Consider the following 72089-nt stretch of genomic DNA (forward strand, 5'->3'; position numbering starts at 1 on the left):
GAATTTGTAGTTTTTGGGCCAGTGAAGTGTCTGGAAAACAACTACAGGCTCCAGAATCAATACTTGCTGGTAGATGAACTTCCTTTTCCGTTAGCTGTAAGGAGACAGAGAGGGTGACAAAAGTCTGGGATAAACCAGGGTTTTGAAAGTTCATGAAAAACTGCAAGCGTGACTTACTGGGTCTCACAGGGCAGGTACGCAGAAAATTTCCAGTTCCCCCACAGTACAGACAGAGATTGGCCTGTCGCCATCGTTGCTTCTCTTCAGGGGTGAGAGGAGCATGGACCAATCCAAGCTGCATGGGCTCAGCCTCTTGAGCAGAGGTGACAGGAGTCACTGGAAAGGATGGATGAACGGGAGAAGGTTTAGGGAACATCGAAGCTAGGTCGGGGACCCTGGAAGCGCTCAGTGCGCCGCTCGCTGTCTAACTTGGTAGTGGATTGGATTAAATCCTCCAAAGTGGCAGGGGTTTCAATCCTGGGCGACTCATCTTTCAAAGCTGACATGGCTGGTTTGTACTATCAGAATAGAGGTACTCACCGAGGGCGAGATGCCGAGAGCGGTTCGCTGTTGCGGCTAAGTGCACTCCGCCCCTCTGGAAGTGATACAGAGGGTGGATGGCACAAAGAGGCACAAGCGACCAGCAAGGCAGGGTAGAGCTTGCGTGGAGGTCCTGTAGAACTGGAGCAGAGACTGATCAGGATCCAGCAGAAGAAGTAAGAAGAAAGTTTGGAGCAGGCTGAGGGTCAAACACAGGTAAGCAGACAATCCAGGACACAGGCTGAGGGTCAAGGCACTGCAGACAGGAGGCAAGACTGGGTCACAAGCAGAAGGTCAAGGCACAGGAGACTGAAGGTGAATCCGGGTCGCAGGCAGAGGGTCAAACACAGGAGGCAAGAGCAAACTACGTAAAACAAGCCAAGGTCGGGTCCAGGAGAAGAGCAGAGTAAGTCAGGGTCTATCTGGGTCACAGCAGGTAAATGATCAAAACAGGAATAAGGAACTCAGGTACAGGAAGCTGAAAGACAAACCAGCAATTCCTCTAAGCACTTGCTCAGCTTTTATAGGCAGCCAGGAAGTCATGTGGAAATCATGTGGTGCGTGTCATGTGACGGCCACTCTGCAGCTGAAGGTTTCTCTGACAGCGTGGTGGCAAAGCAAGCTTCAGCACCGAACCCTGTCCTGCATCCTTCCCAGCTGCCAGCAGAGTTACCCAGTGCTCCGTGAAAGGAATGTAACGTCTCTGTCCATGCCTGCTGGACCACGAGTCAGCAGTAATGTGCACCTTCCTGCTGACCGCTTTGTCCAACGAGGCCAAAACACTACCTTCCACATGACAGTAGAGAGTCGGAATGGCCTTACGCGGAAAGAAATGCCTTTTTGGGACCTGCCACTGTGGTGCAGCACATTCCACAAATTCACGAAAGGGAGGCGAGTCTACCAGATGAAAAGGCAGCAACTGTAATGCTAGCAATTTTGCCAAGCTGGCATTAAGACGCTGAGCATGTGGATGGCTGTGACAGTATTTCTTTCTACGGTTCAGAAACTGGGCTAGTGAAATTTGCCCGCTGCTCAAATCAAGAGGTGGTGTACTGCTAGCAGATTGGGTGCAAGTCTCTGTGCCACTCATTGCTATACCATCATCCCTCTCAATGCTGGAATTTGAAAAGGCATGAGGTATAGTAGGGTTAGAGATCACAGATGAGGAGCAAGGTGATGTATGCTTGTTTTGATCTGGTGCCTCTTTCAGCTGCTGTTGCCAACAGACTGCATGGCAGGTCGTCATATGCCTTGTCAAGCATGTGGTGCCCAAGCGGCTGGTGCTTCCTGGCACGCTTGATCCGCTTTAGACAGATGTTGCAAACAGCAACGCTGCGGTCTACTGCACAGGTGCTGAAAGAAGCCCACACTAATGAACTTTTTGGAGTCCGTGGGGATATTGCAGCACCCTGCACCTATGGAGCTCTGTGCTATGAAGTAATAGGTTGGCTACTGCCATGGCGGCCCCTGGAGCACATCCTGCCTCGCTGGAGTTGTGCATCCTCCTTATCCTCCCCCTTCTCCTCCTCATCCTCCTCCTTTATCATGTCAGGCACCCAAGTACAGTCAGTGACCTCATCATCCCCTCCTTCCTCGTCACTGGAGCAAACTTGGCAATATGCTTCAGCTGTGGCTACATGACTTCTGGTCTCTTGTCCGTCATTGTCACCCCCTCTCTCTAGGCTCATGTTATTCCCATCATCAACCTGGGAAACAACATCACAGCTTTCAAATTGCTGCGCATCCTCCAGGAGCATGTCACTGACACTATGATCGAATAGTTCAGGTGATTCCTCCGTGCATGATAGTGGGGCGACTGAAGGAGTAGCTGTGGAGAAGGAGCCTGTGGAACGGGCCGCTTTGGCAGCTGCGGTGGAAGGCAAACTACTAGGAGTTTTTGTTGTCAAAGGAAAAGGAGGATGAGGACGGCTTATTGATCCACTCCACCATCTCTTCCACATGTTGTGGCTGAATAGTACGGGCAGCACCAGAAATAAAGGACGGGCGTGCCCCACCTGTAGAGGATGTACTATGCCGACTGTGACCACCACTTTTCACAATTGACACAGAGGCTGCTTGCCTTCTTTTTGTGGCCTGTGAGCATCGGCCTCTCCTTGTCGGCCTTTCGGACATGATGTTGATACAGATTAATATAGGGTATACACAACTGACCAATAGATACTCAATGACCTGATATGATGTATTTGATAGCCCTATAGATGAGCTGTGGTGGTTATAGATGTACGCAAGTAACCAATTAGCAATACTCTCACTGATATCTGATGTAATCTATAATCCTATAGATGGGTGATCTGTGATGCTTATAGAATGTTCCACAACTGAGCAATGATTACTCTGGCTGATATCTGGAGTGATCTCTATTCCTATAAGTCTGTGATGCCTATAGAATGTTCCACAACTAAGCAATGATTACTCTGGCTGATATCTGAAGTGATCTCTATTCCTAGAGGTCTGTGATGCCTATAGAATGTTCTACAACTGAGCAATGATTACTCTGGCTGATATCTGGAGTGATCTCTATTCCTATAAGTCGGTGATGCCTATAGAATGTTCCACTACTGAGCAATGATTACCCTGGTTGATATCTGAAGTGATCTCTATTCCTAGAAGTCTGTGATGCCTATATAATGTTCTACAACTGAGCAATGATTACTCTGGCTGATATCTGAAGTGATCTCTATTCCTAGAGGTCTGTGGATATTATATAATGTTGCAGAAACTGACAGGTGAACAATACTATGACTGGTATCTGATGCAAAGAAAGAAAGCTCTCCCTAACTCACACAGGTACCTGGCCCTCCCTACACTGCTACTCACTCACTGGCGCTGCACTGTCTGATATGATGTAAAGAAATGAATCTCTCCCTACCTCACACACATTCCTGGCCCTCCCTACACTGCTCGCAATGTCTCTGCACTGTCTGACAAACTCCAAAAAAACGACTCTCTCCCTGCCTCAATCGCGTGCCTGTCCCTGTCTCATCGCCCGCACAATGACACTACATGCTGCGGCTGCGTGAGCAGCCTTTATGTAGTGTGGGGCGTGTACTTGGCCCCTGAGCCATGATTGGCAAAAGTTAGCCTGCCTTTAGTCCAATCATGGCAGATATCATTTGATTGGCCAAAGCATGAGGTCAGGGTGCATGCTTTGGCCAATCACATAACGCACGGCGCACGTGCAGTGCATTATGGGAAACTCGAATTTCCCACAAAGAAGCACATTTGTTCGTCATTCGATGAACAATCGAACGACCGATGTTTGAGTCGAACGTAGCCTTGACTCGAACTCGGAGCTCATCCCTAATAGTGAACTTGGTGTTGAGTTATTCACTTTAAGGTCATCGCAGAGGACAAGGGGGCACTCTTTACGTCTAGAGGAAAAGAGATTTCATCTCCAAATACGGAAAGGTTTCTTCACTCCCTCCAGAGGTGGTTCTGGCCAGCTCACTGGATTCTTTCCTAGGTGTACATAATATAACTGGATACTAATATTTATAGGTAAAGTTGATCCAGGGAATATCGGATTGCCTCTCGGGGGATCAGGGAGGAATTTTTTCCCCTGCTGTAGTAAATTGGATCATGCTTTGCTGGGGTTTTTCGCCTTCCTCTGGATCAACTTTGGGTATAGGATTGTGTATATGGGATTGTATGGTTGGGTTTTCTTTACTGTTTTTTGTTTTTTTATTGGTTGAGCCAGATGGACTTGTGTCTTTTTTCAACCTGACTAACTATGTAACTATGCTTGTGCTCAAGACTGCTAGGCCACATTCTGTCCGTCTCTACAGACGCTGTCACTTTCTGCAGGCTGATGGAAATGTGAGCGTTCCCGGCTTGGCTGCCTTCCCACCAGGCGTTTGTGACCCGACTGCATTATTTCATTACAAGTTATTTCATTGTACTGGGACTGTGTGTGTTATTTCCACCTAAAAACCACTTACAGTGATTAATTTTTTTCCTTCTAAGTGCCGATATTTCAAAATAACTCAGAAAAGAAGTTGTGAAAGGTAAGTTTAGTGAATTCAAAGACTTGTAGATCTTTCCATTTTTACTACAATTTATTCAGCTGTCTCATCTGTTATTTCTCTTTACTAGTTTGATGATGTGAGTAGAATTGTGTTTGTTCCCTGCGTGCTGCTACCTTCTACTATTTTCTAGATCCATGGGGATGAAGCTTTTCCACTATTGATAATATCTGGATTTTCTGTTTAAGCAGATCCTGCTGCCATTTGGTTACTAAGCTCCAGATTACTTGATACCATTCAAGAAGATTCTTCTGATCTGCTGCAGACAGGAGGTAAGACTCTACCAACAGGTCAGTGTATGCGTGGTTGGGTGAAGGCTAGATATCAGAGTTTGGTTGTATATGGATTACATTCAGGAGAGAGACCAGTCACTAGTGGTGTGCCACAAGGCTCAGTGCTAGGTCCTGTTCTATTCAATCTGTGTCTAAGTGCAAGGCTTGGTGGGTAAGGTATGTCTTTTTGCTGATTACAAAAAGGTTTGTAGTAGGGAATCGGGATGATGTTGCTGGAGGAACATGGAATTTGGCATTGCTAGAAGATTGTTTAAAACTGTGGAAACTTCAGGTCAATGTTTCTGAATGTGAAAATAAAGCACTCAGGTGACAAGAATCCTCTGATAAAGTAAATTATCGGGGATGCAATGTTAACCAGAACTACAGAAGAAAAATATTTTTTTTTTTTTGGGGGGGGGGGTCATTTCAGATGATTGCCAAATGAGAAAACAGTGTGAGTAGGCAATGGGGAAAGCTAATAGAATTGTTGCGTAATCACACCAGCAGGAGGAAGGAGGACCTGAATACTCAATATAGATCTTTACATCACTAGAGGGATCACCAGCAGGAGGAAGAAGGTTCAGATTCCTCTATATAGATCTTTATATCACTAGAGGGGCCACCAGATGCAGGAAGGAGAGTCTGATAATACTGTACAATGGCTGGGTGATAGGAGTTATCAGGAGGGTAATCAAGGGGTTAACTGTGATTGGTCCTAGCCGATCAGCAGGTATACAGCCAAAATTATTGGCTGTAACATGCTGAAAAACTCGCACTGTGTCCAATCACAGCACAGATCAGCAGGGGACACGCACTTGCGTGTCTCTAAACCAGTGTTTCCCAACCTTTTTTCCATCGGGCGCCCTTGAAAAGTATTTTCAGTCTTGAGGCACTCCTGTCCAAGGCTTGGTTCGCGTTACTGTGTGTCGCGGAACACACGCAAAATCGCGCTCATTCCCGAACTACAGACAAATGGTCTGTTCTTTAGGGGTGCCATTAATTTGTAATGGTACCCCACACATTGGAAAACATGGGGTGCTTTTAATGCAGCTCAATTAAAAAAAAAAGGGTCAAGGACTTCTTTCCCTGTATTTCTGCTGGTAGGGAAGCCCATTGAAATGAATGGGCTACCCTACACACAGCAAGCAGCTGTGGCTGCAGCTGCAGGTATACTCAGGGTGAATGGGGCTGCACTATAACCACCCCACAACTGTGTACATTGCATGGTTGCGGTGTGTTAATGCTGAGTATGTGGGCTTAAAACACACACACACATGTACACACATATACAGACACACATGTACACATACACACATGTACATACATATGTACACACATGCATATATATATATACACACACATATACACACACACATATACATACACACAGTATCTCACAAAAGTAAGTACACCCTCACATTTTTGTAAATATTTTATTCTATCTTTTCATGTGACAACACTGAAGAAATGACACTTTGCTACAATGTAAAGTAGTGAGTGTACAGCTTGTATAACAGTGTAAATTTGCTGTCCCCTCAAAATAACTCAACACACAGCCATTAATGTCTAAACCACTGGCAACAAAAGTGAGTACACCCCTAAATCAAAATGTCCAAATTGGGCCAAAAGTGTCAATATTTTGTGGCTACTACTAATTTCCAGCACTGCCTTAACCCTCTTGGGAATGGAGTTCACCAGAGCTTCACAGGTTGTCACTGGAGTTCTCTTCCACTCCTCCATGATGACATCACAGAGCTGGTTCTTATTAGAGACCTTGCACTCCTCCTCCCTCCATTTGAGGATGCCCCACAGATGCTCAATAGGGTTTAGGTCTGGAGAAATGCTCGGCCAGTCCATTACCTTTACCCCCAGCCTTTTTAGGAAGGCAGTGGTTGTCTTGGAGGTGTTTGGGGTCGTTTTAATGTTAGAAAACTGTCCTACAGCCCAGTCTCCGGAGGGCAGGGATCATGCTCTGCTTCAGTATGTCACAATACATGTTGGCATTCATGGTTCCCTCAATGATCTGTAGCTCCCCAGTGCCGGCAGCACTCACGCAGCCCCAGACCATGACACTCCCACCACCATGCCTGACTGTAGGAAGACACACTTGTCTTTGTACTCCTCACCTGGTTGCCACCACACACGCTTGACACCATCTGACACCAAATAAGTTTATCTTGGTCTCATCAGACCACAGGATATGGTTCCAGTAATCCATGTCCTTAGTCTGCTGGTCTTCAGCAAACTGTTTGCAGGCCTTCTTGTGCATCATTTAGAAGAGGCTTTGTTCTTGGATGACAGCCATGCAGACCAATTTGTTGCAGTGTGTGACGTATTGTCTGAGCACTTACAGGCTGTCCCCCCATCCCTTCAACCTCTGCAGCAAAGCTGGCAACACTCATACGTCTATTTCCAAAAGACAACCTCTGAATATGACACTGAGCACGTGCACTCAACATCTTTGGCTGACCATGGTGAGGCCTTTTCTGAGTGGAACCTGTCCTGTTAAACTGCTGTATGGTCTTGGCCACCGTACTGCAGCTCAGTTTCAGGGTCCTGGCAATCTTCTAATAGCCTAGGCCATCTTTATGTAGAGTAATTCTTTTTTTCAGGTCCTCAGAGAGTTATTTTCCATGAGGTGCCATGTTGAACTTCCAGTGACCAGTATGAGAGAGTGAGAGTGATAGCACCAAATTTACCACACCTGCTCCCCATTCACACCTGATACCTTGTAACACTAACGAGTCACATGGCACATGGGAAGGAAAATGGCTAATTGGGCCCAATTTTGACATTTTGACTTGGGGGTGTACTCACTTTTGTTGCCAGTGGTTTAGACATTAATGGCTGTGTGTTGAGTTATTTTGAGGGGACAGCAAATTTACACTGTTATACAAGCTGTACACTCACTACTTTACATTGTAGCAAAGTGTCATTTCTTCAGTGTTGTCACATAAAAAGATGGAATAAAATATTTATAAAAATGTGCGGGGTGTACTTACTTTTGTGAGATACTACACACACACACACACACATATATAAAGCCTTTTGAAACATTCTAGCACCGTACCTTTCTCATTTAGCCAGGTACCTCAATGTAAGGGGAAGCAGAGAGCACAGCACACTTCCCCTCCCTTTACTGTCACTTTTGAGGCTGACCCGATGTACAGTTCGGCAGGGGATCGGAAAATCTGGCTCTGACAGCCCTTCTCTCCTATTATCCTACACCTAAAGGACCTGTGCGACACACCAGTGTGCTGCAGCACACTGGTGTAGAAAGGCTGATCTAAACTAGGAAGTTCACTGTGACATTGCAATGCCCAAAGGGGGACCGCCTACCAGCAGTAAATAGAGTGGTAAGTGGGTAAATCAAGGTGTATCGTTATTCCATTAGTGTGTTCTGGTCTGCATCTTCATATTGCGTGCACGCCTGGCATGTTCATGAGTAGTTGACAGAGTCCAGTTTTTAATGGGATTCTAGAAATGTGCATCTACCTACCCGCTATTTATTAACGCAATATGGTAGTAAGGTGGTTAAACATCAATGGCATGTTTATGTAGCACTACTCCCTTGGGAGCTGCTGATAATGGGCTCCCATGGGTTACCCATAGCAACAGTACAATAATTCAGCAACTTCAAAGTGACTGGCTCAGTCAAGAAACAATCTAGGAGTTTTGGTTTTTGTGGTTTTATTGAGAACTTGGATAGGAGAAGGGAATGAGTGGGATACTCCAGCTTGAATAAACTATGCACAATTTGCTGGGACATTAGATATAATTGAGTGCGGCAAGGCCGCTGCTTCACCTTGTCACTAGTGACTAAGTAGTATTTAATGAGCCGCTTTAGATAAGCTGTACTGTACTGCAGAACACTCTTCAGAGTCCTTCCTGGCACCCCCTTTGTTCCTATTCTTCAGGGCTTTCTTCATGGCACTCCTTTTACTGTAATACTCTCCATGTGACCTAGCTGACTTCACTGGAGTGGTCCCCCTTCCTGGCAGATGCCTCAGTACTCACGGACACTGTTTTTTCCAAGAGACTCTGCCAGCAGCTCCACTGTCAGTTACACTGGATCCTCTGCAGCTCAGCTTCACACCTGGTTCACTAGGCCGACCACCTAAGACCACCTTCCTCACACACTGCAGGAGGAGAGACAGCCGTCCACCTCCTCCGGGGACTCTACTTCCCGCCAAAGACACCCTGTCACAGGTCCCCCTGGCTTTTATGAGCAATCCCAGGATGCATTGCAAGAATGCCCTCCCACTGGGACTCCCACAAAAGCCAATGTGTCACTGGCTGGGTTTCCTTCACTGTCCAACAAGCTCCCTTATTGGATACAGTGGGGACACTCCCTCAGACCCAGTGAATCACACCTGGAGACATGCAACAGGCAACCTAACAGATCAGGCTCCCCTGATAAGCAGAAGGAGCAAATAGATGTGTTTTCCTAGCACCTACCAAGGAGGTTTCTACATCCACCCCCCACCAAAAATGAACCACGTCCCACTGGCTCTGGGGCAGTCTCCACCTACAAAAATCCTATAAAAAAAAACTCTAAGAGTATCCCATAAACCTGGAAAGAGGGAAAAGTGAAAATGAACAAATGTACATTAACCGCTTCCATACAGAGCAGTTTGACACCCTTCCTGCCCAGACCAATTTGCAGCTTTCAGCACTCTCACACTTTGAATGACAATTGCTCAGTCATGCTACACTATAACCAAACAAAATTTTTATCATTTTTTTCACACAAATAGAGCTTTCTTTTGGTGGTATTTGATCACAACTGGGGGTTTTTTTTTTCGTGATATATGCAAAAAAAGAGCAAAAATTTTGAAAAAAAAACACTTTTTTTTAGTTTCAATTATGAAATTTTGCAAAAAATAAATTTTTCTTCATACATTTGGGCCAAAATGTATACTGCTACATGTCTCTGGTAAAATTAACCCAAATTAGTGTATATTATTTCGTCTGTGTGAAAGTTATTGAGTCTAGAAGCTATGGTACCAATTACTGAAAATTGATCACACCAGATGTACTGACTGCCTATCTCCTTTCTTGAGGCCCTGAAATGTCAGGACAGTACAAATACCGACCAAATGACCCCTTTTTGTAAAGTAGACAGTCCAAGGTATTTAGTAAGAGGCATGGTGAGTTTTTTGAAGTTGTAATTTTTTCCCACAATTCTTGGGAAAATGAAGAAAAAAATTTTTTTTCTTTTTTTTCCCACAAAGTTGTCAATTTATAAGCTATTTCTAACACATAGCATGTACACAGCAAAAATTACACCCAAAAATACATTCTGCTACTCCTTCCGAGTATGGCGATACCACATGTGTGAGACTTTTACACAGCCTGGCCACAAAAAGAGACTCCACGTCCAAGAAGCACATTCAGGCGTTCTAGGAGCATAAATACACATAAAACTTTCTTACTACCTATCACACTTTTCAAGGCCCTAGAGCACCAATACAATGGAAAAGTCCACAAAATGACCCCATTTTGGAAAGCAAACACTCCAACGTATATTCTATGAGGCATTATGGGTCGTTTGAACATATCATTTTTTTCCACAGGTTTTTGGAAAATGTGGGAAAAAAATGAAAACTTTTTTTTTTTACACAAAGTTGTCAATTTATAGGATATTCCTAACACATAGCATGTACACAGCAAAAATGACACCCCAAAATACATTCTGCCACTCCTCCTGAGTATGGCAATACCACATGTGTGAGACTTTTTCACAGCCTAGCCATATAGAGGGGCCGAACATCCAAGGAGCATCATCATGCATCCTAGCCACTTGCCTAGGCCTATTTTTGACATTTGGTGTTTACAAGCTAAAATCAGTTGTTTTGCTAGAAAACTGCTTAGAACCCCCAAACATTATATATTTTTTTTTAGCAGAGACCCTAGAGAATAAAATGGAGATTATTGCACTATTTTTTATCACATCGTATTTGCGTAGCGGTCTTCCAAACGCAATTTTTTTGGAAAAAATTCACTTTTTTTAATTAAAAAATAAGAAACCAGTAAAGTTAGCCCAATTTTTTTCCATAATGTGAAAGATAATGTTACGCCGAGTAAATAGATACCCAACATGTCATGTTTCAAAATTGCGCACGCTCACGGAATGGTGACAAACTTTGGTACTTAAAAATCCCCATAGGCGACAATTTAAAAATTTCTACAGGTTGCCATCTTTGAGTTACAGAGGAGGTCTAGGGCTCAAATTATTCCCCTTGCTCTAACGATCGCGGCGATACCTCACATGTGTGGTTTGAACACCGTTTACATATGTGGGCGGGGTTTCTGTATGCATTCGCTTCTGCGCGCGAGCTAACGGGGACAGGGCGCTTTAATTTTTTTTTTTTTTTTTTTTACTATTTATTTTATTTATTATTTTTTATTTTTACACCGTTTAAAAAAAAAAAAAAAAATTGATCATTTTTATTTCTATTAAAAGAAATGTAAATATTCCTCGTAATAGAAATAGGCACGACAGGACCTCTTTTTTGTGAGATCTGGGGTCAAAAAGTCCTCAGATCTCACAAGTACACTAAAAGATAGAAAAAAAAATAAATAAATAATAATTATAATATAAAATGAAAAAAAAAAAAAAAAGGACCTTTAAACCGGTTGCTAGGCAACAACATTTTCCATAGCTCCGGTCCTCCAAGACCATAGAGTCAAGTGAGGGCAAGCTTGCCCTCACTCGACATCCTGTCTGTGAGGATTCGGGACCGGATCGTTTTCCCCGCTGCCGGCGGGTCCGGTAAGCGGGGAAAGGGACCGGAACGCGTCGGGAGGGGGGGGGGGCGCCTCTTCCGCCATCCCGGAAGGGTGATCCCACGGCGAATCCGCCGCTGGGACCACCCTTATCGGAAAGCCAACCGTCCACCGTTTAAAAAAATACCAGGGTTATGGCAGCTATCTGCTACCATAACACCGGTATTTAGGTTTAAACGGACGACGTATATAAACCTTTTTGGACTTGGACATGGTGGCTGTATGAAGGGTGACAGGTACTTGGGTACTTTGTTGGGCAGGTGACAGGTACTCTGGTACTGATGAGCAGGTGGCAGGTACTCGGGTACTCCGATAGGCAGGTGACAGGTACTCGGGTACTCTGATGGGCAGGTGACAGGCAGGTGATAGGTACTGATGAGTAGTACTCACTGACTGATAGGTGATAGGTGATACTGTACTGATGGGTACTGATGATCAGTACTGATACGTGATAGGTACTGATGAGTACTGATGAGTAGTGATGGGTACTGATGAGCAGGCGGCAAGTACTTGGGTACTTCAGGCGTCAGGTACTCTGATGAGCAGGTGGAAGGTACTCGGGTACTCTGATGGGTAGGTGACAGGTACTCAGGTACTCTGATGACGGGTACTCCGTTGACAGGTACTCAAAGTACCCGAGTACCTGTCATCAGAGTACCCGAGTACCTGTCATCAGAGTACCCGAGTACCCGTCATCAGAGTACCCGAGTACCTGTCATCAGAGTACCTGAGTACCTGTCAGAGTACCCGAGTACCCGTCATCAGAGTACCCGAGTACCTGTCAGAGTACCCGAGTACCCGTCATCAGAGTACTCGAGTACCTGTCATCAGAGTACCCGAGTACCTGTCATCAGAGTACCCGAGTACCCGTCATCAGAGTACCCGAGTACCTGTCATCAGAGTACCCGAGTACCCGTCATCAGAGTACCCGAGTACCTGTCATCAGAGTACCCGAGTACCCGTCATCAGAGTACCCGAGTACCCGTCAGAGTACCCGAGTACCTGTCATCAGAGTATCCGTCATCAGAGTACCCGAGTACCTGTCATCAGAGTACCCGAATACCTGTCACCAGCCCATCAGAGTACCCGAGTACCTGTCATCTGAGTACCTGATGACAGGTACTCGGGTACTTTGATGGGCTAGTGACAGGTGCTCTTTATTGGGGGGGGGGCAATCAGTGTGTTTGGGGTGCACTGTACTTGGTAACTAGCTGTTACCACAATCTCCTCCTCACACAGGATCAGTGTGTGAGGAGGAGAACACGGTGACAGCTAGTTACCGTGTTCTCTGTTGACATTTGTGACCGGCTGTGATTGGACACAGCCGGTCACGTGGTAAAGAGCCAATTTCATTGGCTCTTTACCTAGATCGGGGATCGACTCTGTCCGAGGGACGAGCCTCGTCCCCGATCGCTGCTCTGCGCGCCCCCGCGGGCGCGCATTGCAGAGAGAACGAGCGGCTCGTACTGGAGCCGCTCATGTGATCGGCTGTGATTGACACAGCCGATCACGTGGTAAACAGCCAATTTCTATTGGCTGTTTACCTTGATCAGTGATGGGCTATGTCCGAGGGACGAGCCTCATCCCTGATCGCGCCGCTGCGCGCCGCCGGGGGCGCGCAGTAGCAGCTAGAACGGGCCGACGTCATATGACGGCGGCCCGGATCTAGACAACCACTTTGCCGACGTCATTTTACATGACTCGGTAAGGAAGTGGTTAATAAATTAAGTGCAAACATATAAATATCTTACTGTATACTATAATACATTTTAGGCGCATTTATAGCAATGCACCCCCCACCAAGCAAAGCCTGCTCTGGTGAGAAACAAATTAGCCTGACCTGACTAAGTCTTGTGTTACCTGTAAAGAAAGAAGAAAGAGTTTAACATATCACAGGTACACAACAGGTATCACTATCTAAACATCACAATGATGAGGAGACCATCCCCGCGGGGGCAATCTTCTCATCATATTTCCCTGACTTCCACAGTCAGCTGCACTGTAGTTTCTTTTTGACGCGTCGATCAGTCCACTCCTCCAAGGTGGTCCTAAACCTGTCACTAACTACCTATTTGAGTCCATTTCAGTCCTCTTTAGAGGGGGTCAGTCAATGGAGCCTGAATGACAAGGCCGGACTGGGAATAAAATTCAGCCCTGGAAATAATTTCATACCAGCCCCATAGCATTATTATACCGTCCCAACAGCATAACGCCATTATTTTATTCTTCATAGAAAAAACATGCATTTTAAAGCACATTTGAAGAGTGTATTATAAATAGATAAGACAGATATGGAAGCATATAGGGCTTTATATATATATATATATATATATATATATATTGTGACAGGAAGTCAGGTAAATCTGTGGGTGTTGTCACAGACGGGAGATACATTTCTGTGTTGTTTAGACAATTCACCAATTACTATCAGGTGTCGGCTGCAGAGGTAGCCAGAAAGGTTTAAGGATGTTGGAAAGCTTCAGCTATTCAGAATGAGGCAATTAAGGCCTCTATAAGTTATCCAGAGGATGACTACTGATTGCTGCATCCTGAGGCTTTGTGCGTTAAGGAGAGCAGTGAGCTGAAAGACTTCTGAAGGAGAGATGGTGTTGACTTTTTCTGCGTGAAAAGAAAACAAATAGACTATTGGTTTTCTGCTGTATGACCAGCAGTGTCTGCCCAGCAGTAGGTTGGGACAGACACCATAGGTAGGTTCCTGTGTTGTGAAGGTAGACGCCCCAAGTGGCCAGGGTTTATTTTATGTTTGTTTGATTTATGCTGTTTAGATGCTTGCACTTGTTTCCAGCCGTGGGTCGCCTGCCATAGATTAGCAAAGGACCCATTCTAATAGGAGCGACATAAGTCGCTCCGACTTAGAAAAAGGGTCCTGTACTACATTGGGGCGACCTGGAGCGACCTGCATTGACATCAATGATATGAAGTCCGTGCATGTCTCTCCGAGGTCGCGGTGCGCGCTGTGCACCGCGACTTCACAGGTCGCCCCCGGCAAGTCGGGTCGCCTGTATGTGAACCGGCTCTTAAGTGAAATGTATAAATATATGTTAAAGGTGTAAAAATATTAACAAACAAAGCAAAGAAAAAAACTTTTAATTATTAATAGTTTATAAAATAGAAGTGAACAAAAAAAAAAACAAAAGCAGGAAAATAACATTTATTACAGAAAAAAAAAAATATATATATATACTTTTTTTTTTTTTTTACTTGACAGATTGCTTTAAACTCACTTCATCTGCAGATGGAAGTTCATCCCTTTGATCTGTAGATCTGTAGATGAATAAACAGAAAGATACAAAATAAAACAATGTTTCTTTTTATCTTTCTGTTTTATACGCTGAGCAAAGCTAAATAAGTCATCAGTTGTTAAAGGAGAAGTACGGGGAGCCGCTGAGAGCCTGAGCCAGCCGCTCTCAGCCCTCCCTCCACAGCCCAGCGCTTCAGTGAGCACAGGGACGGCAGAGCAGAGAGCTGTGAGGATGCGGGACCCTCCACTCCTTAACCACTTGCCGACCGCCGCACGACTATTTTCTGCGGCAGTCAGCACGCTACAGGCAAACCGGTGTAGGTCTACGTCGCTCATTCCAGCAGCTCTGGGGCGCGCTCCTGCATGCCCCCTGGTGCCGCTGTTGGCCTGATTGGGTTAAGAACCGATCAGTAGTTTACTGTATTTTTGTATTAGTGTGATTGTGACTTGCGTTAGCACTAGAAAATTATTTTCTGTCCCAAGTAGGTTTAGGGTCCCCGCCACACCCCCCAATAAAGATTTAACCCCCTTATCACCCCCAGTTAACCCCTTCATTGCCCTGTCACAGTGTCACTTTTATAGTGTACAGTTTTTTTTCTGATCACTATAATTAGTGACACAGGTGACATTAGTTAGTGTTAGTGTCAGTCTAAGATAGCGCAGATCCCCGGCGCATAGTTAGAAATAACCCCTTGATTACCACACGCACACACACACATACACTTCCATTACTAGTATAGTGTTTGAACAGATCAATATCTGATCTGATCAGAACTATATTAGCGTCCCCAATAGTTTAGGGTTCCCAAAATGCGGTGTTTGATTCCTGCCAGCACCTGCGCTTAACCCCTCCACCCAGATCACCCCACCCAGGCAAGTGTAGTAATCAAGATTACTGTCACTTACAAAAAAACACAACACACAAAACCGCTGTGTTAGCAGAGTCAGGCCTGATCCCTGCTAGCATTAGCAGTTGTTCTTGATAGCGGTTGAAATAGTCCTCGACAACCAGATGCTTTTTTTTACCTGTGAGTCACACTACTGTACCGGTAAATTTAGTTACTAAAATGACCAAACGGTGGTACAGTAGTGCAGAGGCTTACTGTATACTGACCATGTCAGATGAGAGCGATGGGGAAGCCTCACTGGCAGAATCAGGGTCAGTATACGGACCTGAAGAAAGCAGCGGCTCCCCGACAGACAGCTCTGACGACGGATGGATCCCTGTTAGACCCAAGCGTACCCGACCCCATTCTGGAGTTGCTGAGGTGCAGAGATTGCAGGGTGCTCGCATGGAGCAGAGTGTTAGCACTAGTGCCGCTCATCCTTCTGGTGGCTTGGCAAGTGCCAGCGGCCTAGTACACCCTGGACCTAGTACAACCAGCACTGCAGTAACACTTGGTGACGTGGCGAGTCCCATAAGTGCAGTTGAAGCTGGTGTGGTAGCTAGCACGAGTAGTGGCCCGCAGCCACCGCGTATCTGAAGACAGGCCCGTAGAGCCCATAGTGCCCTCCCTGATGCGCTAGCATATCCTGATTAGCAACCCACTGATACTAAAGCGCCCGTACTTCCCCCATTCACTGCCCAACCTGGAATCCACGTGGAAACAGCCAATTTTACGCCCCTGAATTTTTATGAGCTGTTCTTCACGGAAGATCTTTTCAGATCTATTGTGGATCAATCAAATTTATATGCACAAAAATTCATCGCCGCCAACCCAATTTCGCCCCTTGCCAGGCCTTTAACGGTTCCCGATTTTAAAACCTTTCTGGGCCTTTCCCTCAACATGGGCATAACCAAAAAGAGTGAATATATTGGTCCACTAGCCCACTTCACCATATGCGCATGTACAATGCCTGCATGTCCAGGGGGAGATACAAGCAAATTCTGCGATTTATGCATTTCAACGACAATGAAATCTGTCGTCCTCGGGGTGACCCTGAATATGATCAGCTCCACAAAATTTGGCCCCTCGTAGACCACTTCAATCAGCGATTTGCAGCCTTGTTTACCCACCAACAAGTTGTCTACGTTGACGAGTCCCTGATTAAGTTTACTGGCTGCCTTGCTATGAAACAGCATCTCCCCAGCAAGCGTGCCAGATACGGGGTCAAGCTGTAAAAGCCGTGTGACAGGGCCACAGGCTATACAGTTAGTTTCCGGGTTTACGAGGGAAAAGATAGCACTGTGGAGCCCACCAACTGCCCAGACTACATAGGAAGCAGCGGCAAGATAGTTTGGGACATGGTGTCACCCTTATCCAGAAAGGGGTACCATTTGTACATGCAAAATCAAATGTATAATAATAACCCAATCTGTGCGTCTCAGTTCGTTATATCATACATTCAGCGGCGCTTCAGCACACACAATGTATGTGTGCAAGTATATTAGTCAGTTCCTGCAGTGCTTCAGAGCCTGCAAATGCAAACTAGTCCCAACTCCACAGGACGAGCAGTCACAGCCAGCAAAAAGATTTCTCCTCTGATGTTCAGCACCAGTGATTGTACACACAGTTTTACTAATCCTTCACCACACCGACTGTGCACCCCTATGAAGTGGCCACTCACCAAATTGCCCTTGAAATATCGCCTTTATGCATAAGCTGCATGAGCCCTTGCTTCTGGTCGGTCTGTCGTCTCTTGAGCACATCCAGATCCTATCCGTCCACCAGGGGTCACTATCAGGCTGTATATCTCCTCAGTGCAATTTGTAAGTAGTGTTGAGCGAACACGGACTGTATTATTCGTGTTCGTACCGAATAATTGGATTTTTTGTACCCGAACACGGACACGGACACTTTACTGTATGTTCGGGTAAAAATCCGTGTTCGGTCGTTTTATTTCCGGGTTTTGCATGCTTTGGCGCTCTTTTCATGGCGGGCTTTCAACAGCCAATCAACAATCGTTTAACTGGTGTGCCTTAAGCCATCCCAGCCATGCCTGCAAATGTCTCAGTAGCTGTGATTGGCCGTCTGAAGCATGTGACCAAGTCTTTATAAGTTCGAGGCAGCTGCTTAGATTCAGGGACAGAGCACACATCAACGTGCTGGCTGCTGATTAGGGAAAGATAGGCAGGAAAAAACCATTTGTGTCCGGATAGAATTGAGGGACAGGTCGGAGTGTTTAGGCAGGGCGAGTTGTAGGCATTTTAGGGATAGAGTCTGCTGAATTATATAGGGTCAGTGTCTTCTACAAACTACAATCGATATTGCTGTGTGGGGGGTGGGGTGAATCTGCACTCAATCCTGATCTACGATCTCTTCTCAATCCTGTTAGGGACAGAGTCTGCTGAATTTTAGGGAAACTGTGTTCTACAAACTACAATCGATATTGCTGTGTGGGGGGTGGGGTGAATCTGCACTCAATCCTGATCTACGATCTCTTCTCAATCCTGTTAGGGACAGAGTCTGCTGAATTTTAGGGAAACTGTGTTCTACAAACTACAATCGATATTGCTGTGTGGGGGGTGGGGTGAATCTGCACTCAATCCTGATCTACGATCTCTTCTCAATCCTGTTAGGGACAGAGTCTGCTGAATTTTAGGGAAACTGTGTTCTACAAACTACAATCGATATTGCTGTGTGGTGTGGGATTGGAGATAGGCAGGTGTCAGTGATCCACATCCATTTTTCTGTGTGTGAGCTGCAGTGAACACAATCTTTTTGGGCTGCAGTGAACACAATCTTTTTGGGCTGCAGTGAACACAATCTTTTTGGGCTGCAGTGAACACAATCTTTTTGGGCTGCAGTGAACACAATCTTTTTGGGCTGCAGTGAACACAATCTTTTTGGGGTGCAGTGAACAAAATCTTTTTGGGGTGCAGTGAACACAATCCTTTTTGGTGTGCAGTGAACACAATCTTTGTGGGGTGCAGTGAACAAAATCCTTTGTGGGGTGCAGTGAACACAATCTTTTTGGGGTGCAGTGAACAAAATCCTTTTTGGGGTGCAGTGAACAACATCCTTTTTGGGGTGCAGTGAACACAATCTTTTTGGGGTGCAGTGAACAAAATCCTTTGTGGGGTGCAGTGAACACAATCTTTTTGGGGTGCAGTGAACACAATCTTTTTGGGGTGGAGTGAACAACATCCTTTTTGGGGTGCAGTGAACAAAATCCTTTTTGGGGTGCAGTGAACAAAATCATTTTTGGGGTGCAGTGAACACAATCTTTTTGGGGTGCAGTGAACACAATCTTTGTGGGGTGCAGTGAACACAATCTTTTTGGGGTGGAGTGAACAACATCCTTTTTGGGGTGCAGTGAACAACATCCTTTTTGGGGTGCAGTGAACACAATCTTTTTGGGGTGCAGTGAACACAATCTTTGTGGGGTACAGTGAACAGAATCTTTGTGGGGTGCAGTGAACACAATCTTTGGGGGGTACAGTGAACACAATCTTTGTGAGGTGCAGTGAACACAATCTTTGTGGGGTGCAGTGAACACAATCATTGTGGGGTGCAGTGAACTCAATCTTTGTGGGGTACAGTGAACACAATCTCATACTGAAGGTTTGAGGGTGCTGCCTGTTCCATACTCCCCCTACTCCTCATCTAGCCTTTTAGGGGTACAAACAATAGTAATTGGGGCCTAGTGTGGTTGTGTACGTGTGATATACATACACTTTTTTGGGATCATATTTTCTATTCCGCTATTTAATCAAAAACCTTTGGGGATCAGTTAAATTGGGGGATAGTCTGTGTTGGTACGTGTGAGAGAGATCCACCTTTCCAAGTTGTTGGGGTTCATCTCATACTTCTGAAGGTTTGAGGGTGCTGCCTGTTCCATACTCCCCCCTACTCCTAGCCTTTTAGGGGTACAAACAATAGTAATTGGGGCCTAGTGTGGTTGTGTACGTGTGATATACATACACTTTTTTGGGATCATATTTTCTATTCCGCTATTTAATCAAAAACCTCTGGGGATCAGTTAAATTGGGGGATAGTCTGTGTTGGTACGTGTGAGAGAGATCCACCTTTCCAAGTTGTTGGGGTTCATCTCATACTTCTGAAGGTTTGAGGGTGCTGCCTGTTCCATACTCCCCCTACTCCTAGCCTTTTAGGGGTACAAACAATAGTAATTGGGGCCTAGTGTGGTTGTGTACGTGTGATATACATACACTTTTTTGGGATCATATTTTCTATTCCGCTATTTAATCAAAAACCTCTGGGGATCAGTTAAATTGGGGGATAGTCTGTGTTGGTACGTGTGAGAGAGATCCACCTTTCCAAGTTGTTGGGGTTCATCTCATACTTCTGAAGGTTTGAGGGTGCTGCCTGTTCCATACTCCCCCTACTCCTAGCCTTTTAGGGGTACAAACAATAGTAATTGGGGCCTAGTGTGGTTGTGTACGTGTGATATACATACACTTTTTTGGGATCATATTTTCTATTCCGCTATTTAATCAAAAACCTCTGGGGATCAGTTAAATTGGGGGATAGTCTGTGTTGGTACGTGTGAGAGAGATCCACCTTTCCAAGTTGTTGGGGTTCATCTCATACTTCTGAAGGTTTGAGGGTGCTGCCTGTTCCATACTCCCCCTACTCCTAGCCTTTTAGGGGTACAAACAATAGTAATTGGGGCCTAGTGTGGTTGTGTACGTGTGATATACATACACTTTTTTGGGATCATATTTTCTATTCCGCTATTTAATCAAAAACCTTTGGGGATCAGTTAAATTGGGGGATAGTCTGTGTTGGTACGTGTGAGAGAGATCCACCTTTCCAAGTTGTTGGGGTTCATCTCATACTTCTGAAGGTTTGAGGGTGCTGCCTGTTCCATACTCCCCCTACTCCTAGCCTTTTAGGGGTACAAACAATAGTAATTGGGGCCTAGTGTGGTTGTGTACGTGTGATATACATACACTTTTTTGGGATCATATTTTCTATTCCGCTATTTAATCAAAAACCTCTGGGGATCAGTTAAATTGGGGGATAGTCTGTGTTGGTACGTGTGAGAGAGATCCACCTTTCCAAGTTGTTGGGGTTCATCTCATACTTCTGAAGGTTTGAGGGTGCTGCCTGTTCCATACTCCCCCTACTCCTAGCCTTTTAGGGGTACAAACAATAGTAATTGGGGCCTAGTGTGGTTGTGTACGTGTGATATACATACACTTTTTTGGGATCATATTTTCTATTCCGCTATTTAATCAAAAACCTCTGGGGATCAGTTAAATTGGGGGATAGTCTGTGTTGGTACGTGTGAGAGAGATCCACCTTTCCAAGTTGTTGGGGTTCATCTCATACTTCTGAAGGTTTGAGGGTGCTGCCTGTTCCATACTCCCCCCTACTCCTAGCCTTTTAGGGGTACAAACAATAGTAATTGGGGCCTAGTGTGGTTGTGTACGTGTGATATACATACACTTTTTTGGGATCATATTTTCTATTCCGCTATTTAATCAAAAACCTCTGGGGATCAGTTAAATTGGGGGATAGTCTGTGTTGGTACGTGTGAGAGAGATCCACCTTTCCAAGTTGTTGGGGTTCATCTCATACTTCTGAAGGTTTGAGGGTGCTGCCTGTTCCATACTCCCCCCTACTCCTAGCCTTTTAGGGGTACAAACAATAGTAATTGGGGCCTAGTGTGGTTGTGTACGTGTGATATACATACACTTTTTTGGGATCATATTTTCTATTCCGCTATTTAATCAAAAACCTCTGGGGATCAGTTAAATTGGGGGATAGTCTGTGTTGGTACGTGTGAGAGAGATCCACCTTTCCAAGTTGTTGGGGTTCATCTCATACTTCTGAAGGTTTGAGGGTGCTGCCTGTTCCATACTCCCCCTACTCCTAGCCTTTTAGGGGTACAAACAATAGTAATTGGGGCCTAGTGTGGTTGTGTACGTGTGATATACATACACTTTTTTGGGATCATATTTTCTATTCCGCTATTTAATCAAAAACCTCTGGGGATCAGTTAAATTGGGGGATAGTCTGTGTTGGTACGTGTGAGAGAGATCCACCTTTCCAAGTTGTTGGGGTTCATCTCATACTTCTGAAGGTTTGAGGGTGCTGCCTGTTCCATACTCCCCCTACTCCTAGCCTTTTAGGGGTACAAACAATAGTAATTGGGGCCTAGTGTGGTTGTGTACGTGTGATATACATACACTTTTTTGGGATCATATTTTCTATTCCGCTATTTAATCAAAAACCTCTGGGGATCAGTTAAATTGGGGGATAGTCTGTGTTGGTACGTGTGAGAGAGATCCACCTTTCCAAGTTGTTGGGGTTCATCTCATACTTCTGAAGGTTTGAGGGTGCTGCCTGTTCCATACTCCCCCTACTCCTCATCTAGCCTTTTAGGGGTACAAACAATAGTAATTGGGGCCTAGTGTGGTTGTGTACGTGTGATATACATACACTTTTTTTGGATCATATTTTCTATTCCGCTATTCAATAAAAACCTTTCTAGGGCAAGATCTTAAATTACAGAAATATGAGGAGACCGTCAAATAAGGGCCGTGGCCTGGGTCGTGGTGCTGCTGGTAGAGCTCCTGTTGCAAGGAGAGGACATGGTCGATCTGTGCCAGCTACACGCACAAGTGAAACACCTTCCTCAAGTGTGAGTAGGCGACAGAACCTGCATCAGTATTTGGTAGGGCATCAAACGCCCCTAGAAGTGATGAGGCCAGAACAAGTTGAGGCGATAGTAGATTGGTTTGCTGCTGACAGTGCCTCCAGTTCCTTCACATTGTCTCCCACCCAGTCTACTGCAGAAAGGTCAGAGTTGGCACCTGCAGCCAATGTCCAACCGTCTTTCACCTCACCCCCTTGCAAATCAGGCCAGCAGTCTGAGCCCCAAGCCATACAGCAGTCTCTTATTCTTTTTGAGGACTCTGTCAGCAGGGTTTCCCAGGGCCATCCACCTAGCCCTGCCCCAGAAGTGGAAGAGATTGAGTGCAGCGATGCCCAACCACTTATTCCTCAAGATGAGTACATGCAAGGATCATCGCAGCACGTCTCCGATGATGACGAAACGCAGGTGCCAACTGCTGCGGCGTTCAGCATTGTGGAGACCGACAAGGAGGGCAGGGGTGAAGACTGGGTGGAAGATGATGTGGAGGACGATGAGGTCCTCGACCCCACATGGAATGAACGTCATGCAGGTGAACTGAGTAGTTTGGAGGAAGAGGCGGTGGTCGCACAGAGCCACCAGCACAGCAGAAGAGGGAGCAGGGTGCAGAAGCGGAGCGGCCGTGCCCTAGACACTACGCCCGCTACTGCCCAACGCAGCAAGGGAACGAGCGCACCAAAGTCAGCTCAAAGGAGTTCTCTAGCGTGGAAGTTCTTTAGAAAATGTGCTGATGACAGGACACGAGTGGTTTGCACCCTGTGCAATCAGAGCTTGAAGCGAGGCATGAACCTTCTCAACCTGAGCACAACCTGCATGATCAGGCATCTAAGTGCAAAGCACGAGCTGCAGTGGAGTACACACCTTCAAAACCAAGAAACGTCTCTGGCTCATCCTGCTTCCTCTTCTGCTGCAGTCTCGGCCGCTCCAGCCACATCTGTAGTGATACCGGCACCTGCCACCCCGCAAACAGACGATCTGTCAGCAACACCACCACCTGGGTCACCAACAACCATCTCCACAATGTCCCGTGGAAGCGTTCAGCTTTCCATCTCCCAAACACTTGAGAGGAAGAGGAAGTACCCCCCTACCCACCCGCGATCCCTGGCCCTGAATGCCAGCATTTCAAAATTATTGGCCTTTGAAATGCTGTCATTCCGTCTGGTGGAGACGCACAGTTTTAAAAACCTTATGTCGGTGGCTGTCCCACAGTACGTCGTGCCCAGCCGCCACTACTTTTCCAGGCAAGCCATCCCTTCCCTGCACAACCAAGTGGGGGAAAAAATCAGGTGTGCACTGCGCAACGCCATCTGTGCCAAGGTCCACCTAACTACGGATACGTGGACCAGTAAGCACGGTCAGGGGCGTTATATCTCCCTAACGGCACACTGGGTAAATGCAGTGGCGGATGGGCCTGAGGCGGATAGCAATTTGGCGCATGTCCTTCCACCACCGAGGATTGCAGGGCGCTTCAGTTTGCCTCCTGTTCCTAACTCCTCCTACTCCGCTTCCTCATCCTCTACCGCCTCCTCATCCGGACAGCGTAACACCTTCACCACCAACTTCAGCACGGCCAGGGGTAAACGACAGCAGGCAGTTTTACAACTTGCCTGTTTGGGGGACAAACCACACACCGCGCAGGAGTTGTGGAGGAGCATGGAACAGCAGACAAATGAGTGGTTGCTGCCAGCGAGCCTCAAGCCCGGCCTGGTGGTGTGCGATAACGGGCGAAATCTCATAGCAGCTCTGGGCCTAGCCGGTTTGACGCACATCCCTTGCCTGGCGCATGTGCTGAATTTGGTGGTGCAGAGGTTCCTTAAAAACTACCCCGATATGTCAGAGCTGCTGCAGAAAGTGCGGGCCGTTTGTGCGCACTTTCGGCGTTCTCACCCTGCTGCTGCTCGCCTGGCAGCGCTGCAGCGTAACTTCGGCCTTCCCGCTCACCGCCTCATATGTGACGTGCCCACAAGGTGGAACTCCACCTTGCACATGCTGGAAAGACTGTGCGAGCAGCAGCAGGCCATAGTGGAGTTTCAGCTGCAGCACGCACGCGTGAGTCGCTCTGCGGAACAGCACCACTTCACCACCAATAACTGGGCCTCCATGCGAGACCTGTGTGCCTTGTTGCGCTGTTTTGAGTACTCCACCAACATGGCCAGTGGCAATGACGCCGTTCTCAGCTTAACTATCCCACTTCTATGCCTCCTTGAAAAAACAATTCGGGCGATGATGGAAGAGGATGTGGCACAGGATGAGGAGGAGGAGGAGGATGAAGAGGTAACATTTCCAAGGCTTTCAGGGCAGTCATTCGCAAGGGGCTCCGAGGGTGGGTTCCTGCACACGCAAACGCCAGGGACGCAATTGTCCAGCAGGGGCACAGTTCTGGAGGATGAGGAGGATGAGGAGGAGGAGGAGCTGGAGGAGGAGATGGAACCATGTTCACAGCAGGGTGGCACACAGGCCAGCTCATGGCCATCACTGGTGCGTGGCTGGGGGGATACAGAGGACACGGACCATACACCTCCCACAGAGGACAGCCTTTCGTTGCCTCTGGGCAGCCTGGCACACATGAGCGATTACATGCTGCAGTGTCTCCACAACGACCGCCGAGTTGCCCACATTCTAACTTGTGCTGATTACTGGGTGGCCACGCTGCTGGATCCCCTGTCCAGAGACAATGTGGACAAGCTCACGTTCATTAAAATGAACCAGGCATGGATCCCACGGGACTTTTCCGTACCTTATGCAGAATAGCAATGGATACCGACCTTACCCACCCATTGTTCCATTTTTGCTCTTTCTCACTCTTTTGGGGTGTACCCTCATTTAAAATTTGTGAAAAGAAGCAGTGTTGGCTACCTCGTCCTCCTCCTCAGGGCCAGATTAATGTAGGGTCTATTGGAGCTGCAGCTCCAGGCCCCTACCTTTTATATAGGCCCCGGGTTGGCCATATTCACTGTTACCGCTCTTCTGTCACTTGTAAACACAGAAGTCTGGCTTCTATGCTCGCTTCCCCAGGCAGCACCCTCAGAACCTCCCCACACAGCGTGAAGGCCGGACAAGGAGGGACAGTTGGCGATGCATGGATGTGTTTATGGGCTTCAGAGACAGCATCCCATGTTGAATTAGGCATGCATGGCTGCACCCTTCCTCCTCTGGGTGCATGGCAAGGCACGGCCCTAAGGCCCTTCAAAATCCTCAGCACCAAGCCCATGATGCTGTTAATCCGGCCCTGGTCCTCCTCCACCGCCGCTTCCACCTACACCGCCCATAGGTGTGCGCAGCCTATTGCATTAAGGTGTGCACCCCAAAGTTGAAATACACATGCATGTGTTTGCCAGCAGGGAGAGTAATGTATCGGGGCCATGTACCTGTAGGCAAGGAGAAATAGAGCAGAGCAGGTCCCAGGGAGATCTTTCCCATCTCCTCACTGGCAATGCTATGTGCCCTAGGTGATTAGGGTGTGCCCAGGCACACCCAGCACACCCTGTGCGCACGCCTATGTCACCGCCACATCCACCACCACCTCAACCTCCCTCCTACTCCATATGGGCCTCGTCCTTCAGAGATGAAGAAGAACATTGTTTTATTTTTCTGTTTTTTTTTGTTGTTTTAAGTTATTTCCCTATCCACATTTGTTTGCAGAGCACTTGCCATGCTCTTAATTACGTTTTGCTGCCATTTGCAGCACTCTAGCCCTTTCCTTTGGTGTTTTAGAGCCATTTTAGTGCCTTAAAGTTCGGGTCCCCATTGACTTCAATGGGGTTCGGTGTCCGGGAAAAGTTCGGTAAAAGTCCGGGACACGGACCCGGACTTTTTTTTAAAGTTCGGCCGAACCCGTCGAACACGGACATCTAGGTGTCCGCTCAACCCTATTTGTAAGCAAACGACATGAAGCAAGAGAGTAGTGTAATACTGTTTCGACTTTATTAGTTAAATAAAACTTCCCTCCCCTTCAGCGTATATGCTTACATTTCAATCACCCTTTGCACGCATATCATAGACACAGAGGCTTTGAAAGGTACCGCCGCTCGCCGTCCGCAAGCTAGTCCCTGCTGTGGATTACAGCGCTCCTGCGGCTAACAGGCGAGATCCAGAACCACAGCGGTATCCTCCCTTCGTCTCCTCAGAAGCAGCGTACGTGCGTCCTGACCGGTTTCGTCTGGTAGACTTCAACAGAGGACAAACATGCGCTGCTGCAATCAAGATTAATGTATGCAGCCGGAGGACCTCCCTCCCATCATGATTGGTTTACACCACTGATGGGTTCAAACACCTCTTCATTGCCATTACCTGGCCTGAAGGAAATTCAATATGGACATACCATAGAATCATTTTCTAAATACCAGAAGAACAAGATTAATCGATACAAAACAAAGTTTAATACCGCTATTAACTCTCTTATTACCGCAACCAGTATCTGAATGGGTATTCCCCGGGTTTGAATCACACAGAACCCCAGTTTTTTTCAGATCGGCCATCTATGCCCGATCTGAGCATGTATGTTCAAAATTTCCAAACCTATCGATTTGTAAAAATTGGTCATGGAGTTCTTTCTACCCCTAATTCTACATGCCATCTTGCCCTATCCGGATGTATACATCTTAAGTACTACTAATATTTAAAACGGTTTTGCTAAAATCGATATAACCAAAATTTGACACAAAAATAAGCCTACAGCACCTGGTATTCCCAGGTGGTCTCCCATACAGGTACTAACCAGGCCTGACCCTGCTTAGCTTCTGAGATCAGATGAGATCGGGCATGTTCAGGGTGATGTGGCCATAGGTAAAACCTAAAGTGCATTCTAATGGTGAAACCATCATGTATGACCACTGTCCTCAAGATGTCATACTTATTACATAATTAGCACATGTCATGTAATTTCTGATATGTTTTAAAACCAGTAAATGTCAAATCTTAAATAAATCATTTCATAAATGGTAGATACATAATAAATAAATACATTAACTTCATAAATAATAGGTACAATTCATATGTTGAGATTACAAGAAAATGGTGTTCATAGAGGCCAAATCGCAAATATAATATATAAAATTCGCTCTAAAATATCTTAGTCCAAAACCAATGGTATTAAAGGTTAAAATATATATAAATAAAAGGCGTGTTGCCATAAGGAATCAATGGTCGAGGCATAATCGTAAATTCGAGTAAAATTGGAGAAAGATAAAAGTATATATAAAATTTTATATATAAAAATCTATATATAAAATGGAATCCATAAAACGTCCTGTCTAAAAAATATACTTAATAGTTGCTTAAAAAACAGTTCAGGTCAAGTTCTATATTTAACCCGTTGGGCGCCAAGGAATTTGTCTTGTAAATCCATTCAGTTTCCTTTTTGGACAGTTCTCTTACTCTATTGCACCCTCTCCAGTTGCTTGGCATCTTTTCTATACCCCAAAATTTCAGTGCTGAGGGGTCTTTATTATGCTTTTCCCTGAAATGTAGTGGGACACTATGTTCCTTGAAGCCTGTTGTTATTTTATAAATGTGCTCAGAAATCCTGTAGCCCAATTTTCTCTTTGTTCTTCTTATATACAACATATCGCAAGGGCACTCCATTCCGTATACCACGTGGGTCGTGATACACGTGATACACTCCTTTATTTCAAAGGTCTTCCCATTTGCTCCTGAAGTGAACTCCATTAGACCCCGAAAGTGTGTATTCACTTGTCTGCAAGCCTTACACCTTCTGCATGCGTGAAATCCAGACAAGTCCCAGAACATCTTTGGTGGTCTGGGAGGGTCCAAAACTTTCCTCACCACTCTGTCTCCAATAGTGGGAGCCTTTTTGTATATAAATATTGGGTTATCCGGAATCACGGGGCCCAGAACCTTATCAAGCTTCAATATTCCCCAGTGCTTTTTCATGATAGATTCAAATTCCCTGAACTGAACATTATAATTTGTTATTAAGCCCCATTGGTGCGATTCATTTGGAATCTTATTAGTTGGAGCCAGGCAGGACTCATGTGAAACCGCCAGTACTTCTTTCACTGTCTCCTCCAGTACCTCCGGTCTGTATCCCTTATCGGTAAATTTGTCTGTTATCACACGTGATTGTTCCAAAAAATCCTCCTCCAAGGTGCAATTCCTCCGTATCCTCAGTAATTGCCCCTTGGGGATGTTCCTTAGCCAGCACGGGTGATGACCACTGTATACCGGAAGATAGCCGTTTCTATCCGTGGGCTTGAAATACGCCTTAGTGATGATCCGTCTGTTTTCAATCCGCACAGATACATCTAGATAGTTAATTTCTTTTTTGTCCCATGTACATTCTAATTTGATGTTGTGTTTATTTATATTTAAATGCTCAGTGAACTCTGCTAGCGATGTCTCTGTACCAGCCCAAATAAAAAATAGGTCGTCGATTTATCTTTTGTAGAAGACCAGCTGCTCTTTTCTGTGGGCATATATACTGCTATCTTCCCACTCGCCCATAAATAGGTTGGCGAGGCTGGGTGCATATTTTGCACCCATCGCCACACCTTTCTGCTGCGTGAAGAATTGTCCCCCATACCAGAAATAGTTGTGGGTTAAGCAAAAGTCCATAACTATCCCCAAGAATTTTTTCTGGGTATGTGGTATGTCCTCTCTCTTACTCATTGCCCAATTGAGGGCTAGTAATGCATCCTCGTGCTGGATAATCGTGTACATCAGCTGTTACAAGATATATCTCAGGAGCATCAGGCAGAGTTAGATTGTCCAACAAGGTTAAAAATTCCTTCGTATCTTTCAAATACGCTTTTAATTCAACCACACTTTTTTGAAGGAATACATCCAAGTATTCCCCAATTCTTGAGGTCACTGATCCGATACTGTTTACTATCGGTCTTGCTGGAGGGCAAGACTGATTTTTGTGGATCTTCGGGAGTGTATATATGGTAGGTACGCAATTAAAACTAGAGAATAAATATTTTTTCTCCTTCATAGTTAAAATGAGTTCATTAAAACCAAATTCAACCAAATTGCACAAATCCCTTCTATACATCAATGTGGGGTCCTTAGGTAAAATCCTGTACGTGGTGACATCATTAAGCATGCCTATCAGTTGCTCGTGATAGAATTCTTTCTTTAAAATAACCACTCCCCCTCCTTTATCTGCTGGTCTGATCACGACCTCTTTTCTGTTTTCTAGGGCCTCAATGCCCTCTTGTATGTATTTAGGATTGGCATTCCTTATTGTTTTTTTTTTCTCCAAGTCTGTCGTTATTAATTGTTTAAAAACCTCGATGTTGTGGTTGGACGTCTGTGGAGGATTAAAAAGCGAATTGTATTTGAGTCCACTATTAACACTTGTTGTTGCAGATGGGACAATATTCTCCCGATTTTTACCTGGGTTTATATTCAAGAAATACTTCTTCATATTCAATTTTCGTGTGTATTTTTGAATATCCATGTAGACATCAAATTTATTTAGCGACTTTTTAATACCGCATTTGAGTCCAGCATTTAATATGTTGATTTCTTTTTGGTTCAGCTCTATTTCAGCCAAATTATAAATCCCTTTTAATCCTGTCCCAGCCTTCTTTTTTTGGATTTTTCGTCCAGCTCGGCAGCCCCTACTTGTTGATTGTTTGTTGGCATATACTGGTTTGTTGGTTGTGGGCCGTAGTCCCTCATGTCTCTGGGTGCTTCCCTGTTCCAGGGTCGACCCCTCCATGGTCTCCCTCCTCGTCCCCTCCCCCTCCCCCTCCCACCTCTCCATAAAAAAGGACGGAAACCATTCCCTTGTTGTTCGTTTTGCCTCCAGAGGGGTTGAAATCTATTCATAGTTGGTACCCTCTGCAGGGTATGATGCTGGAATCCCTCTTTTCCATTTCTGGTGCCCTCCTTGTTTATCTGCTGTGATGTAGGGCCACCTGGCCTGATGGTGTTCACAGTGTTCGCTGGTTTGGGCTTCTTCCATGCGTTTTTGGCCTGCTGCCAATTATTTTTCCTGGGGGTACTTACTTTGGCCATTTCTTTCATCTGACCTGCACTAGTTGATGGTCCCTCATCATCCATAGTCCATCTGACTTCAGTATCATTCACCCCTTCCTGCATTGGAATTTGCCATAAATATATCTGCTTGTTCCTGAAATCATTAATATCCCTCTGATATTTCTTAACTTTCTTCTTCTGGGTATCATTGTCCAATTTCTCCAATCGTTTTTTAATATCTGTATTGAATTTTGTCACTAATGGTGTGTCTTTATGTGCCTCTAATTTCTTCTGTAAATCTGCAATTTTTGCCTCCAGATACAACATTTTCTTACGTTTTCTCTTCAGTACTAACTTTTGTAATTTAAGACCCGATTGGTTGAAAAACTCCAACCATTCTGTCATAGAATCACTATCATCTAGCCCGTCTTGAGGGGCCACCTCCCACCTGAGGCTCCTCATGATGATTTTGTCCTTACTATATTGCTCAAATGTGCTAATGTCCCACCAGGTCCTAATTTGTTTTTCAAGGACATTGGATAGGGCATTAAGGGTACTTGAAATATCATTGTCAATCCGAGTGGTTTCTTGTCCACCAAACACTATTTTCAGGTCCAATTGCCTGTTTTTCAGATATTGCACTGCATCCATAGCTGCCAGGTGAAAACTAGAAAATATTGTAAAAGGTAACTGATGCTAAAAAACGCCAACCACCCGCCCGGCGCTAAAATATATATATAAATCAGTGAAAGGTATAAAGAAATAAATATATCTACTCAAATCATGAATAAATAGTAGATAAAATCATGTAGATAAAATCATGTAAAACATGTCACTCTGTGCATCCTTTTAATGCACTAGCTGCCACTGTAAACGTAAAACTTGCAAAATCAAATGTATAATAATAGCCCAATCTGTGCGTCTCAGTTCGTTATATCATACATTCAGCGGCGCTTCAGCACACACAATGTATGTGTGCAAGTATATTAGTCAGTTCCTGCAGTGCTTCAGAGCCTGCAAATGCAAACTAGTCCCAACTCCACAGGATGAGCAGTCACAGCCAGCAAAAAGATTTCTACTCTGATGTTCAGCACCAGTGATTGTACACACAGTTTCACTAATCCTTCACCACACCGACTGTGCACCCCTATGAAGTGGCCACTCACCAAATTGCCCTTGAAATATCGCCTTTATGCATAAGCTGCATGAGCCCTTGCTTCTGGTCGGTCTGTCGTCTCTTGAGCACGTCCAGATCCTATCCGTCCACCAGGGGTCACTATCAGGCTGTATATCTCCTCAGTGCAATTTGTAAGCAAACGACATGAAGCAAGAGAGTAGTGTAATACTGTTTCGACTTTATTAGTTAAATACAACTTCCCTCCCCTTCAGCGTATATGCTTACATTTCAATGCATACTAGCACATTATGCATGGTGTTGCAGGGGATTTAAAAAAAAAAAGAAAAAGTCTGGTTTACTAATGCTTTAAGGTTTCAGAAAAGGTAATAACTAAAAACAAAAACCCATCCTAACATGCATGAAGGGATTCCTGGGGGAATGGAGCAGACCTCTACATTAAGTGAAGTGTTGGATCATATCACTGAAGGAGCTCCTTACTTTACATCTGAAGCTCTAACACTTAGTTCAGTTCTTCTTCCAGTATTTCTTCAGGCAGCAACTCTGCAGCCTCCTGAACGCCCCTTTTTCTTGTGCAGAACAGCAGCTCTTCTTATCTCCCATCTGCTCTCCCAGACTGTCAGAAGCAGGAGATCGAGTCGGGAGCAGAGGAGACTCAGCCCCCACCTGCAGAGAGGCGGAACTCTTCAGACTGCGATCACCAATAGGCTCGCCCCACTGCCTGCACATGACCCCTACCACACATGATCATAAATCATGATGATCACAGCCTCACAGGACGCTCGCCGAGTCGCCGCCCATTGCTGAGCTCAGATAACCGAGCCAGCTTAGAGAGCGGCGATCGGAGCACAGAGGAGATGGTGTGATTGGTGTCATGTTCAGTGTGTATGTAAGAACGGGCAGACGGGCGGCCAGTTAGCCGCCCCTGGCTGATGGGCGCTCTAGGCAGGCGCCTACCCCGCCTATAGGTAGCGCCGGCCCTGAGTAGGAGGGAGGTTGAGGTGGTGGTGGATGTGGCGGTGTCATAGGCGTGCGCACAGGGTGTGCCGGGTGTACCTGGGCACACCCTAATCACCTAGGGCACATAGCATTATCGCTCTGTTTGCCAGTGAGGAGATGGGAAAGATCTCCCTCGGACCTGCTCTGCTCTATTTCTCTTTGCCAGCAGGGAGAGTAATGTATCGGGGCCATGTACATGTAGGCAAACACATGCATGTGTATTTAAACTTTGGGGTGCACACCCTAATGCAATAGGCTGCGCACACCTATGGGCGGTGTAGGTGGAAGCGGCGGTGGAGGAGGACCAGGGCCGGATTAAGAGCATCATGGTCTTGGTGCTGAGGATTTTGAAGGGCCTTAAGGGCCGTGCCTTGGCATGCACCCAGAGGAGGAAGGGTGCAGCCATGCATGCCTAATTCAACATGGGATGCTGTCTCTGAAGCCCATAAACACATCCATGCATCGGCATAGGCCCCAATTACTATTGTTTGTACCCCTAAAAGGATGGATGAGGAGGAGGAGGAGTATGGAACAGGCAGCACCCTCAAAGCTTCAGAAGTATGAGATGAACCCCAAAAACTTGGAAAGGTGGATCTCACACGTACCGACACAGACTATCCCGCAATTTAATTGATCCCCAAAGGTTTTTATTGAATAGCGGAATAGGAAATATGATCAAAAAAAGTGTATGTATCTCACACGTACACCACCACACTAGGCCCCAATTACTATTGTTTGTACCCCTAAAAGGATGGATGAGGAGGAGGAGGATGAAACAGGCAACACCCTCAAATCTTCAGAAGTATGAGATTGTGTTCACTGTACCCCACAAAGATTGTGTTCACTGCACCCCACAAAGATTGTGTTCACTGCACCCCAAAAGGATTGTCTGCACTGCACCCCACAAAGATTGTGTTCACTGCACCCCAAAAGGATTTTGTTCACTGCACCCCACAAAGATTGTGTTCACTGTACCCCACAAAGATTGTGTTCACTGCACCCCCACAAAGATTGTGTTCACTGCACCCCAAAGGGATTTTGTTCACTGCACCCCACAAAGATTGTGTTCACTGCACCCCACAAAGATTGTGTTCACTGCACCCCAAAAGGATTGTCTGCACTGCACCCCACAAAGATTGTGTTCACTGCACCCCAAAAGGATTTTGTTCACTGCACCCCACAAAGATTGTGTTCACTGTACCCCACAAAGATTGTGTTCACTGCACCCCCACAAAGATTGTGTTCACTGCACCCCAAAAGGATTGTCTTCACTGCACCCCACAAAGATTGTGTTCACTGCACCCCAAAAGGATTTTGTTCACTGCACCCCACAAAGATTGTGTTCACTGCACCCCACAAAGATTGTGTTCACTGCACCCCAAAAGGATTGTCTTCACAGCACCCCACAAAGATTTTGGTCACTGCACCCCAAAAGGATTTTGTTCCCTGCACCCCACAAAGATTGTGTTCACTGCACCCCACAAAGATTGTGTTCACTGCACCCCAAAAGGATTGTCTTCACTGCACCCCACAAAGATTGTGTTCACTGCACCCCAAAAGGATTTTGTTCACTGCACCCCACAAAGATTGTGTTCACTGCACTGCCACAAAGATTGTGTTCACTGCACCCCAAAAGGATTTTGTTCACTGCACCCCAAAAGGATTGTCTTCACTGCACCCCACAAAGATTGTGTTCACTGCACCCCCACAAAGATTGTGTTCACTGCACCCCAAAAGGATTGTCTTCACTGCACCCCACAAAGATTTTGTTCACTGCACCCCAAAGGGATTTTGTTCACTGCACCCCACAAAGATTGTGTTCACTGCACCCCACAAAGATTGTGTTCACTGCACCCCAAAAGGATTGTCTGCACTGCACCCCACAAAGATTTTGTTCACTGCACCCCAAAAGGATTTTCTTCACTGCACCCCACAAAGATTGTGTTCACTGCACCCCACAAAGATTGTGTTCACTGCACCCCCACAAAGCTTGTGTTCACTGCACCCCAAAAGGATTTTGTTCACTGCACCCCAAAAGGATTTTGTTCACTGCACCCCAAAAAGATTGTGTTCACTGCACCCCAAAAAGATTGTGTTCACTGCAGCCCACACACAGAAAAATGGATGTGGATCACTGACACCTGCCTATCTCCTATCCCACACCACACAGCAATATCGATTGTAGTTTGTAGAACACAGTTTCCCTAAAATTCAGCAGCAGCCTCTCCCTAACAGGATTGAGAAGAGATCGTAGATCGGGACTAAGTGCAGACCCCACACAGCAATATCGATTGTAGTTTGTAGAACACACTTTCCCTAAAATTCAGCAGCAGCAGCCTCTCCCTAACAGGATTGAGAAGAGATCGTAGATCAGGATTAAGTGCAGACCCCACCCCACACAGCAATATTGATTGTAGTTTGTAGAACACACTGACCTTATAATTCAGCAGACTCTATCCCTAAAATGCCTACAACTCGCCCTGCCTAAACACTCCGACCTGTCCCTCAATTCTATCCGGACACCAATTCGTTTTCCCTGCCTGTCTTTCCCTAATCAGCAGCCAGCACGTATGTGTGCTCTGTCCCTGATCTAAGCAGCAGAATGACGCCGCTGCGGCTGCCTCGAACTTATAAAGACTTGGTCACATGCTTCAGACGGCCAATCACAGCTACTCATACATATGCAGGCATGGCTGGGATGGCTTAAGGCATACCAGTTAAACGATTGTTGATTGGCTGTTGAAAGCCCGCCATGAAAAGAGCGCCAAAACATGCAAAACCCGGAAATAAAACGACCGAACACGGATTTTTACCCGAACATACAGTAAAGTGTCCGTGTCCGTGTTCGGGTAACAAAAATCCAATTATTCGGTACGAACACGAATAATACAGTCCGTGTTCGCTCAACACTACCCAGGAGGTGTTCCTGCCCAACTTCCCCTTCCAGATGCAGTGAGCCGGCTGCATGAGAGGCATTTTTCACATGTCCTCCCGAGTACCCCTACCCAAAGACACCCCCAAAGAAGATGTTGTGTCTATAGCAGGTGCAGATTTAGGCGTGACACCCGTTATTGTCCCAAATGTCCTGACCAACCTGGTCTCTGCATCGGGAAATGTTTCGAGCGCTACCATACATTAGTGGAGTATTAGTGTAGGGTACAGCACGATACAGTGTAAGGCACACTAACACAGGGTCTCGAAAGATGTTCAATGGCTATTGACATTTTGAGAGACCCTAAGCTGGAAAGTTGCAGTTCACAAAAAAAAAGTGTAAAAAAAAATACAAAAAAAATATAAAATAAAGAAGCCAAAAACAGTTGTTATATAAACGTTATTTTTATGTTCTACTCTTCCTACTGTACTTTTACTATACTTTGTTTTTCATTCTTTTGTTAACCTGTTTCCCTTGCAGATACCCGTCGGCTGCCACACTGATTTTATATATTCTGACACAAACAGCGTTTGCGCTCAGCATATATGGAATTCTCTGATGGCAGCAGCTGTGGTAGGCTGATTTCACCACTGCAGTTAAAATACCTTTAGGTATACGTGGAATATTGTCATGTATACCCTCCATTAAGAAGTGGGTTTGGATGTTTGGGTGGTTAATGGTGTGTAATACTACACAATATTCCTGTGGTGATTTCTGATAGGTTCTCTTTGTTTTGTTCAGCCCACAGGCTGCATGAAAAAAAAAAAAAACCTACACTATATGCCAAACAAGGACCAGCAATGTACTGGTACGTTTCTGGACTTTGAGTGGTTATACCAGGATGATGCCTGCAGATTTAGGCATCACCTTGGTATCGTTTTTACAGCCAGTGGTCGGCTTACATGTAAAAGCAATCCTAGCGGATAATTGGTCGCTAGACTGCTTTTACAAGCAGTGGGAGGGGACTCCCCCCCTCCTGCCGCCTTCTGCGTTTTTTTTCGGGCTCTCCTGTACCACCGGTTAACCCGAGAGTGCAGCCAGTGGTTCAATTGTCTAACCATAGAGCTGATTGGAGATGAGAATGGCTCCAATCATCTCTATGGCCTAAGATACCGGAAGCTACGAGCATTTCATGACTTCTGTTTCGTCAGAAATAAACAGCGCCATTGGGAAAGCATTTTATCTCACCATTTTTAGTGTGGTCAGATGCGTTAAGGTCAGAGGAGAGATCTAGAGTCTAAAAGACCCCAATTTTTTTTTAAAAAAAGAGTACCTGTCACCAGGGCCGGAGTGGGACTCCTTTTCAGCCCTGGAGTTTCATGCCATAGACCGGCCCACTTTAGTTCAAGACTGACTATAATATAATAATGTAATTAAAACCTCAGAATATAAATTTGCAATGGCGCACTGTTCTCTACAGCCTTGTAATTCATTGTATTTTTCAAAAAATATCGTCATTTCCAATTCAGTGCAAAACCAGTAGCCTAAGTTTTGCTTCACAGTGACGATTTATTTGAACAGTAATAACAGCACAGTATCATTATATACTTATTTCTTTAAGAATTAGTATTCTGTATTTATGCACCAGCACAGTGTCAAGTTTGGGGCATTATGTATACACAGTATTGTAGGATATATGCAACCATTGTGCCCGGATACAATAAAGGGCATTCTATAATGGAACATATTCCCCAGATGTGTGTCCCAAGTACACCACCAGGCACTAGATCTTAATATTGTAGGATATACAGTATGCTAGCTCTGTGCCCAGTAACACTATAGGGAATGGTGTATATATAATATATGCCAGTTCTGTGCCCTGGCACACAATGGGGCATCATGAATATGTAGAGGGATATATACCAGTTCTGTGTTCAAACCCATTATAGGATAGTATGTAAAAAAAAAAAAAAAAATAGTGGAATAGCAATGTATGCATGCGTGTGGTGTGAAAAAAAAAATATTTATATATATATATATCCCCCAATGTCCAGGAACACCATGGGGTATTACGTATATAGTGGGAAACAAAAATAAAAGCCTGATGCCCATGGGGCATTATGTATATAGTGAGGTATATATCACTGTGGGTTATGTATATAGTGGGGTGTAGATATACTTACGGGTTATTAGTTATATAGTGGGGTATAATGTATATAGTAGGATACATATAATCATGGGGTGTTAGGTGTATTGGTGTGTGTATATATATTATTATGGGGTGCTTTTCTATAGTGGGTGTATATATAACTATGTGGTATAATGGGTAAGGTGGGGCATAATTTGATGTATGTATAGTGGGGTGTAGCTATAATAATGGGGTCTTATATATAAAATGGGGTATGGACGATTATGGACGATGGGGTATATATAGAAAAATATAAGGAGATGTCCTTCTACCCCCTTCCTGGGGCTCAGTATGGCCTCCTGCACACGGGTCAGGCCCATCCATGGCTCACCAGGGGCCCCCGGTCTGGGGCCCCCAGGCCTGCTCAGGGCCCTCGGTCACTCACCCATCTTTCCTCTTGGCTTTAAACACATGCCTGTAGGTGCCTCTTTCAACTTTGCAGCCCTCGTACTCAAACAGATCCTCCACCCACTCCCCCTCTCAGGCCATCTTCAGCTTGAAGTCATAGTCCATGGTGAGGAGGAGGGAGGGAGGCATCCGGGGAGAGGAGAGGAGCTGCACACACTCTCACACACACAGCCCGGGATCCAGCTGGTCTCTCCTGTCCTCACACTGCACACGCCGCTGTTGCAAACACTGCCGTGAAGAGAGACGCCCGCTGGAAGGTGACGGCTGACCCTGGGATAACCTGAGCCGAGTTCAGGTCGGGTCTCTGACACCCCGTGAGATGTGGGGCTGTGCCGCTGCGGTAATATAATAAATAAAAAAGAGTGGGGCTGCTGTGAGTGGAGGCAGCCTAGGAACAGCATCAACCCGCTGCCATGACAACGGCCCTCAAGGCCAAAAATACCGACCAGCCCACCGGGAATTCTCCCGGTGCTCCCGATTAGCCAATCCGGGCCTGCCTGTCACTATCTATTTACAACATTTTATAACATAAACAAAAAAACGTTTTTTTCTTTTCAAACTTTTCAGTCTTTTTTTATTTGTGTAGCAAAAAAAGAAAAAACCTTGCGGTGATCAAATACCACCAAAAGAAAGCTCTTTTTCTGGGGAAAAAAATGACATAAATTTGGTTTAGGTACAGTGTGGCATGACCGCTCAATTGTCATTCAAAATGCAACAGCGCTAAAAATGGAAAATTAGCCTGGGCAGGAAGGGGGTGTAACTGCCCTGTATTAAAGTGGTTAATGGCAGCCCAGTCTTAGTCCGTAGGGTTCAATATTGAGTTAGCCCACCCTTTGCAGCTATAACAGCTTCAACTCTTCTGGGAAGGCCGTCCACAAGGTTTAGGAGTGTGTCTATGGGAATGTTTGACCATTGTTCCAGAAGAGCATTTGTAAGGTCAGGCACTGATTGTTGGATGAGAAGGCCTGGCTCACAGTCTCTGCTATAATTCATCCCAAAGGTGTTCTGTTGGGTTGAGGTCAGGACTCTGTGCAGGCCAGTCAAGTTCCTCCACCCCAAACTCGCTCATCCATGTCTTTATGGACCTTGCTTTGTGCACTGGTCCAAATCATTTGGTGGAGGGGCGATTATGGTGTGGGGTTGTTTTTCAGGGGTTGGGTTTAGCCCCTTAGTTTCAGTGAAGGGAACTCTTAAGGTGTCAACATACCAAGACATTTTGGACAATTTCATGCTTCCAACTTTGTGGGAACAGTTTGGGGATGGCCCCTTCCTGTTCCAACATGACTGCGCACCAGTGCACAAAGCAAGGTCCATAAAGACATGGAGGAGCAAGTTTGGGGTGGAGGAACTTGACTGGCCTGCACAGAGTCCTGACCTCAACCCAGTAGAAAACCTTTAGGATGGATTAAAGTGCAGACTGTGAGCTAGGCCTTCTCTTCAACATCAGTGCCTGACCTCACAAATGCGCTTCGCACTCCTAAACCTTGTGGACAACCTTCCCAGAAGAGTTGAAGCTGTTATAGCTGCAAAGGGTGGGCCAACTCAATATTGAACCCTACGACTAAGACTGGGATGCCATTAAAGTCCATGTGTGTGTAAAGGCAGGTGTCCCAATACTTTTGGTAATATAGTGTGTGTGTGTTTATATATATATATATATATATATATACACACACATGCACACATTTTTTTTATACTAGAAGTTACATTATTTTCCTTACAATAATATGGAATTGAATAATTATCAGACAGATGAAGTAACTCTTGATGTCTTTACAGGTAAACAAGATGTCCAATGTCAGCAGTGAAATGGAACCAACCATGATTTATAGCTATGTGAATTTGTTCATAATCCTGGTTTTATCTATCACTGTTCTCGTGGGTGTCCCCGGCAATGCTCTGGTGCTTTGGGTTACTGGAGTGAAGATGGAGCGGACCGTGACCACTGTTTGGTTTGGGAACCTTGCTCTGGCCGATATCATGTGCTGCTTGTGTCTTCCATTCATCATAGCACAGTTTTTCTACTCAGACTGGCTGGACGGTCCTTCCCTCTGCAGGATTATAACCTTCATCATTTCCCTTAACTTGTCTGCCAGTGTCTTAACCCTGGAAGCTATCAGCATTGACCGATGGATTCTGGTTGTCCATCCCGTGTGGGCCCGAAATCACCGAAGAATCAAAATGGCGTGGATGATATGCTTGGCTATTTGGATGTTGTCCTTCGCGATGTGTCTGCCTGCCGCCATCTACAGAAGATATGACACCTCTGATAACAGGACCTTTTGTTATTCAGAATCTCACTCAGACCCTCACATGATAGAACCAATCTATCTTACATATGCAATTTTCGGATTTCTGATCCCTCTTATTTTCATTTGTATCTGTTACATTCATATGGCTTTTAAAGTACAAAATATCAGATTTTCTGAAGTAGGTAGAAAACCCATCAAGATGGCAATAATTATTATTATCGTGTTTTTCATGACCTGGGCCCCCCTCAACATCATAAGAGTAATCTGGCTATACACTGACAATGAAGTAGTGTTCAAACTGTTCCTTCTCTCACATGCTCTGGCCTTCTTCAATAGTTGCATCAACCCAATACTCTACGTCTTCATGGGGAAAGATACAAAGCAAAAGCTGAGGCAGTCTATTGGGGAGATCATGCAAAATATATTTAGGGAGAATTTATTATCCCCACCATCCAATGAGAACCAGCGCACTGCAGAAGAAAGCCTCCCGCTCTAATGTATGAGACGGATTTGTAGATGTTTTAGAGTTTTTCTCTTTATTAGTGATTGTGATCAACTGCAGAAAATGTTATCAGTGCATGTTAAGGGGGCCATACTGAATGTCCTGAATAAGTCACATGCCATCAGGGCTTAGTGCTTATTGACTTTGGGTTAGAAAGCACCCCCTAGGCACACACTTAACCTTTTGATCGCCCCTTGTGCTTACCCCTTCCCTGCCAGTGTCATTAGTACAGTGACAGTGCATATTTTTAGCACTGATTACACTGGTCCCCCCAAAAGTGTCAAAAATGTCAGTTAGGGGTCCAATCTGTCCGACGCAATGTCGCAGTCCCGCTAAAAAAAAAAAAAAACATTGCTGATCACTGCCATTGCTAGTAAAAGAATAAATAAAGATGACATAAATCTTTCCACTAGTTTTTTGGATGCGATAACTTTTGCGCAAACCAATCAATATACACTTATTGGGTTTTTGTTTACCATAAATATGTAGCAGAAAACAAATTGGCCAAAAATGATGAAAATATTTGATTTTTAATTTTTTTTTTTTTATTATTTTTTTTTTTTTCAGAATTGTTGCTCTTTTTTTGTTTATAGCGCAAAAAACAAAAATCGCACAGGTGATCAAATACCACCAAAAGAAAGTTCTATTTGTGGGGAAAAAAGAACTTTCATTTTATATGGGTACAGTGCGCAATTGTCTGTTAAATAATGTAGTGCTGTATCGCAAAAAATGGCCTGGTCAATAAGGGGGTAAAACCTTCCGGTCCCAATGTAGTTAAAGTGAAATAATAAAAATTAAAAATTCCTTTAAATATTGTGCCTGGGGGTCCCCTTAATATGCCTGTGAAGTGGCGCATCTGTACGATGTATGGAGCGTAAGTCAACTTGAATCCGAATGGATATTCGTTATGGACACTCTCACACCCCATGGTCTAAATATTGAATTTGACTTGAGTTGTTTTATGAATGATTTGTGATCATCTCACTCTGTATCTCCTCCCCCATCACTTTATGGGGTCTATTCTGAGCACTCATTATTTGTTTCCCTGGTTCATTATGTCTGCCCTCAGAAGCACACCCTTTTATATTGATGTTTATCCATGCCACCCTTTGGCTTTATATTTGTCTCTCTCTATTTGCACATTCATCTCTAGCAATTTATCCATATATCTTGTGGATGAGCCTCTCTCTTCCCCATTTACTCTTGGCTCATTCCATTGGTGGAGGTCTGGGGTCCCCCTTTTTCCATCCAGATATCTATGTGTCTGAAGATCACATATTTGTGCACTTATCATCCCCAATTGTGTTTGGGGTTGATGATTGATGATCTCATGCACTTTTTACATTCTTTTTTTGATCCTATAAATCCTTTTGTGATCGCTACTCTCATGTATGTTATACATTTTATATCCAAGTTAGATTTTTATATGTTTTAGGTTTTATTGTAATCTGTGCCCTATGTTCCATTCATATTTTATTGTTTTTTTTATGCAAACTTGCTAATTTATACCAATACATTTACGTTAATATTGCATTAGTTCTGGGACATCCTTTTATATTGTGATTACTGCAACATTTCCGCTATCTCCGGGGTCTATATGTTTTTGGCCTTTTTTTTAATTAATATATATATTTTTTACCTATATGCCCCTGTTCCGCTATTGGTCGTTTGGTCATTAGCTATCTAGCTTCACTTGCGTGCCCTGGTGGTCCATTAATACATACTCAGTATATTGTGCTTCATAAATACGGCCACTCAACCTTTGCCATGTAGTGACTACGATAATATGGCCGCTCTGCTTGTTTTTTCTATTTGAGACCAATGGAAAATGGCCGACTCATTTTTCCTGCATAGTGGACTACAAAGCCACTTTACACACCCCATTCTTCATTATACAAGGACATACCTTTCAGCCTATCGACAGCTACTGATGAAGTCACGTGGGCGTGACGCTACGCGTCGGGACTGAGCGATAGGCATGTGCAGAACAAAAAAAATGTGTTTAATTTAATTTTGTTTCGATTTGTTATTTGCATAATTTAATTTAGTTAAATTAGTTTAATCCATTTTCGGAATTCATTTTGTTTTTTGTATTCAAATCGATTCCAATTTTCCAAATTCGAAAAGTTTTAAATTTAATTACGAATTAGAAAAGTTTTCAAATTAGAAAAGTTTTCAAATTGTTTTCCAATTTCAGAAATACAATAAAATAGAAAAGAAGATAAAGGAACAGAATAGAAAAAATATATATAATATAATAGAAAAGAAAATAACAGAAAATAAAAGAGTAGAATATAGTAGAGAGAAAAAAAACAGAACAAAATTGAATAGCAAATAAAAGGACAGAATAGAAAAGAATAGAATTAAAAAAAAAAAAAAAAAACAATAGAACAGACTAGAATAGAAAGAATATAACCATTTCCCAAAATTCATATAGAATCAATTTGAGTTTAAATAGAATGGAAAAGAATAGATCTGAATAGAAAATAACAGAATAGTACAGAAAAAAACAGAATAGAATAGAATAGAAAGAATATAACCATCTTCATATTCTGATATATTATTTTCTATTCTATTTAAATTTGAATTGATTCTATTTGGATTTTGGAAAATGGTTATATTCTTTCTATTCTATTCTTTTTTTTTTATATTTCTTTATTAATTTTTCAGATATAAAAGGCAAAAAAAGAATTACAACACTCCAATCACTGGAGAATTTATCTGTACATTTTATCCACATATTTCCCTTTTTCCCCTTTATCCCTCCTCCCTCCCTTGTCCTCCCCCCCCCCTTTCTCCTCTTGTCAATTAATTCCCATAAGATCTTTATATTCCCTTGTAGCCTTAAAGTTTTGCCACTCCTCCCAAATTTTCTCTCTATCTCCCTGTTCATCTTCTTCCCAGCTTCTTAATTGTTCAAGCTTTCTAGTTTTTTCTACCTTAAGCAGCCATTCTTTACTGGTTGGAGGTTCTTCTTTTTGCCATCTTTGGGGGATTAGGCTTTTAGCTGAATTTAATAAATGGGGGAGAAGTGTTTTCTTATATTTTTTCACTGACATATGGGTTCCATGAAATAAACATTTCCAAGGATCCAAAGAAATGTCCATTTTGGTAATTTTTATTATCAAATCTGTAACCTCTCTCCAAAATAATTTAATTTTGGGACACTTCCACCAAATATGGGCTATAGTCCCTATCATCTGACACCCCCTCCAACATAGCCTTGAACTCTCTTCCTGGATTTTGCCTACTTTATCGGGAGTATTATACCACCTTGCAATCAATTTATAGTTCATCTCCTCAGTGTTAGTATCTATCTCTGATCTATGTACTAATTGAAGACTCTTCTCCCACTGATTGTTATTAGTGCAAGGGCCAAAATCTCTTTCCCATTTTTCTTTTAGTGAGGGTCCTCTCTCTTTTGTTATTATTGATAATATTTTATACACATTTGAGATATTATTGGGTATCCTATCTGATAGACACATTTGTTCTAAGGGTCGTAAATCATTCATATCTCTCAACGGCTGTGGTAACGACAGTGTAAAATGCTTCAACTGAATATATCTCCACTCATTAATCTTCCAATCTCTCTTCCTTTGCTTTAAATCTGCCAAGGATATAATTTTTCCCTGCTCTAATATATCTCCCAATCGTGCTTCTCCCTCCAAAATCCAATTTCCTAATTCCTTCCCTTCTCCTGGTGCAAAAAATGTTGTGCCCTGTAAAGGTATCATTGGTGAATTGTGCTTCCATTTTTCTTTTTTATTTATATTATCCCAAACCTTGATAGCGTGTCGTGTAATTTTGTGTGTATTGATATTTAAATTTCTGACCCTCGAGGGTATCCATATAACTTTTGCTAATTGTGTGCCACTCATTATATTTTCTATTGTTACCCAATTTCTGTCACTTTTTTTTGTCCATTCTATCACCCTTGTAAGTATTGATGCATAATAATAATTTTTAACATTTGGTAGTGCTAATCCCCCTTGTCCCTTTCCTTTACTTAGTGTCTCAAACCTTACCCTTGGCTTTTTATATTTTCATATGAAACGGGAAATTAGAGTTTTGAGTGTTTTGAAGAATCCCTGGGGTATTGATATAGGGATCATCTGGAATTTGTATAGAATTTTAGGCATTATTATCATTTTTATCGCATTAATTCTTCCTATCCAGGAGAAGATTCTTGGGGATAATCTATTAAGTTCTGTTCTTATTTCATTTAAAAGTTGAATGAAATTTGTTTTATAAAGTTTTTCTGGAGTTGGGGTTAGTTTAATCCCTAGATATTTGATCTCATCTTTTTTCCAGTTGAACTGAAATTCTTTTTTCAGTCTCTCCTCTTCTTGTTTGGGGATATTAATATTTAATATTTCTGATTTTTTTTGGTTGATCTTTAAATTAGAAAGCTCTCCATATTGTTTCATTATTTTTATTAGATTAGGCAGGGATATCCTAGGATTACTTATATAGAGCAGGATGTCATCTGCGAAGGCTGATACCTTATATTCCTCTTGTCCCATCCTTACTCCCCCAATGTCCCCACTATTCCTGATGGTTGCTAGAAGGGGTTCCAAGGATAAAACAAAAAGCATCGGGGACAAGGGGCACCCCTGTCTTGTTCCGTTGTACTTTTAAATGGGTCTGACAGAGTTCCATTAATCTTTACCTTCGCAGTTGGTTGGTTATACAATGTTTTAATCCAGGCCAACATTCTGGTCTTTATTCCCAATTCCTCTAGAGTGTTTATCATGAACTCCCAGTCTACTCTGTCAAACCCTTTTTCCGCGTCAATTGACAGTAGTAGACTGGGAGTTCTACTTTTCACCATCTGGCTAATCAAAAGTATGGTCTTTATCCCATTGTCTCGTCCCTGTCTGCCTGGGATAAATCCCACTTGATCGTTGTGTATCCACTCCTTCATCAAATTCTTCATTCTGGTAGCCAATATTTTTGTAAATAATTTAGTATCGACATTTAGGAGGGATATGGGTCTAAAACTAGAGCACAATAACGGATCTTTTCCCTCTTTACGTATAACTGTTATTGATGCAGATAAGGCATCCTTGCTCATCTCATACTGGGTACCTATCCCGTTTATATATTCTTTAAATCTTGGAATTAGAATTTCCCTGAATTTTTTATAATAATTTATTGTAAATCCGTCCGGTCCTGGACTTTTACCTGGACTCGTTTCTTTAATAGCTCTTTCTATTTCTTGTTCTGTGATTGGCCTTTCCAGGAAAGCTAGGTTATCCTCATCTATTTTTGTTAATCCCGCTTCTACCAGATACCTTTTGATTTTTACCCTCCTATCACTTTCATTTCCCTGGTTATCTTCTTTTTTTACTGCATACAGATTTGAATAATATTTTTGAAATTCTTTTGCTATCCCTGATGTTGTTTGGATTATTTCCCCGTTTTTATTCTTAATTTTTTCTATAAAATTTTTCCCTTTCTTTTTTTTAAGGATTCTTCCCACCTTATTACTCTCAACGTACTTTTCTTTTATACATCTATTCATTTCCTGTCTAATTTCTTGTTCTAACAGGTCTTTCAGTTCTTCCCTTTTTAACTCTAATAGATTGTTTGTTGAGGTATCTTGAATATTTTTATGCTTTTGCTCGAGTTCATATACTTCTGTCATTAGCCTTACCTTATCTTTTATTTTTTCTTTCTTCCTTTGAGCCCCTTTTGAGATAAGTATGCCCCTTATATAAGCTTTATGCGCTTCCCAGACCATGTCTTTCGGTGCGTCCTTCGTGTCATTTATTAGGAAGTATAATTCCAACTCTTTCGCTATTTCTTTTTCCCATTTTTTATCTCTTAACATCTCTTCATTTATCTTCCACGCATCCATCCCGGGCCACTCCTTCGCCATTTTTATCTTTACTATAATGGGGGTGTGGTCTGACCAAGTCTTAACCCCAATCTCTGCCCCACTTACCCTTACCCTTACTCCTCAGCAGGGCCGGTCAACCTTTCATCAGGGTATGGGGTCAGGAGCTCTCCTCACATGCTGCATGCAGCTCTCCTCCGACATCCACACACGCTCCGGCTTGGCGCCATAGACAGGCTCCTCCCTCCTACATCCTCCCAACACTCATGACTCTTTCTATTCTATTCTATTGCTTTTTTTTAATTATTTTATTTTTCTATTTTTTTTTATTCTATTCTATGCTATTATTTTCTATTCTATTCTTTTCTATTCAATTTTTTTCTATTCAAATTCAAATTTATTCTATATAAAATTAGAATTTCAGAAGATGGTGATATTCGTTCTCATACATAAGATTAAACATATCAGTTCTAGGAATATTATTTATCTATGTTATATTCATTCTATTCTAGTCTGTTTTTTTTTAATACTATTCTATTTTTTTTCAATTCTATTCTAATCTATTCTTTTAACTTCCATTCAAATTCAAATTGATTCTATTTACATTTTGGGAAATGGTTATATTTATTCTATTTTATTCTATTTGCTTCTATTCTATTGTTTTTTTTTAATTCTATTCTTTTCTTTTCTACTATAGTCTATTCTATTCTTCTTTTTTTTCTATTCTGTTCTTTTCTACTTTTCTATGCTACTCTTTTCTTATGTATTCAAATTCAAATTTATTTTGTTTGAAATTCGAATTTCAGAAGGTTGTTATGTTCTCTATATTTTGTTCTATTTTTTTTTTCTATTCTATTCTATTATGTTTTTTATTCCTTTATTGTTATTCCTTTACTTTCTATTCTGTTTTATTTCCTTTGGAAACTGGAAAACAAATCGAAAACTATTCAAATTAGAAGAGTTTTTGAAATCGAAAACTAATTGAATCAATTAAAATGTAGTCCAAATTTTTTCATTATTTTTCGGATTAGTTTAAATTCAGTACTATTGTCATTTGAAAATTTGGATAAATCCAAATTTCCGAAAACTGAAAATTCATCCGAAATTAAATTTGGAATGAAAGAACTGCCCATGTGTAATAGTGGAAATGTTTGCAGATGAGGAGCTGGCGGCTCGTGGATGATGTACTCTATCCTACCATGTGACATGTGAGAGTTTCAGCTGATTGTAATAAAATAGTGAAATAGTTTTCCAGTATTGGGATCTTTTCTTTCCTCTATATATTACCCTACTGAGGATATATGTGGAGAGGCGGTCAGATGATTATAGACGGGACACCCATCCCCTTATCACAGTCTTCCATCAGCTGGGCTCACAACACCATTACCCCGGGAAGCAGTGAGAAGAATTTAAAGTGAAAGTTCTCCGTTTATGCTGTAACCTTCCAGCTGTAGGGTGAGAGGCCGGCACACATAGAGGGGTCACCTCCTTGGATCTTTTACACACCGCTCACATTCTTTTTTGGGGGAAGGGATCTCACATGCGCCTACTTGATGAGCATTGGACTGATTCTATTCTTTCACCTTTTTTATATGGACTCACTGTGATGATTGATACATTCAGCCGCTCTTTTTACTCGAGTTTTCATATTCATATCTTCCCGTTTTCCAGCTTTATCTGTGCATCTTTGTATACAATGTATGGAATATTAACCATTTTTTATTTTGTGCTTGTATTATCAATTCACACGTCTTTATTATTAGCAGGGCTGCTGTTAGAAATCAGGGGGCCCCGTACAGCCTACCTGGTAGGGCCCCCCGAATACATCACTAAAAATACACAAAAATCATTATTAGCGGACACAAACATAACAGAGAAGCTGTGTGAATTAGCCCTTTTTCAATTGTTTTTTACATTTAAGAAAAAAATAATTATAATTATTTTAAAAAATGTTTAAAATTATTTTATTTTTTAATTTTTTTAAATAATTTATTACAATGTTTAAAGTTAATTTTTTTTCATATAATTTGTTATTTTTTTTACAGAACAGGGAAGCCTGCAGCGCTGCAGGAGGGGGATTGGCACAGTGAAAGGGGGCCCGCATGTGGGGGATCAGAAGCAGGCAGAACATGGAGGGGGATCAGTGTCAGAGAAGTAATTACAGGAATGATGCCCTGTGTCTGTGTCTCTCCCTGCAGCAGCTGAAAGCTGGTAGGAGGGGGAGAAAATGGCTTTCAGCTGCTGCAGAGAGCCGCACAGGGCTTCCTTCTGTAATTGCCCCTCTGCCCGACCACACTGATTCCCTGTGCTGTTGGGGCCCCCCCTGTGTGCCTGGGCCCCCTACAAGAGGACTGGTGGTCCCCCCCCTATCAGTGGCCCTGATTATTAGCACACGCACTTTTGAATCCGTCATTTGTGCACTTTAAGTTACACATTTGTTGGCATTCCTCAGCCCAGCACCACTATTTTATATTATTTCACTTTGGGCCCCGGATTGGCTGATCGGTGCCTGCAGCAGTTGGTTACACATACCCCTACACAGCGATAGTGCGGGAGTACCCTTTCACTTTTATGTTCGATGTATGGAGCCAGCTGCAGCAATACTGATATTTCTAAAGGAAAAAATGTAATTTAAACTTGATCACGGATCTAATGTATTGTCGGCTCCCCGCAATACAGATAAAAAGAAAATGGCAAAATTAAAAAAAAACGTGGTGGGGTTCCCCCCAAAATCCATACCACACCCTTATCTGAGCATGCAGCCTGGCAGGTCATGAAAGGGGGGGGCGAGCAAGAGGCTCCTGAACCATACCAGGCCACATGCCCTCAACATGGGGGGGTGGGTGCTCTGGGGCAGGGGGGGCTCTGCCCCCCCACAGCACCTTGTCCCCATGTTGATGTGGACAGAGGCTTCTTTCCGACAACCCTGGGCTGGGGTTGTGGGGGTCTGCAGGTTGGGGGCTTATTGGAATCTGAAAGCCCCAGATCCCGGCCCCCCCTATGTGAATGGGTATCGGGTATATAGTACTCCTATCTATTTACCAAAAAAGTGTAAAAAAGTAAAAACCACAGAACAGTGTTTGACAAGTCCTTTATTAAAAAGAAAAAAAAAAACAGTGTCCCTCAATGTAAATCCATTGTCAATCACGACGTCCGCCGGACCCCAAAAATAGAAAAAAATTCAAAAACGGTTCCGCCTCTTCAAAGGCTACCCGCCGTCTGCCCGATCTTCAGCTTTGACAGCTCTTTTACAGGCAGGAGGCGGAGCCACCCAGTTACGTCACCTGGTGGCAGCGCCCCCTTCTGAAGTCACATGATGTGACGTGATGTCAGAAGGGTGGCCGTGCCACCGGGTGACATAACTGGGTGGCCCAACCCCTTGCCTATAAAAGAACTGAAGATCAGGCTTTTAATACATCGGGACCAGAACAATACAGTGTTACCATAGTAACACTGTACTACTCTAGGGAAGTGAATTTTTTTTTTACACATTATTATTGCTTATACTATGAATTTTATTGGTATAAGAAACCATTTTTACTGAATGAGACTGATTCATTCACTATCTTTTGTTGTGATTAGCTGTCAGTAGCCCTGCCTGTACCATGTGATCAATGTGACCAATCACAGCTAGCAATACATTTGTATACAATAGATGTATACCTCTGGGGGGAGTTCTGTATACCAGCTGTGTATTGGACATCTCCAGGTTGCCATAATGCATTTTTTTTTTAATTTTTAGAAAATGACAGCACTGCAGATTAATATGGAAAGGTATTTTAAATAACATTAAATTATGTGGCAGTTTTTTAAACTATATTATCTTTTTTTCACTAAATTTTAAATCCTGTTTAAAGTGATTCTAAAGCCTAAATAGTTTTTACCTTAATGCATTCCTTCCATTAAAGTAAAAACATTTTTGGCATTGATTTTGGCCCCTGGACCATCATTCGATCCAGCACTGTGCACATCTGCAGCTCTTTTCTCTCCTCATTTCTGGGTGTCACTGGCTTTGCTGGGGCACCAGAAGCCATTGGCTCCCAGTGCTGTCAATCAAAGCCAGTGACAAGGAAGCAGGAATCGGGGCTGAGTCCCACTGTCTGTGTTAATAGGGAGTCAGCATGCACGAGTGCCCCCATTGGATGCGGTATTTCTGTGGGGGCACTGGACAGAGAGGAGGAGCCAGCAGCATTGGAGGGGGACCCAAAAAGAGGAGGTTCGGGGCCACTCTATTACACACAGCAATAAATATAGAGATGTTTTTAATTTTTTTTTAAAAACTCCTTTTAGCTATGGTGGCTTCCATAGATTTCATATGCCGGTGTTTATATATCAGATCAGAGGAAATGATGACATATAATTGCAGTCACACTTTGTTTTCATTAGAAAATGTGTCTCTTCCTGTGAATTTGTCTGGCTTTTGAAAATCTTTCATTAGTTAATGTATATAGGGGGGGGGGGGGTCATCTTTCACCACAGACATCAAATCACCCCTCATCCAATCCACTCCCCATTGGATCTCGGTGAGGTTTAATTGCTGTCTGTGCCCCCATTGGGTGGATTGCTCTTCACTTCCTGTCTGTTTGCCATTTGTCAGACTGAACAGGAAATATGGGAATGGAGAACAATAAAAATTTGGAAGGTATTTGAGCTTTCGAATGTAGTGCTCACCCATGAAGGAACCGTTGAGTCTCTTTGGGTCCTCCTAGCCTGTCTAGGGATGAACAGTTCCATTGCTGTCCTGAAACATTTACCAACCATCCAGTGGTGATCAGTTGATTGACTTCCACAATGTTGCCTATGGAGAATGTATTTAGCAACATTGACTGAGGTTTAGGTGAAAGGACACCCCTGATGTCACTGCATTCTCTCAGCTTTCACAGGTAAAGAAATTTTTAAGGTAACCGCCTGTGACGGAACCGTCCTTCACCCAGCTTTTCTCCTTCCGTCTGTATACAAATTCCTCCAGTCAGGACATAGGAACCAGATATCACTCCCCTGATGATGTTGGTACGAAAAATCCGGTTGTAATTCTTCAGAAATCCAAGAATCCTGGATGAGCATTATAATAAATATACCCCAAAATGTTCTTCTTCTTGTGATCCTCACAACAGCAGATGGAAATTTTAACTTGCTATCATAGCTGCTAAAGGTAGAAGAACCAATTACCAACTTTTCCATACTTAACCACTTTACCACCGGAGGATTTTGCTGTCTTACGTCCAGGCCACTTTTTGCGATTTGGCGCTGTGCGACTTTAACTGACAATTGCGCAATCGTGCGACGCCGTACCCAAACGAAACTTACGTCCTTTTTTTTCCCACAAACAGAGCTTTCTTTTGGTGGTATTTGATCACCTGTGCGATTTTTACTTTTTGCGCTATAAACAAAAAAAGAGCGTTTATTTTGAAAAAATAACAATATTTTTAACATTTAATTATATGAAATTCCCCCCCAAAAAAATGTAAAAATCTAATTTTTTTAAAATTTTTGGCCAATTTGTTTTCTGCTACATATGTTTGGTAAAAAAAATCACAATAAGCGTATTTTGATTGGTTTGCGCAAAAGTTATTGCGTTTACTAACTAAGGGAAAGATTTATGTCATTTTTGTTGTTTTTTTTTTTTAACGAGTAATGGCGGCGATCTGCGATTTTTTTTGCGAGACTGCGACATTGCAGCGGACAGATCGGACCCTTGACTGACATTTTTGACACTTTTGGGGGTACCAGTGACATTACTGCAGTAATCAGTGCTATACATATGCACTGTTACTGTAAAAATGACACTGGCAGGGAAGGGGTTAATTTTATTGGAGAGGGAGGGGTTAATGTATGCCTGGTGCTTACTAACGTGTGGGAGGGGGGGTGACTGAGTGACACAAGGACAGATTGGATGTTCAGCTATGCTGAACACTGCAATCTGTCCCTGCCTGTCACTTAGGAGATCCACCCACTCTGTTTACACAAGCGGGCGGATCTCCTCACTCGATTCCCCGATGATTGGGGAAGAGTGGCGGCGATCGCCGCCGCTCCTCCCCTGGCCCGACTCCCGCTGTGACTGAAAACAGCAGGAGCGCGCCTCCGGCGGCGTGCGAGCACCGCCTACAGGGGGAGGAGTCCAGCGACGTAGGTCTACGTCGCTGGACGATAACGAGCCACATTGCTGCAGTAGCAGCAATGTGAGCGGTGGGAAAGTGGTTAAAATTGTACATTTCCTGTCTACAGCAAGGATAAAATATGAAAAACACAAAAAAAAAACTGAAAGAGACAAATACCCACTGATGGAATTTTAGTTTAGGGATGGCTTCTTACCTGCTTATAAAATGATTTCACAAAAAACCTGCAGGAAGGAAGTCGGTGTGTTACCATAATAGTTGTGTAAGTTAAGGTAAGAATACATTTTAATCATCATTTATTACTCTGAAATATTCCGAGGAGGTGGAAGGTTCTTCTCTTCATCTGCTGCAGACTGGTAGAGGTAAGACCGGCCATGGAGAAGTCATTCCACCATGGATGGGAGATGGAAGAGTGAGAGGAAGAAAGTGGAATAGAAAGGGGAAAGATGAGGAAGACAAAAGGAGAGAAAATGGGGTTAGATATAAAGGTAGACAGACAGAGAGAATAAGAGGCAAGAAATATAAAAAGATGACATAAAAGTACAAAGGGTGAGAGGACCCTGGAGGGTATGACAGTGGGAAGTATATACAATAGAGGAGTGTGGAGGGTATGACATTGGGCAGTATGTCCATAGAGATTAAATGCACAAAAGGAATGTTGAGAGTTTATCAATGGACAGCGGGTGCAGAAGAGGAGCAAGGAGGGTATGATTGTTGTACTGTTTATTTTGGCAGCTATGTGGCAAATGAGGATTAATGATGATCAATGTAAAGTTCTGCACTTGGGGGGTAAGAATATGCATGCATCATACATACTAGGGGGGAGTAGAACTGGGGGAATCAATGGTGGGTGCAGAAGGATCTGGGTGTTCTGATAGATCATAACAAGCTTAATAATAGCATGCAATGCCAAGCTGTGGTTTTCAAATTGAGCAAAGTAATTTCTTGTATAAGAGAGGAATGGACTCCAGAGAGAGAGACATCATCTGTACAAATCATTAGTAAGACCTCATCTGGAATATGCAGCTCAGTTTTGGGCACCAGTTCACAAAAAGGATATCGGGGAACTGGAGAAAGTGCAAAGAAGGGCAACCAAACTGATAAGAGGCATGGAGGAGCTCAGCTATGAGGAAAGATTAGAGGAACTGAATTTATTCTCTCCCGAGAAGAGGAGATTAAGGGGGATATGATCTCCATGTATAAATACATAAGGGGGGGGGGGGGATATGATCTCCATGTATAAATACACAAGGGGGGATATGATCACCATGTATAAATACATAAGAGGGGGATATGATCACCATGTATAAATACATAAGGGGGGGATATGATCACCATGTATAAATACATAAGAGGGGGATATGATCACCATGTATAAATACATAAGGGGGGATATGATCACCATGTATAAATACATAAGGGGGGATATGATCTCCATGTATAAATATATAAGGGGGGTATGATCTCCATGTATAAATACATAAGGGGGGATATGATCACCATGTATAAATACATAAGGGGGGGGATATGATCTCCGTGTATAAATACATAAGGGGGATATGATCACCATGTATAAATATATAAGGGGGATAAGATCACCATGTATAAATACATAAGGGGGATATGATCTCCATGTATAAATACATAAGGGGGATATGATCTCCATGTATAAATATATAAGGGGGGATATGATCACCATGTATAAATACATAAGGGGGGGATATGATCACCATGTATAAATATATAAGGGGGATATGATCACCATGTATAAATACATAAGGGGGGATATGATCTCCATGTATAAATACATAAGGGGGGGATATGATCACCATGTATAAATATATAAGGGGGATATGATCACCATGTATAAATACATAAGGGGGGATATGATCTCCATGTATAAATACATAAGGGGGGGATATGATCTCCATGTAAAAATATATAAGGGGGGTATGATCTCCATGTATAAATAGATAAGGGGGGGGATATGATCGCCATGTATAAATACATAAGGGGGGATATGATCTCCATGTATAAATATATAAGGGGGGATATGATCTCCATGTATAAATACATAAGGGGGGATATGATCTCCATGTATAAATACATAAGGGGGGTATGATCTCCATGTATAAATACATAAGGGGGGATATGATCTCCATCTATAAATACATAAGGGGGGATATGATCTCCATGTATAAATATATAAGGGGGGATATGATCACCATGTATAAATACATAAGGGGGATATGGTCTCCATGTATAAATACATAAAGGGGGATATGATCTCCATATATAAATATATAAGGGGGATATGATCAGGGAGGTGTCTGATGTTCATGATGCCTCTTAACTTCTCGACAAAGTATGGAAGAACAATGAAAATGGTACCACATGGAAGTGTAAAAATGTATCTTTACTTTGAGACTAAAGATTATTACCTAACTGTACTTTATTGGTCTTTTATTGTATGGTACATTTGTCTTGGTCAGATCTAGGCATCTCACAGTTACTTCTGGTGGCTTGTGAAAGTGTCATTGCCTAACATTTCCAAGGAACAGTTGTGTGATTTTTTCCCTCAGAAGTCAAAACTGCGTAAACAACACAGATACAATCATTTCTGCTACATAGAGTGTCTTTGAAAAGTATTCATACCCCTTGAAACTTTCCACATTTTCTCATGTTACAACCAAAAAGGCAATTTTATTTTATTGGGATTTTATGTGATAGACCGACACAAAGGGGCAAATATTTGTGACGTAGAAGGAAAATGATAAATGGTTTTCAAGATTTTTTTAGAAATAAATATGTGAAAAGTGTTGCGTGCATTTTTATTCAGCCCCTGGAGTCAATACTTTGTAGAACTGTCTTTCCCTGCAATTACAGCTGCAAGTATTTTTGGGGATGTCTCTACCAGCTTTGCACATCTACAGAGTAACATTTTTGCCCATTTTTCTTTGCAAAATGGCTCATGTTCTGTCAGATTGGATGTAAAGCATCTGTGAACAGCAATTTTCAAGTCTTGCCACAGATTCTTATTTGGATTTAGGTCTGGACTGTGACTGGGCCATTCTAACACATGGATATGTTTTGATCTAAAACATTCCATTATAGCTCTGGCTGGATGTTTCGGGTCGTTGTCTTGCTGGAAGGTGATCCGCCCAGTCTCAAGTCTTTTGCTGACTCTAACAGGTTTTCTTCTAAGATTTCCCTGTATTTGGCCCCATCCATCTTCTGACCAGATTCCCTGTCCCTGCTGAAGAAAAGCACCCCCACACCATGATGCTGCCACCACCATGTTTCATGGTGGGGATGGTGTGTTCAGGGTGATGTGCAGTGTTAGTTTTCCCCCACACATAGCATTTTGCATTTAGGCCACAAAGTTGAATTTTGGTCTCATCTGAGCAGAGCTCCTTCTTCCACATGTTTGCTGTGTCCCTCACATGGCTTTTCCCAAACTGCAAATTGGATTTCTTATGGCTTTCTTTCACCAATGGCTTTCTTCTTCTCACTCTTCCATAAAGGGCAGATTTGTATTTAGTGCACGACTAATAGTTGTCCTGTTGACAGATTTTCCCACCTGAGTTTTGGATTTCTGCACCTCCTCCAGAGTTCCCATGGGCCTCTTGGCTGCTTCTCTGATGAATGCTCTCCTTGCCCGGCCGGTCAGTTTAGGTGGACGGCCATGTCTTGGTAGGGTTGCAGTTGTGCCATACTCTTTCCATTTTCCCATGATGGATTGAACAGTGCTCTGTGGGATGTTCAAAGCTTGGGATATATTTTTATAACCTAACCTGCTTTAAAGTTCTCCACAACTTTATCCCTGACCTGTCTGGTGTGTTCCTTGGCCTTCATGATGCTGTTTGTTCATTAAGGTTCTCTAGCAAACCTTTGAGGGCTTCACAGAACAGCTGTATTTATACTGAATTACACACAGGTGGACTCTATTTACCAATTCGGTGGTTTTTTAGTTGTAACATGACTAAATGAGGAACATTTCAAGGGGTATGAATACTTTTTTAAGGCACTGCATGTGACGAGGTTACATTTGCATCTCAAAAGTCCAGTATTATGACTGTGGTAAAAAAAAAGGCATACCACCTATATTTTGGATGCAAAATAGGGGAACAGGACAAGAATTGGGCCCCTCGTTATTGTTGCATGTCATGTGCAACTTAACTGCCTCATTGGCTATACAAGAAGAAAAAGTCCATGCCCTTCCCAGTCCCAATGTGGAGGGAGCTTGAAAATGTTACATGAAAAACCAATAAATTAATGGAAATGTATGGTTAAAAAGACACATTTATAATGATTGGGGTGGCACCATTCTCATTGCTATATCACAACCTTAAACTGCGTAAAGGGTTCCTTACCATCAGAGTGGTAAGGATGTGGAATTCTCTCCCACAAGCAGTGGTGTCAGCAGGGAGCATCAATAGTTTAAAAAAACGATTAGATGGGCACCTTAAAGGCCACAACATACAGGGATGTACAATGTACTATTGACATAAAAACACACACACTCATCACAGGTTGAACTGGATGGACTGGTATCTTTTTTTCAACCTCACTAACTATGTAACTGTGTAAAAGATAACTGTTATGATACAGCGGGGGTTGGCAACCGATCGTGGGCAGGTTACAGGTAGATCGTGTCTCTTCCTTGCCGGTTCTCAGAACTTGGACAGGAGTGGGGGCAGCATTCACTTTAACTGATCCCCTGTAGTTCCCCTCTACAGCAGCTGATAGCCAGCTTTTCCTCCTCTCCCTCCCACCAACATTGAGCTGCTGCGGGTTGAAAATATAGGGGATTGGTTTCCTGCTGCCCCTCCTGTCCAGGTTCCCTTTCCTTCTGCCGCCTGGGCCCCCCTGTGTGCTTCCCCCGGTCCCCGCTCCCTGCACCACTGCCAGCTGCACCTCCTTTGCTCTCCTGCCAGCTGCTGCCGGGGATTGCTTCACCATGGAAAGTGGGGAAGGGGCTGGTAAATATGTCATTTATCGGCCCCTTCCTTTTCTGAATAAACACAGTGAGTGCTCAATACCGATAACTCACTGTGTTCATTCATACCTGAAGCATAGTAAACTGTGTTCACTGTGCTTCTGTTTGTGAATAAACAGGAAGACTGTGCAGAGCTCTTCCTGTTCATTCATTGTATATTCATTCATTGTATATTCATTCATTGTAAACTGGGGCTGCAGAGATCGAGATTGAAGACTGTGTCCCCAATATCCTTTCTCTGTCTCAAAATGAGACATCAGGGGTCTGTTTAGACCCCACATTCTACATCAAAGCTCCCCAACAGGTCTGCTAAAAAAAATTAAAAAAATAATAAATAAAAAAAAATTGTATAAAATAGTAAAAACAATTGTAAAAAATAAAAGGAACATAAAATATTAAAACTAAAAAACTATTGACATTGTCCACTGCCCTACTGACCCCAACCTCTGCCCTACTGACACCAACCTCTGCCCTACTGACACCAACCTCTGCCCTACTGACACCAACCTCTGCCCTACTGACACCAACCTCTGCCTTACTGACACCGACCTCTGCCCTACTGACACCAACCTCTGCCCTACTGACCCCAGCCTCTGCCCTACTGATCCCAGCCTCTGCCCTACTGACACCAACCTCTGCCCTACTGACCCCGACCTCTGCCCTACTGACACCAACCTCTGCTCTACTAACACCGACCTCTGCCCTACTGACCCCAACCTCTGCCCTACTGACACCGACCTCTGCCCTACTAACACCGACCTCTGCCCTACTAACACCGACCTCTGCCCTACTGACACCATCCACAACCCATCCACTGCTCTACTGACCGACACTGTCCACTTCTAAGGTAGGCTCAGTTTATATTTTTACAGTGACATTTGTTTTGTTATATTTTTCTAACTTTTCCTAACTATTTAGTTAGGTCTTGCTAGTTCATTTCTGAAAAAAAGGTGATCTTTGATCTCTTTCATGTTGTTCAGGAAGATCTCCACCTCTCATAGATTGCCTACCCCTGTGGTAGAGGGACGGCATAGTGGGACTTGTATGAACTCCAAGATAAGGAAGATTTTTTGGTGACCTGGTGAAGTGGAAGGTTGACTTGAGCATATTGCATAGAGATAGAGAAAGGTTATTGGACATTGGCATGGATTTAGTTAGGGTAACCCTCAAGCCTAACAGTTCACAGAATATTCTTATAGTAGAGAGGAGGTTAGGTAGGGAAGTCATGGGGTGAGATCACTAGAACACCATTTTCTTATATTGATAGACTCCTTTAGGATATTCTTTGATGAGGTTGTTGGTTTTTCTAACAATAGCCAGGAGTTCCATGGTAAGTGTGAAAAGGAGTGGTCATGGGGATAACCCTGATGGGTTGTTTAATGTGTGTATTTTCTGGACTATCAAGTGATAATAAGAATTCTGTTTTTGGAACCCTCCAGACAAGAAGATTCTGGATAGAAGTTACTGTATGGGGGAGGGAGGAAGAGACATTTTGGGAGGGAGATAATGGGGGATAATACACTAAAATAAATCTATCTTCCCCCAACTCATTGGTCAAGGTGACCATGTGCTGACCCATGAGAAGAACTTCTTTGTTCTTGGACACCTTACTGGAAGATGAAGCCTCAGACTCGTTTCTCATTGGTCAGCACAATCACGTGGCTGCGCTGACCAATGAGCACTTGCCATTGTGATCTTTATGATGGATTCTCACTTAGGGGCTGTGTATTGGGGTGTATGGACCAGCAGCACAGGGCACCACAGTCACTCTGTACAGTGGGGACCAGAGGGGTGGTCAGGATATTTGGAGTTAGTTCACCTTTCCATTTTCTTCATGAAAAGGAGAACTTACCCTTTTACTGGTAGATGAGCATGGCTTTTCCTCAGACACTTTCATTCCTACTACAAAGTTTTTTTATTTAATTATCAAAGAATTTTAGCCTACATGTTATCATGTTGATCATTATCACCTGTCTGGTATACAGAGCATCCGGAAAGGATTCACAACGCTCCACTTTTTCCACATATTGTTATGTTACAGCCTTATTCCAAAACTAAATTCATTATTTTCCTCAAAATTCTACAAACAATCCTCCATAATGACAACGTGAAAGAAGTTTGTTTGAAATCTTTGGAAGATTATTAAAAATTAAAAAATTAAAAAATCCCATGTACATAAGTATTCACACCCTTTGCCATGACACTTAAAATTGGGCTCAGGTGCATCCTGTTTCCACTGATCATCCTTGAGATGTTTCTACAACTTGATTGGAGTCCACCTGTGGTAAATTCAGTTGATTGGACATGATTTGGAAAGGCACACACCTGTCTATATAAGGTCCCACAGTTAACAGTGCATGTCAGAGCACAAACCAAGCCATGAAGTCCAAGGAACTGTGTGTAGAAAAGGATTGTATGGAGGCACAGATCTGGGGAAGGGTACAGAAAGATTTCTGCAGCATTGAAGGTCCCAATGAGCACAGTGGCCTCCATCATCTGTAAATGGAAGAAGTTTGGAACCACCAGGACACTTCGTAGAGCGGCCGCCCGGCCAAACTGAGCAATTGGGGGAGAAGGGCCTTAGTCAGGGAGGTGACCAAGAACCCGATGGTCACTCTGACAGAGTTCCAGCATTTCTCTGTGGAGAGAGGAGAACCTTCCAGAAGAACAACCATCTCTATAGCACTCTACCAATCATGCCTGTATGGTAGAGTAGCCAGACAGAAGCCACTCCCACGTGACAGCCTGCCTGGAGTTTGCCAAATGGCACCTGAAGGACTCTCAGACCATGAGAAACAAAATTCTCTGCTCTGATGAAAAAAATATTGGACTCTTTGGCCTGAATGGCAAGCTCATGTCTGGAGAAAACCAGGCACTGTACAATACCTGACCATCACCATCCCTACAGTGAAGCATGGTGGTGGCAGCATCATGCTGTGGGGATGTTTTTCAGCAGCAGGAAATGGGAGACTATTCAGGATCGAGGGAAATCTGAATGCAGCAATGTGCAGAAACATCCTTGATGAAAACCTGCTCCAGAGCGCTCCTGGCCTCAGACTGGGGTGAAGGTTCATCTTCCAGCAGGACAGCTATCCTAAGCACACGCCTAATATAACAAAGGAGTGGCTATGGGACAACTCTGTGAATGTCCTTGAGTGACCCAGCCAGAGCCCAGACTTGAACATCTCTGGAGAGATCTGAAAATGGCTGAGCACCGACGCTCCCCATCCAACCTTAAGGAGCTTGAGAGGTCCTGCAAAGAAGAATGGGAGAAACTGCCCAAAAAAAGATGTGCCAAACTTGTAGCGTCATACTCAAAAAGACTTGAGGCTGTAATTGGTGCCAAAGGAGCTTCACCAAAGTATTGAGCAAAGGGTGTGAATACTTACAGTATGTACATGGGATTTTTTGTCCTTTTTTTTTAACAATTTTCTTTTATGTTGCCATTATGGGGAATTATTTGTAGATGTTTGAGGAAAATAATAAATTTAATCCATTTTGGAATAAGGCTGTACCCAGGGCCGGTGCTAGACTAATTTACGCCCTAGGCAAGACCAGCTACTTGCGCCGCCCCCCCCCCCCAAAAAAAAAAAAGGAAAATGGTTAAAAACTCCTCTATGTCATACCCAGTGACCGTGATCTGATGCTTCCTCCATGTTATGCTCTCATACCTAGGGACCCCCATATTCCTCTATGTCACACCTGGGGATCCTGATGAACCTCCATGTCACACTCAGGGACCCTTATGTTTTTCCATGTCACACCCTGGTACCCCAATATTCCTCCATGTCATGCTGTGATACCCACTGGCCCCAATGTTCCTCCATGTCACAACCAGGGACCCCGTGTTCCTCCATGTCATGCTGTCATACCCAGTGACCCCAATGTTCCTCTATGTCAGACCCTGATGTTCCTCCATGTCACACCTGGGGACCCTGATGTTCATCCATGTCACACCTGGAGACCCTAATGTTTCTCTGTGTCACATCTGGGGACCCAATTCCCCCGTGGCACACCCAGGGACCCCAATTCCTCATGGCTCACCTGGTGACCCTGAACCCCTGTTACACCCAGTGACCCCTATCCCCCATGTCACACCTGGTGACTCCGATTCCCCATGGCACACCTGATGACCCCGATTCCCTTTCATACCAGGGATGCTCCATGTAACACCCAGGGACCCTGATCCCTTGTTCTGGGCACACTCACTGGGTGGTATGAAGAGAGTGGCCCGCACTCTGCCCTCCTTCACTGTGATCCTGCTGATTCCTTCTCCCAGGACACTCCTCTTATGGACCACAGTGCTCACCACAGCTCCAACTGGCTCCTGGTGGAGGGAAAAGCAGCAGTCAGAGAGCTCCACACTTATTTCATCGCCAACCTCCTCAGACCCTTCAGGTGCCTCGTCGCTTCTGCTCCAGTAATGGTTCCGCCCTCCAGTGCCGAGCTCTGGCTCAGGTTCAGCTCTCCTCAGCTCCCTGCTTAATACCGACCCAGGGAAATGAACGGCTGCCCATCAGCTCAGTGCAGAGAGTCACTTCCTGCCCGGGGTTAAGGCTGCTCAGCTCCAGCCGAAAAGGATCATCATTCAGGCAGCACGCTGGTGGACTCACTTCCTGCCTCTTTGGGCCCCCTAATAGTGGTGGAAAGCCAGGGCCTAGTAGTTCCGCACTGCCCAAGACACCTGGTATCTTCCACTGCCCCTTCTTCCTTCCCCACGGCCGCCCCTCCCCTCAGCTCACAAGGATCATTCATTAAGGAGAGAGAGTGTGGACTCATGGCTGCACCCCTAGGTGGCAATGCGCCCTAGGCGGCTGCCTAGTTTGCCTGGTGGAAGCATCGGCCCTGGCTGTACCATAACAAAATGTGGAAAAAGGAACGCTGTACCGCGCGTTTCGTCAGAGTGTCCGACATCATCAGGGTTCCCATCAAATGTACCCAATCATGTGACCCCTGATGACATTGGACACTCTGACGAAATGTGCATAGGGTAAATGCAACGTGACACATCACTTCCTCTACTTGGAACGCAGGTGGAACACGGAGCGACGACACTGCTTTATGAATAGCCTTCTAGCTTATACGTTCTTGTAAGTGTTTTTTATCTATTATGCGCTATCAAATAAATAAAAATAATATACTATGAAGGGCCCTTTGTTCTTTACATTTTATGGCACAAATCCTGGAGTCTAACTGGAATAGTGGCACCACCGCCTCTTTAGGTGCCATTAAATTGAATGATACCTGAACACACTGATGTGCGATTTGAAATTGTGGGCTGAATGGCGGCAATTTCTCCCACGGTTCAGAACTCCTATGTGTGAAGGCAGCCTTAAGGGGGTACACACTAAGAGACAATAGAAAGAAAAATTCCCTACGAGGCACGATTGTTCGCTTTTCCTATAGGGTATACACAACTTTCCACATCTGATTCTGACTTTGCAAACAAATAATTCCGAAGGGACAAATGTGAACAGAACGAACGATTTTTGTTTAATGCGTTCTGTTTTCCTACGAGAAAAATCAGATACGAATAACTGCGCATGATCAGAATTAATAAATAACAAAAAATAAAGTCTTTGTTGTAGGAGAATTTCCATCCATTATTTCCATCCTTGGTTCTTACTTTCTGTGAAACATCAAGAAAACCTGGAGGATGGGTCACCTCATTCTCTTATAGTGAGTGCCCACCTTTAGGGGTTTCTTTGTAGGTTGTTAATTGGTCATTTAAAACTTCTCATGTCATTATTTATGAAGGAATCCTCACTTTACAACATTTCTTCATAAGAGTCTAAAATGTTTGCACAGTACTGTACTCATACTGTATATACAATAGTATATATACACTATATTACCAAAAGTATTGGGACGCCTGCCTTTACACACACACACATGAAATTTAATGGCATCCCAGTCTTAGTTCATAGGGTTCAATATTGAATTGGCCCTCCCTTTGCAGTTATAACAGCTTCAACTCTTCTGGGAAGGCTGTCCACAAGGTTTAGGAGTGTCTATGGGAGTGTTTGACCATTCTTCCAGAAGCGCATTTGTGAGGTCAGGCACTGATTTTGGACGAGAAGGCCTGACTCGCAGGCTCTGCTATAATTCATCCTAAAGGTGTTCTGTCAGGTTGAAGTCAGGACTCTGTGCAGGCCAGTCAAGTTCCTCCACCCCAAACTCGCTCATTCATGTCTTTATGGACCTTGCTTTGTGCACTGGTCCAAATCATTTGGTGGAGGGGGTATTATGGTGTGGGGTTGTTTTTCAGTGGTTGGGTTTGGCCCCTTAGTTCCAGTGAAGGGAACTCTTAAGGTTTTAGCATACCAAGACATTTTGGGAAATTTCATGCTCTTAACTTTCGAACAGTTTGGGGATGGCCCCTTCTTGTTCCAACACAACTGCATACCAGTGCACAAATTAAGGTCCATAAAGACATGGAGGAGCAAGTTTGGGGTGGATGAACTTAAATGGCTTGCACAGAGTCCTGACCTCAACCCATTAGAAAACTTTTAGGATGGATTAAAGTGCAGACTGTGAGCCAGGCCTTCTCACAAATGCGCTTCTGGAAGAATGGTCAAAAAATTCCCATAGACACACTCCTAAACCTTGTGGACAGCCTTCCCAGAAGAGTTGAAGCTGTTATAGATGCAAAGGGAGGGAGGGAGGGCCAACTCAATATTGAACCTGTCAGGTTTATTGGGGTGATTAAAATAGAAAAAAAATGGAAGTATTTAAAAGCCATGTAGACTATAGAGATTTTGAACAGCACAGCTTCCATCTTGTTTGGAGGTGAATGAAAGTTCATATGTACTTGTTAAACAAAATTTCTCTTACAATAGGGTCTTATAATTTCAGCAGATATTTCTGTTTTCTTTTGGTATAAATAAAGTGGTACATGGACATCTCATCAGATAAGGGTCAATTGGCGAGACACCATACTAGTCACTGATGTCCAGACGTTAGTCTGTCAGTATTTAACAATGGACAAAAGTGTATTCATCAGACATAAAATATATATAAGTGTTAAAGATGCATTATATTGTATGTAAGAAAACATGAATAATAATTATACGTATATGTATACATATATATTTAGGAATGTTATATCACATTTTGGTTTTATATTCTGGCATATAGTAATTTTACTTAGATAAAGAGTGAATACTAATTACCTCACTTTATGTAAGTTTGTGTGTAAGTTTTTAAAGTGATATAAATCCTACAAGCCAGACACTATGTCTATAATGAATGGCTTTTCACTGGCCAGACAGGTCAAAGGTAATCAGATAATAATTGTGGTCTAATTATTATATACACTGAATTTAATAAACAGTACAATACTGCCTCCTTTGGACAAGCTACTAAATGCAGTCTCGGGGGAAAATGAGATGTTCCAATATAAATAAATATATTGTATCAAAAATAATTATTATTGAAATGGCATTACTTGCCAGGGTACATGATGGAGATTAGATGGACATTTATGTATGTACTGAGAGTATGGATAAGTTTATATGTTGCTTTTATGATTACTCTTAAATATAAAGAAATCATCCTTTAATTTTATTATTCAAAGTATTGGGCATGATTAAAGAGGTGTGACTATGACCTCACCAGTTAATGGGTAGAATATCCCAACCAATGGGGATAATGTTCCTCCCTCTGGGTTTAACTTATGGTAATTTTAATAGTCCTTTGTTCAATACCATATAAAAGAGAGAACCCAGATGTAATAGGACACATCATCACATTACTGAAACACCCATTACACCTACAACATACACACTATTCACATCCATCGATATACTCATCTTTACATACGCCATCTTGCTCCATCATTTATCTGAAACTTTGAGGGACGTCAAACGAAACTCCTGCCTCACTGGCCACCATCTTGGGAAGGCATCCATTTTTAGGACTCTGGTAATGACCATTTGAAGCTAGCAGCCATCTTAAGTGTGGTAAATATGCCTTGCTATGTTTATTTGAGTTTATTCAATATGGTTTATTTGCTTCCTTATATGTTTTATATTGCATATTTAAGGGTAATAAGATTACAATCCCAGCTGTATAAACCATAGTAGATTTTTCTCTAAAAAGCTGATTTTTGTTTTTATACATTTTTATTAATATCAGATTCAGCGCATTATTGCGATTATAGTCTCTCGTTTTGCATAGCTTATTTTCGCTCCATCTGCAGTGGAGTGACTGTTGACTGCGCCATTCGCAGACAATTGTGGTGTGATTATATAGAACACTTACCTATGGTTTATGCTATACCTGGAAAAAAGGTAATCTTGCTTTATTTTTGCTTTCATCATTGAGCTACATATCACATTGCATTTATCTTTTTAAGTTTTTATTTTGTGTAAAGTTATCTTTTTGTGTCATTTCCATTTTTGATCATTTATTTTGAATACATGTCTTGTGAATAAATATTTTTATATATTCCATACTGTAGACTGTACTCACTAAGATTGATATATGCTTTTAAAAAGAAATTAATCAATTAAAAATAATTCGCTACATATTGATTTGTGGAAATAAGTGGAGATTCTCCTACCGCACAGATCTTTGCTTATTGACATAAATAGACACTGTTATATTCAGAGCAGTATAAATATTCTGACAAACCCTACGGACTAAGACTGGGATGCCATTAAAATTCATGTGTGTGTAAAGGCAGGCGCCCCAATACTTTTGGTAATATAGTGTGTGTGTGTATATATATATATATATATATATATATATATATATATATATATATATATATATATATATATATATATATATATATATATATATATATATATATATATATATATATAAGGTTTATACACACACATGCACACATTTTTTTATACTAGAAGTTACATTATTTTCCTTACAATAATATGGAATTGAATAATTATCAGACAGATGAAGTAACTCTTGATGTCTTTACAGGTAAACGAGATGTCCAATGTCAGCAGTGAAATGGAACCAACCATGATTTACAGCCATTTGGAGTTGTTCTTTGTCCTGGTTTTATCTATCACTGTTCTCGTGGGTGTCCCCGGCAATGCTCTGGTGCTTTGGGTTACTGGAGTGAAGATGGAGCGGACTGTGACCACTGTTTGGTTTGGGAACCTTGCTCTGGCTGATATCATGTGCTGCTTGTGTCTTCCATTCTTTATAGTGCAGGTCTTCTACCGAGACTGGCTGTATGGTCCTGTCCTCTGCAGGATTTTACCCTTCATCTTCTTCCTTAACATGTTTGCCAGTGTCTTCACCTTGGTGGCTATCAGCATTGACCGATGGATTCTGGTTGTCCATCCCGTGTGGGCCCGAAATCACCGAAGAATCAAAATGGCGTTGATGATATGCTTGGCTATTTGGATGTTGTCCTTTGGGCTGTGTCTGCTTGTCACCATCTACAGAAGATATGACACCTCTGATAACAGGACCAGGTGTTATTTAGACCCTCACGTGATGGAGCCAATCTATCTTACATATGCAATTTTCGGATTTCTGATCCCTCTTATTATCATTTGTATCTGTTACATTCATCTGGCTTTTAAACTACAAAATATCAGATTTTCTGAAGTAGGAAGAAAACCCATCAAGATAGCAATAAGTATTATTATCGTGTTTTTCATCACCTGGGCCCCCTTCCACATCATAGGAGTAACCCTGCTATACACTAACAATGATGTACTGGGCATCCTGGACCTTCTCTCACAGTCTCTGGCCTTCTTCAATAGTTGCATCAACCCAATACTCTACGTCTTCATGGGGAAAGATATGAAGGAAAAGCTGAGACAGTCTATTGGGGAGATCATACAAAATATATTTAGGGAGAATTTATTATCCCCACCATCCAATGAGAACCAGCGCTCCGCAGAAGAAAGCCTCCCGCTCTAATGTATGAGACGGATTTGTCAAAGTTTTAAGATTTTTCAGCTTTATTAGTGATTGTGATCAACTGCAGAAAATCTTATCAGTGCGTGTTAGGGTGGCCATACTGAATGTCCTGAATAATTCACATGCCATCAGGGCTTAGTGCTTACTAACTTTGGGTTAGGAAGCACCCCCTAGGCACACATTTAACCTTTTGATCGCCCCCGGTGTTAACCCCTTCCCTGTCAGTGTCATTATTACAGTGACAGTGCATATTTATAGCACTGATTACTGTAGTAATGTCACTGGTCCCCCAAAAGTGTAAAAAATGTCAGTTAGGGGTCCGATCTGTCCGCCGCAATGTCGCAGTCCCACTAAAAATCGCAGATCACCGCCATTACTAGTAAAAAAATAAATAAATAAAGATGATATAAATCTTTCCCCTAGTTTGTAGACACGATAACTTTTGCGCAAGCCAATCAAAATTTGCTTATTGCGATTTTTTTTTTTACCAAAAATATGTAGCAGACTACAAATTGGCCTAAAATGATGAAAAATATTTTATTTTTATTTTTTTTATTAGGAATGTTATATAGCAGAAAGTAAAAGAATATTGCTTTTTTTTCAGAATTGTCGCACTTTTTTGTTTATAGCGCAAAAAATAAAAATCGCACAGGTGATCAAAAACCACCAAAAGAAAGCTCTATTTGTGGAGAAATAAAGGACAGTAATTTTATTTGGGTACAGCGTCGCACAACTGTGCAATTGTCAGTTAGAATAACGCAGTGCCGAATCACAAAAAAATGGCCTGGTCATTAATGGGGTAAATCCTTCCAATGCAGAACTGGTTAAAGTGAAACAATAAAAATGAAAAATTCCATTAACCATTTCTGTACCGCCCACCGTGTATTTATGTCGGTACTTTGATGTTAAATACCGGGGTTATGGCAGCAGATAGCAGATAGCAGCCATGACCCCGGCACGCTTTAACATGAAGGTTGTCCCAGAGGCGGATTCGCTGCGGGATCACCTTTATGGGCAGAGGGAGAGGTGCCCCTCCCTGTCCTTTTCCCGTCTTACCGAACCCGTTGGTAGCGGGGAAAACTATCCGGTCCTTTCCCCTCCTAGGCAGGAAGTAGAGTGAGGGCAAGATGGCCCCCACTCCACACTATGGCCTTGGAGGACCGGAGTGATGTCATACGTCACTTCCTAGCAACGGTTTTAAAGAGCCCATTTTTTTTCCATCAAGAAAAAAAATTCCTTTTTTTTTTTCTTTTTTAGTGTAGATGTGAGGTGTGAGGTCTTTGTGACCCCAGATCTCACATTAAAGAGGACCTGTTCTGCTTATTTCTATTACAAGGGATGTTTACATTCATTGTAATAGGAATAAAAGCGATCAAAACATTTAAAAAAAAAAATAAAAGATAAAATATATAGGAAAAAAAATTAAAGTGCTGCGTCCCTGTTAACTCACGTGCAGAAGCGAACGCATACGCAAGTCGCGCCCACATTCAAATCACACATGTGAGGTATTGCCGCAATTGTTAGAGTGAGGGCAATATTTTGAGCCCTAGACCTCCTCTGTAACTCTAAACTGGTAACCTGTAGACATTTTTAAAATGTCGCCTATGTGGGTTTTAAAATACCAATTTTTGTCACCATTCCACGAGCGTGCGCAATTTTGAACCATGACATGTTGAGTATCTATTTACTCGGGGTAATATTATCTTTCACATTATTGAAAAAATGTGGGCTAACTTTACTATTTTCTTATTTTTATATTAAAAAAAGTGTATTTTTTACCAAATAAATTGCATTTGTAAGACTGCTGCTTAAATGCGGTGTGATAAAAAAATATTGCAATAATCTCCATTTTATTCTCTAGAGTCTCTGCAAAAAAAAAAAATAAACATGTATATATAATGTTTGGGGGTTCTAAGTAGTTTTCTTACAAAAAAAAATTATTTTAACTTGTAAACAACAAGTGTACGAAAAAGGCCCGGTCCAGAAGTGGTTAACCTCCTTGGCGGGATGATTGTTCCCGATTTTAGGTGCTGAAAGCAGTACAATTATTTTGCATGTAATTCTTAAGGATGAGCAGCCAAAACCAACTATTTACATATGATTGTATTTTTTACTGTGCGTTCTTTATAACACCTCGGGTATGATAAAGTTTGAAACACAAAATCATAAATTATAATATAATAAATAACTATAATTAAGTTAAAGTATGTACCTATATATTATATATAGTACAGTAAAACTGCAGGAAAGGGCACTGGGGGGCAAACTAATATCAGTTTATTTTATTTTGTAATGTAATCAGTGTGTTTGTGTGTTTTACTATTTGAATTTGCCGCCGGTTCCACCCCCCTGCGAGCGTCAGGTTGCAGGAGACGGAATCTGGAGCTCACAGCATCGGGCGGAAGATCCGGCCACCGTATGCTGCAGGGACACATCGCAGGATCCCGGGGACAAGGTAAGTAACCTCTTCCAGGATACAGCGATGCTCCCTGGCGGTACCCCGAGTGTGGCTCTGGGTTATCGCTAATGGCACTGAAATTTCACCCCAAGCCACACTCGGGAATACCTCCAGGGAAGTTAAATATCATGCCTGGGGGGTCCCCTAATGCATACTTCCCAACTTTCAAACTTGAGAATGAGGGACATTTGAGGGAGGCAGAGACCTGCAGTGCACTATGTGCACTGTGGCAAAAAGTGGATGTGGTTGAATCTTACATTGGAAGGAGCTTAAAGGGCATGGTTTATATGCTGGGGGGGGGGGGATTAAGGGATTAGAGAGAACTTGTGCTAGAAGGTGGGTGGGGGGGGGTTAGATATGTGCTGGAAGTGATCTGGGAGGGGAGAAGACTTGTGCTAGAAGGAGGGATGTGGGGGTCAGATATATGCTGGGGGTGTTTTGGGAGGGGAGTGGACTTGTACTAGAAGGTAGGGGGGCAGAAACGTGAAGGGCGGCTCTTTAGGAGGGGAAAGGATTTGTGCTAGAAGGTGGGGGTGAGGGGAATTTCAAATCCAACCCCCCCTCTTCTAGCACAAGTCCTCTCCCCTCCAAAAGCTCCCCCCCAAGCGCATATCCTCTTACCACCAGCCCTGCCAAATCACTCCTCCATGTGTATTATATAACAAAAAAGGATAAAATATCCTGTGCTAAAGTGTCAATGACATAAATCACAAAAAATTATATCAACAAATGACAGCAGTAGTGATGGACGAACAGCGGCCGGGGTGGATCGCGAACGTTATCAGCGAACTTTCTCAAATGTTCGCGAACCGCAAGTTCGCGGCGGGCCCCATTGACTTTAATTGCAGGCGAACTTTAAAAAAATTTAGGTCATATTTGCAGCCACAAAAGACGTACTAGCTGTGCACAAATAGTCCCAGCACATGGACAATGTCATAATAGAAGTATTGCAATTGGAAAAGTTGCCCTAAAAATTATAATTTTTTTTCTAAATCAGCCAGAACTGACAGCAGCCGGTAAATACATGTCTAATACATATAGGATCCATTCACACATCTGTAAAATGGGTCCGCATCCATTCCACAATTTGGCTGAACCTTTATAGACCCATTGATTTTCAATTCCAGTCTGAAAAATTAGGCATTCACAGGATAAAGAAGTAAGTGTCGGCCATTCCAGGCCCCAAAAATTAGCCCACATGGGTTTACCTGACAGCTAAGAACTTTGTATTCTGTGGCTGGAGGTACATTAGGCATTCACTGGATAAGATCTTCTGAAATGGCCCGAGATTTTCCTGACCTGCCACAAGACGTCCTGGACCCAGGGTATTTGGCAACGAATTGCTGCATGACCAAGTTCAGGACGTGTGCCATGCAGGGGAACCTGCGCTTAGCAATATTAGATCAGTGCACTGGAATAGTGAAATTACTTGTTAGGCTGCTGCTGATAAAAAAGGGGATTGTTCCCTTAAAGTGATTGTGTGCAAATATATCAGCGCTGCTCTAAATTGAAATCTATAGGTGCAATTATGTGATGTGGCGTGACCGCACTACAATCACTAAAATATGAAATAAATAAAACTGTGTAAATGTTACAATAATAAATATTACCCAATGATACAATTCATAAATAATAAATAAGCTGTGCAAATAATACAATAATAAATAAGTGGTACCTATGATATGATTCTATGTGATATATCTCCAGTATTATAATATAACTGACTATTGCCATAAATACATTAATAAATGCATTGACAGTACAAATAGATTATAGTGGCAGTATGAATACATTTTTGGATCTCTCATGCAGTGAATTGATCAATAAAGTGACAAGTGCTGGTGAAAAAAACGAAACTTAGCTCCTCCTCCTGATGTAAAACAGTCCTCTGAATCAACAGTCTATAACTCCAACCAAACAAGTGATCTGTGTCCTCTGTGCAAAAGGGATGGCACTCGTGAGTTCACACTGTGCTCAGTGCTGTGAGCCGTGCTCCCCT

The 72089-nt window shown here is 43.1% G+C and overlaps 2 protein-coding genes across 2 annotated transcripts; both read left to right on the plus strand.

Annotated features, from left to right (window-relative positions):
* Positions 1 to 4767: 4767 nt before the first annotated feature.
* On the plus strand, positions 4768 to 40766 carry LOC309564565 (C3a anaphylatoxin chemotactic receptor-like; the record flags this gene model as incomplete). Its single annotated transcript, XM_082269211.1, has 2 exons — positions 4768 to 4873; positions 39798 to 40766. Exon 2 carries the CDS (start codon positions 39807 to 39809, stop codon positions 40764 to 40766), a length of 960 nt encoding a protein of 319 aa, XP_082125337.1. The 5' UTR covers positions 4768 to 4873; positions 39798 to 39806.
* Positions 40767 to 66684: 25918 nt separating this feature from the next.
* LOC309562587 (C3a anaphylatoxin chemotactic receptor-like) lies at positions 66685 to 67632 on the plus strand (the record flags this gene model as incomplete). Its single annotated transcript, XM_082266838.1, has 1 exon — positions 66685 to 67632. One exon carries the CDS (start codon positions 66685 to 66687, stop codon positions 67630 to 67632), a length of 948 nt encoding a protein of 315 aa, XP_082122964.1.
* Between the last annotated feature and the right edge of the window lie 4457 nt (positions 67633 to 72089).

Source organism: Pelophylax lessonae, assembly GCF_965119305.1.
Source record: "Pelophylax lessonae genome assembly, chromosome: 9".
Taxonomy (NCBI): Eukaryota; Metazoa; Chordata; class Amphibia; order Anura; family Ranidae; genus Pelophylax; species Pelophylax lessonae.